General features: G+C 37.7%; 3 protein-coding genes across 3 annotated transcripts; 2 read left to right on the top strand and 1 right to left on the bottom strand.

Moving 5' to 3' along the window:
• The first annotated feature begins 5,431 nt into the window (after positions 1-5,431).
• LOC100889853 (BTB/POZ domain-containing protein KCTD6-like) lies at positions 5,432-5,992 on the top strand. The gene has a single exon (XM_003723252.1). The coding sequence runs from the start codon at positions 5,432-5,434 to the stop codon at positions 5,990-5,992; it is 561 nt and encodes a 186-aa protein (XP_003723300.1).
• Positions 5,993-13,827: 7,835 nt separating this feature from the next.
• LOC752351 lies at positions 13,828-33,319 on the top strand. The gene is made up of 5 exons (XM_030997275.1): positions 13,828-14,147; positions 14,334-15,092; positions 20,639-21,321; positions 24,944-25,079; positions 31,955-33,319. Exons 2-5 carry the CDS (start codon positions 14,397-14,399, stop codon positions 32,687-32,689), a joined length of 2,250 nt encoding a protein of 749 aa, XP_030853135.1. The 5' UTR covers positions 13,828-14,147; positions 14,334-14,396; the 3' UTR covers positions 32,690-33,319.
• Positions 33,320-38,819: 5,500 nt separating this feature from the next.
• On the bottom strand, positions 38,820-59,310 carry LOC592788 (cholesterol 7-desaturase). The gene is given in 8 exon segments (XM_011677246.2): positions 38,820-43,678; positions 44,177-44,350; positions 45,010-45,157; positions 45,971-46,065; positions 47,676-47,737; positions 47,740-47,859; positions 48,613-48,804; positions 58,280-59,310. Coding segments are annotated over 8 exon segments (1,410 nt in total). The 5' UTR covers positions 58,737-59,310; the 3' UTR covers positions 38,820-43,516.
• Positions 59,311-62,579: the final 3,269 nt, after the last annotated feature.

Genomic DNA, 62,579 nt, shown 5'->3' with positions numbered 1-62,579 from the left:
TTTTTAAATTATGAATTTACATATACATGTCCCTCTACAAACACGTAACGTTTGTAGCTTTAAGCACTCGTTAATTCAGCCACTTCATGTTTAATTTGAAAATTGTGTTATGGCATATGGCACTATTACATGAATATGTCTAGAATTTTGTTTTGAACTCGTATTTTAAAGTCTTCAAGTAGATCTAGTCGATACACTGTACCATTCATGTTACTAATTCACTTATGTATACACTGTATTTTGTCAATTTGTTTTGCCCGTGCGACGGACTGTTTTCATTTTTATTTAGAATCCCCCCACTCCTGTATTAACATTAAGCACTGTACATCATCCGTGTAAATAAATGTATGTACCCTAAACGAGGATCGAAGTCTAGAGTAATTTGATACCCTATATAGCCAAATTAATTATTGAGTCTTGTTTAACCAAAAATTTACACATCTTATCTCTGTTATTAAAAGGTAGAAACACAGGAAATCGTTTTCTTTTTATCACCCTTCTTTTGCCAGTACAAATTGATGTTTCTCTCGACCCCTCTTCATGATCATGCATTCACTATCTTTTTCTCCAAGTTGTTTGGTATAACGTTTGTATCATTTACTACCCCGTTGTTTAAGTGTAACGCTTATACGAGTTACTTCCCTATGTGTGGTATTGTATAACGTTTTAAGTTACTGTCCCGTTTGGTATAACGCTTATACCAGTGAATGCCCAGCTGTTTGATATAACGCTTATACCAGTGAGTGCTCAGTTAATAGATGTAGTATTTATCATATCTATCCCATCAATGTTGGTATAATAATAAGAGTCACGTACATGTCTTGTAATTTTCTTTTGTTGTTTGAATTTCTGAAATTATCATATCCTTTGTACTATGCATATTTTTCAATACTGAATGTTTTGCCTTACAAATAAAAAATAAAATAACAAACAAAATGGTTGAAGGCCTGTTTATTTATATGCGTGGCTTTTGTTATGCATAAACAATTCATGTGTAATTTATGAATAAATTATTTTGCTATTCATGTTAAGATTAGGCAGAACCATCACTAAAAGGGTAACGATAAACTTGTAATTCATGCTGGCTACTGGTATCTTTCACATAAGCCTTGAAGAAAAGTAAAAGAGAAACCCAGAACAATTTTAGTTTAAATCTGAATTTCTGCTCTTCAGATTGAAACGAAAAAATAAATATTTCTTCCTGATTATTATTTCAAATAATGCGCAATATGCAATTATAAATTAAAAAGATTTTCATGGGTTCTGTTATTTACCGCATGCTTTGTTTTTTAATTAAAGTCGTTGCTAAGATTGTTTTTAAGGTATGGATGTGTTGGCAACAAAAAATAATACTAAGCTGGAAGAATCGTTCAATAGACTTTAATTTTTAGCTAATGTTATTTTTCATTCAATCATTGAGTAATTAATGTAAATATGTATTGGAATTATGGAAATAAAATCCTCGCTTGAGGAAAAGAGAAAAACAACGTATAAAAAGTGCATAAGACATGGCGTACTGGGAGAAGGAAAAAAGGACACGAAGAGAAAGGAAAGATAGAGAGAGAGAGAGAGAAGTTTGAACACAATTAATGCCTGCGCTTGGAGAATAGAGTGTTTACTAATTAATTCAAGTATATGGATTTGTTTTCCCCCGAGAAATAAGCTATCCAACTGACCGAGTATTTCATAGCGAGTGTGTGGATTTTGGAATCCAAATTTGCTATGTCAGACAAATCTCGTGCGAGCAGGCTTTAGTGTGTTGTTAACCTGAGCAATTAAGCGGAGGGACAAAGTCAGAAAAGAGGGGTTTGCCTGCCATTATCTTACAATCTAAGCACAATTTGTTTATTCGAAAGATTTTATCATAATACACAATATTTTACTGAAAGGTGTTTTTTTTTTGGTAGCGAGCACCCCTATTTCGGAGCTGACTTCCAAAAAGCGGCTCTTTTGACTTTGTTAATAATATATAAACGAAATCTTTAAATATCATGATTTTGGTGTCATATCAAAGAAAATTTAATCATCTAGAATTTTAAACCAAATTTAACGGAATTGAAACATAGTTTTTGCGTTTTCTTTTTATCAAAAAATCTTATTTTCCATTATATCAATGTTGAAGTATTAATTCCTCAGAGGGTGTTTTACAATACGTCTTGAAAACAAAGTATACATAGATTATTTTTACATAGAAAATCAATAAATTAAAAATATGTAACAATAAAGTACCAACAAATCCTGCTTCTAATGTAGCTGGGACTATATATTACAGCCCACTAGACCAACAATGTAGGTCTCTTGAACCATCAGAAAAGTTGTCAGAATGCCCATACAACTGACATGCCGGTTTTGTGAATCCTCAAGTAATTTTTCCAGAAGACCATGCAGAATGTCGGAGCATTTATGCGGTGTAAATTCTCTTTTCAATACATGTGGATGTATCGAAACGTATGCACATGTAAGTATGTATTAATAATAAATAATAATAATAATACAGCTGTATCTGTTTCTGTCAGGTCAATTCTAATAAAATTATTTTTCCCATGGCCAATGGAAAGACTTTTCGTCCAGACCTGTCTATTTTTGGGCCATACATACAACCTTTGCCAAAATTTGTTTCAACTCACCCACTCTTATACTCGACAGAGTATTCATATTTATTTCACCCCTACCATACATGTTTCACGCTTGACTGAATTTACATTAATGGCAAATATTTGCGGCTATGTTCAAGAATCTGTCGACTTTGTGTAGAATCGCTTCACAATACGTTAAGGCATACAGAAGCGCTAACTGTAAGTAAAGCCGTGTATTGAACCCCAACATGTAATTGAATATTGAGTATTGGGCAAAAGCGTTAAAAGCAGCAATAATAGACGAGAAGAGAGTTATATATTTTGGGGGAACGGAAAGGTGATCATTTATCAGTGCATTGGGTAAGTACAACATCGTGCCAATATGTGTTGTGCACATGCACTTCTGATCCAAACACATACACGGATACGGTCTGATAGATACCGGCGTGATCCGAACAAGTGTCATAGGTCAATAGAAACTAGTAGATATTTATATCTATCATTTGACATCAAAACCATGGTGATTCGAGGTTTTAGCTCAAAGTTATCTATACAACTCGATTTAAGCACACCAAACATGTCCTTATACACTAATACACGTATATATGCATACAGTTTATACACATAGGCCTATGGGCAAAAATGTCGTTTGCTATGAATCAAATTTGGTTAACTACGACTTTCCATTTAAAAGAGACACAAGCCTTTCATTCGCACGAGGTATTATGCTTGCACATTGGCAAATTTTCGGAAAATTACGAGAAACAAACCGATTTTGATATAATGGACAAAATAACGTGTATTGATAAAATTCATTTTTTTGAATATAGGGGTGTTCGCTACAATAATTAAAAAAAAACACCTCTGAAATATTGTGTATTATGATAAAATCTTTCGAATAAACAAGGTATGCTTAGTTTGTGTGGTAGTGGTAGGCAAACCTCTCTTTTCTGACTTTGGCCCTCCGCTTTAGTATATTGATAAAGAAATGAGGATGATCGAGACAAGATCTGCTGTTAATGTTGTTAGCAATATTATTTAAATAAGGTGTATCCCTTTTGCAGCCAACATCAAATTCTGTAGAATTTTGCAGGAATTATGAATATGTCACGTATGTCCAACGGTGTCGATTTGTATCCTTGGTTGGGTGGGGGGATGATAGGTGCCAAATAATATTGTCGGCAATGGATCAAAGCAACCAAGAGGTAGAAGCGTGTGGCAGGTTGCACCCCCTCCCTTCCAAGTTATTAACTTTTTCGAGCCACCCTCAATAAAGATAACATTTCAGAGAATATGGGACCCATGTGGGTCCCATATGGGTTTGCCACCTGGGTTATAATCCTTTCAAGCGCGTAGCAAGGATTTTATTTGTAGGGGGCGGTAGTGAGCACGCTAAGCGTGCGAATCACTTACAGAGCAGAGGGATTTTTTTCCCCGTCCCGCGCGGAGCGCGGAAGCTTTGATGTTTCATTAAATTATTAGAGAAGGAAGACGATTCGTTGTACCATTCTCGAGTTTTAATCCTTGTCTAAATTCAGTTTCTTTTGACGTTTCATTAAATTATTAAAGAAAGAAGACGATTCGTTGTACCATTCTCGACTCTTAATCCTTTTTCTTCCTTCCTTTACATCCTCGTCCTTTCTTGTTTCTCTCTCTCTCTTTTTTTTGGGGGGGGGGGGGAGGGAGGGAGGCGACCGCCCCAACCGCCCTCCCTGGCTACGCGCCTGTATCCTCTCTGTCTCTCATTATCTCTGTCTCCCACTCTCTACTCCTTTTTTGCACTTTTGCGCTTCGCGCTTAACATTTAGCTCGTTGCTTTTTAACGCTGCGGGTTCGCATTTGGCGCACTGCATTTCCATGATGCTGTTGATTGAATAAATTGAATATATTCATCAATTCCTGATGAAGCCGTATGAGCGAGAATTCAATTTATTCTTGTCTCATATACGGTTGTCTCATTTACGTATGTATTATGAAAATCAGATAGCAAAATGTGTATATTGATGGTCATCTTGCGAGTAATAACCATTAACTACTCTCACCGGGCTCTCATCATTAAATTTTCTCTTCATTTTTTTTATGGTGAATTATTTGGGGGAATGATTGTACAGGCCACCCCCCCCTCCTGAAATATTGGGGGGGGGGGTATATCCCCCAACCCCCCCCCCCCCAACCCCGGATCGACACCCATGCGTATGTCATTTGTGAAATTTAAACGTCAGCAGTGTCCTATAGTAATTAAATTATGCAAGGAAACCCGTTTACTTTGTAGACTTCACCGTCAGACACTATTAAGTGACTGACCGACTTCTTTTTTTCTTTGGTAATAAAATACATAAAAATAATGAGCTGTAAAGGGTACGTGAGCATTTGTCTAAACAAAATCACCAATGACCAACTTCTTGTCATGCCAAAATTTAACTGATTGAATCTTTGCGCAGCACAAAAGGTACGACCATTCGGTACAATGGTTTGAACATCAGACTATTTAATTAAACGAGCGCGCTCGGTAAAGTCGTTATTTTTCCACAAAAAGACAATTTCAAGCCCTTTTGTTTTGAGGGAAGTTCTAAATTAGTATTATCTTTCAAACGCCGTTGAAATTTAACATTTTCATTTGTGTGGCCTGCAAATGGGACATATTACCATAAGTTTTTAGGTAGTATTGTCTCTTGTTAACCATAGGATTCACATAACTTTATATTTTCAGCTTGCAAAAGGGACAGACTACCTTTAAGGAACCATTGCAAAACAGACCATTGTGTTCAAGAAATATGACTGATGTTGTGAGCCTTAATGTCGGAGGTACGATATACACAACATCGCGAGCTACATTGACTCGTTTTCCCGATACAATGTTATGGTCAATGTTCAGTGATCGGCTCCCTTCCATCAAGGATGATAAGGGGAATTACCTCATTGACGGGGACGGCCCCTTATTTCGGTATGTTCTGAATTTCCTACGGAGGTCCATTCTCGTCTTACCCGAAGACTTCAAGGAGCTCGACATGCTTGCACAAGAAGCTGATTACTACCAGATCAAGGAATTAATTGATGCTGTGGCTCGAGCTAAATCGGCACACTTCAAGGAGCAAGAGGTTCTAGAGGTGGAGCGTCTCAATGGACATTACTGGTCAATACATAGCAGTTCTGAAATCCTTGAGAAAATCCCAATTGTTATGGAAGCATGGGACCGTAGGGGATATGTTAAGAGATCCTCGGTGGACCCCATTTTTGGTCCAGAAGAGGGAGGATTCAGTTTTGCAAGTGGGACCTCCTTGAGTCGTATTAAATTGTTCAGGCAAATTACTCAGTTAGGTTTCAAACTTATATCGGCATGTCCCGGGGATTCAGTAGATAGATGGGTCTTTACAAGAGGTGGTGGTACATGTACAACTCCAACAAAGGCAACATAACATAGCTTGGGCCATGGCACATGCTTCTGTAGGCAATTTTGCCACAACACAATATTGAGTGAAAACTATTTACACTTCTTTGAGGGTGAGGTACAATGTAAATGAGAGAGCAGGATTATAGAAGTAATCTCGGAGCGACGGGAGAGAGATATAATTCATTATTGTGAATTTTGCATTTCACAGAATCATGATTCCGCATTACATATTTTGTTACAAATACATGAATTGTGTACATGTAACTATCCTGCATGTATAAGCTATAAACACCCACTTCATTCGGTCTTTAGGCGGTGTGTATTCAACCGTAATCTTATTGTTTGATTTGAAACTTGAAAACTGCATTTTAGCATCTGTATGATTAATTTATATTCTTGTTGGCAAATCATTTATATACGATTGTACCTACTGGTCAATACTTTGGTTTAAATGGATGAAATTGGAGAAAGAAAAAAATTCAGGAGTGGTAAACAGTTAACATAGGTCTACACTGTATAATTATGTCAATTTATCTTGTCATTGAAACAAATTGTTTTCAATTTTATATCGAATTGATGTTGATTTTATGTTTTTTTGTTCGATATTTTTTTAATTGTGTATTCTATGCACATATCTTCGAGCATGTTAATGCACAGTATAAATGAGAAATGAGAATTGTTTAAAGGATGGGAGAGAGAATGGTTTTCTTTTTCTTAATTTGCATTCCACAGTTTTAATAAAGTTATGAATTCGCATACACATGTACCTCTACAAGCACATGACGTTTTTGTTGTAGCGTAAGCACTTAGTCTGTTCAGCCACTTCATGTTTTATTTAAAAATTATGTTATGGTATAATTTTCCTTTTGGGTTCTGTGCAATCTTTTACGTGAATGTGTCTAAAATTTAGTTTTGAACTCGTATTAGAAAGTCTTCGTGTAGATCTAAAGCTGATACACTGTACCATCCATGTTACTAATTCACTTATGTATAAACTGTATTTTGTCAATGTGTATTGTCAATGCAACAGACAATTTAATTTTCATTTAGAACATGCCCCCTCCCCCAGACATTGAGCACTGTACATCATCCGTCATGGTGTAAATTAATTTATGAAAAGCATCCTAAACGAGGATCGAAGTTTAGAGTAATTTGATACCCTAAACAAGTACAGGGAAATCCTGCATGGTATTTTTTGTGAACTGCCGTTTCACTTTGCTTAGAGTTCAATTGAAATATAAAAGATATGAATTTATTATGCTAAAACATAATTTGCTAGAATTTTATGTAGATCGTGTTTGTACTTGGTCAGAATTAAGATTCATTGATATTCTTAATTTGATTACAAATGGTATTTGGAATGATTCTACATTCATTAATAAAAATGTGAACGAACGTACGACAGCTCTTATTTGATTATATATATACAAAATTAAAGAATGCATTTCCACAGTACTTGTTAGGTAAATTAAGTGATGTTAATGAATTTGAAGATTAATGTGATATTTCGAATCTTACTGAAATAGAAACAGGGGATAAAGTAAATGTTCTAGTCAAGAAAGGGAGAGATTAGTATCGTTTGTTAATTCGGAAGAAGTCAATAAAACCAATTGTCATTTATGTTTGGAATTCTTTTCTAGATTTAGATAATGACTTTGTTCGGAAGGATGTATTTTGATTTAATTTAAGGCAAGTTCGTAGTAATAAAGTTAAACAATTTCATTTGAAGATGATTCACAGGTTTATTGCCTCAAAAGAAAATTTATATAAATGGCAAATTGTAAATAATAATTCAGGCAACACTTGTGGACAATTTGATTGAACGTTTCCCTTTTTATTAGATTACAAGGGTGTGCTTATGTTTTGGAAAATAATATGTAATTTAATATTTCACCTATTTCATGTAGACCTACAAATAAACCAAAATATTTAGGTAAGGACATAGGAAACAAGAAATATTTTTTCCTGATTATTATTTTAAATGATCCGCAATATGCAGTTATAAATTAAAATGATTGTAAAGGGTTCCGTTATTTACCGCATGCTTTTTTTGTTTGATTCAAGTCGTTTCTAAGATTGTTTTGTTGGCAAAAATAAATAATACTAAGCTGGAGGAATCGTTGAATAGACTTTAATTTTTTGCTAATGTTATTTTTCATTCAATCATTGAGTAATTAATGTAAATATGTATTGGAATTATGGAAATAAAAACCTCGCTTGAGGAAAAGAGAAAAACAATGCATAAAAAGTGCATAAGACATGACGTACTGAGAGAAGAAAAAAGGACACGAAGAGAGAGAGAGAGAGGGAGAGAGAGAGAAAGAGAAATAAAATATATACATGCATAAGTACAAGAGAGAAAGAAAGAAAGAAGAGAAGAGAGAGAAGAGAAAATAGAAGGAGCGAGAGATGGAGAGGAAAGAGGGGATTGATTGAGGTAGAGAGGCGGAAATAGAGAGAATTTTTCCCAAAAAAGAGAGAGAGAGAGAGAGGGGGCGCGCGAGAGAGGGGAGAGAGAGAGAGAGAGAGAAAGAGAGATGGAGAGGAGATGGAGAGGAAGAAGGGATATTGATCGAGGTAGGGGCGGTGGAGATAGGGAAAAGGAAAGATAGAGAGAGAGAGAGAGAGAGAGATAAGTTTGAACAAAATTAACGCCTGCGCTTGAAGAATAGAGTGTTTACTATGTAGTGTATAAAACATAAACTTTGAGCCGAAAAGGTGCATTTTTACCCCTAATTTTTGCTAGTATCTCGGTATATTAACTGGACGATATCTATCAATAATACGAGAGATCTAAACATGTCTTCAAATGAGCTATCCACTTTGGAAGATGGTAAGTCGGCAGTACCACGTGCAGACTTTGAGGAATTGTCTAACAAAATTCTTCAACGTTTAGATACATTGGGCTCTGATATGGCTACTATCAAAAAAGACGTTCAGGAATGCATGCTACGCTTGCAGATTTGCAAGTAGCAGCGGCTGAATCAGCCACCAGAATCAATGAGGTAGAAAATCAGGCACTGGCCCGAAATTGAGAAATGAGAGAAATCTTGAGAATCGGAAATAAGGGAGTCAATCTTAGCTTTAGATTTCTTTAACAAATTCTAGGCACTTGAGCTTGAATGTACAGAGAACAGAGCTAGAATGTCTAAAGTCTAGACCATGTTGCATGACAGGAAGCTGAAGCTCCTGCTGTATGGGGTAGAAAGAGAGAGAGAGAGAGAGAGAGGAATGAAAGTGTAAAGAAGGGATAATGAAAAGTTGCATCCAAAATATTGGCTTCACACAAGAGGAAACCCTCCATATGAGATTTGAGAACGCCCACAGGCTTCCACAAATCCAACTAAAATAAAAACCAGGAAGCTATGAGAAATGCTGGGTCCGCACGTGATGGGTCTACGCTTCTGATTTGTAACCGATCTACCATCACAATTAAAAAAGCGACGATTCGAGTTGGAAAACCACGCATACCAGTTGAGGAAAAGTGAAAGCGAATCAACGAAGATCTGAATGGAACCAAGCTCATCATACAGTGTAGATACAAATAATCTATTTACATCACCTTGGACAACGCTTGTAAATTGAAAAGAAACCAGTAGGTGAGAAATCTTACAAACTACGAATTGATTTCATACAAAATAGAAATTCTGTGAGTTTGTCATATTAATTTGAGAATTTGCATACAGACTAAAAGAGAAAGTAAAAGAGTAATTCTGATATGTAAAATGCTATTTTAGTTAGGGTTAGGGTGAGGGTAGTTGTCGGGGGGGGGTAGTTATCCCGGGGGTAGTCGTCCTAGAGGGTGGTTGCCCTAGGGGACAGTTGTCATAGGGGGTAGTTGACTGGTTGTGGTTATCCGGGGGTGGATGTCCAGGGGTAGGTGTCCTAAAACCAATTCCACATAGAGGCGATCAACAGTTTTCTTCTTTTAAGAGGAGTTTTTAGGTAGTATTATCTCTTGTTATATCATAGGATTCATATCATTTTACATTTTCAGCTTGCAAAAGGGACAGACTACCTTCGAGAAATATGACTGACTTTGTGAGCCTTAATGTCGGAGGTACGATATATACAACATCGCGAGCTACATTGACTCGTTTTCCGGATTCAAGGTTAGGGTTAATGTTCAGTGATCGGCTCCTTTCCACCAAGGATGATAAGGGGAATTACCTCATTGACGGGGATGGCTCCTTATTTCGGTATGTTCTGAATTTCCTACGGAGGTCCATTCTCGTCTTACCCGAAGACTTCAAAGAGCTCGACATGCTTGCACAGGAAGCTAATTACTACGAGATCAAGGAATTAAATTATGCTGTGACTCAGATAAAAAATAAAGTTACCGTCGATAGGGAGGAAGAAAAACGAGCTAAAGAACACGTAAAGAAGCAAGAATTCCTGGAGATGGAGTTTTCCATTGATGAACTTAATTGTTCAGCCTGGAAAATATTTTGCAGACCAGAAATCCTTCACAAAATCCCAGGATATGTGAACCACGGCAATCATAGTAGCGAAGAGGATGGATACTCATTACTCGCCTTGAATCGTGTTGATGTTTTCATGCACATTACTACGTTAGGTTTCAAACTTGTATCGGTATCATCAGTTAAAAGTGATCCTGGGAGGATAGATAGATGGGTCTTTACAAGAGATATAAAATAAGGTAGTGGTACATGTACAACTCCAACAAAGGCAAAATAATATAGCTTGAGCCATGGCACATGCTTCTGTCGGCAATTTTGCAACAACAAAAATATCCAGTGAAAACCATTCACATTTCTTTTAGGGTGCCAGGTACAATGTAAATAAGAAAGCAGGATTAATTATAGAAGGAATTCCGAAGCGACGGGAGAGGGATATAATTCGTTATTGTGATTTTTGCATTTCCATATTAAATACTTTTACAAATACATGAATTGAGTACATGTAACCATCCTGCGTGTTGCTTTAAACACCCACTTCATTCAGTCATTTTGGCGGTGTGTATTTAAGCGTAATCTCATTGTTTTATTTGAAACTTGAAAACTGCATTTTGATTGATTGATTGATTGGTTTTTATTTGCCAAGCTTCCAACATACAACAACATACAATTCCATACTTCTAGGTATATCATTGTATATAAATGTGCCTAGAGTACTTTGGTTTAAATGGAAGAAATTGGAGAAAAAGATATATAACAAATCAGTAGTGATATACTTTTAACATAAAATGTATTATTATGTTAATTTCCCTTGTCAGTGCAACAAATTGTTTTCAATTTATTTCGAATTGATGTTGAAATTATGTTTGTTTGTTCGATATTTTTAAAATTGTATTTTCTATGTACATATCTTTGAGCATGATGATGCACAGTATAATTGAGAAATTCGAATTATTCAAAGGGATGAAAAAGGGAATTTATTGTTATTTTGCATTCTACAGGTTTTTGTAAATTATGAATTTACATATACATGTCCCTTTTCAAACACGTAACGTTTGTAGGTAAGCACTTAGTTGATTCAGCCACTTCATGTTTTATTTGAAAATTGTGTTATGGCATACTTTTCTTTAGGTTCTGCGCAAACTATCACATGAATATGTCTAGAATTTTGTTTTGAACTCGTATTGGAAAGTCTTCATGTAGATCTATAGTTGATGCGCTGCAATATTCATGTTACTAATTCACATATGTATACACTGTATTTTGTCAATTTGTTTTGCCAGTGCAACGGACTGTTTTCATTTTCATTTAGAATTTGTCCCCCCGTTATATTGAGCACTATACATCATCCGTGTAAATACATTTCTGAAAAGCACCCTAAACAAGGATCGAAGTCTAGAGTAATTTGATACCCCATACAGATAAATTAATTATTGAGTCTTGTTTAACCAAAAAGTTACACATATCTCTGTTACTGATAGGTAGAAACACAGGGAATCGTTTCCTTTTTATCACCCTTCTTTTGCAAGAACAAAATTATATTTCTCTCGACCCCTCTTTCATAACCGTGCATTCACTATCTTTCTCTCCAAGTTGTTTGGTATAATGCTTATACGAGATACTGCCCCGTTGTTAACGCTTATACGAGTTACTGCCCTATGGGCGCGTTTATTGGGTCTTGCCACTAGATATGTACATATCGTACCCCACTATCATATCCCACTATCGAACCCCACTATACGAAAGTGATTTGCAGGATGTCGCGTTTATCGTCTCTTCACGATTCAAAATAAAGGCCTTGTGTCTGCGCAGCTGTTTTGACCCGGGAAGCAGACAGTTTCTCGGAGGTCAACTACACACACATGCTTGTACACAACACATGGCGCGCTAGCCTCCGAACCGGAAAGTAACCTGGGTGGTCAGATTTGTATGTGGGGTTCAAAACTGTATGTCACATTCAAAACACACCTTTTTGCGTCTTTAGATATGCCCATATCTAAAGACCTTTAAAAAAGGCTTTGCGTTTATCACCTTTTAAATTTGCCTGAAAGGCGTTTGAGAAACCTGATTCTAGCCAAAAATTTGGTCAATAAACGCAGCCTATGTGTGGTATTGTATAACGTTTTAAGTTACTGCCCCGTTTGGGATAACGCTTATACCAGTTAATGCCCAGTTGTTTGGTATAACGCTTATACCAGTGAATGCCCAGTTGTTTGGTATAACGCTTATACCAGTGAGTGTTCAGTTAATAGATGTAGCATTTACCATATCTATTCCATCAATGTTGGTATAATAATAAGAGCCACATGTCTTGTAATTTTCTTTTGTTGTTTGAATTTCTGAAATTATCATATGCTTTGTACTGTGCATATTTTTCAATACTGAATGTTTTGCCTTACAAATAAAAATAAAATTACAAACAAAATGGTTGAAGGCCTGTGTGGCTTTTGTAAAGCATAAACAATTTATGTGTAATTTATGAATAAATGATTTTGCAATTAATGTTATGATTAGGCAGAACCATCACTAAAAGGGTAACGATAAACTTGTAGTTCATGCTGGCTACTGCACGGTATCTTTCACATAAGCCTTGAAGAAAAGTAAAAGACAACCCAGAACAATTTTAGTTCAAACCTGGATTTCTGCTGTCCAGATTGAAATAATTTTCTGTTATACGTGTATTCGTGTATTAAGGACATGTTTGGCGTGTTTAAATCGAGTTGTATAGATCACTTTAAATTAGATCCTCCAATCACCATGGCCTGACTTGGTGTCAAATGATGGATAATTAAAATATCTTCAAGTTTATATCGATTTCTTTGAGTTATGTAGTGTATAAAATATAAACTTTGAGCCGAAAAGGTGCATTTTGTGGATATCTTTTACCCCTAATTTTTTCTAGAATCTCGGTATATTAACTGGACGATATCTATCAATAATACGAGAGCTCTAAACATGTCTTCAAATGAGCATTTCCACTTTAGAAGATGGTAAGTCGGCAGTACCACGTGCAGACTTTGAGGAATTGTCTAACAAAATTCTTCAACGTTTAGATTCATTGGGCTCTGATATGGCGCCTATCAAGAAAGACATTCAGGAATGCGTAGTACGCTTGCCGATTCGCAAGTAGCAGCGGCTGAATCAGCTACCAGAATCAATGATATAGAAAATCAGGCACTGGCCCGAAATTGAGAAATGAGAGAAATCTTGAGAATCGGAAATAAGGGAGTCAATCTTAGCTTTAGATTTCCTTAACAAAGTCTAGGCATATGAGCTTGAATGTACAGAGAACAGAGCTAGAATGTCTAAAGTCTAGACCATGTTGCATGACAGGAAGCTGAATCTCCTGCTGTATGGGGTAAAGAGAGAGAGAGAGAGAGAGAGAGAGAGAGGAATGAAAGTGTATAGAAGGGATAATGAAAAGTTGCATCCATAATATTGGCTTCACACAAGAGGAAACCCTCCATATGAGATTTGAGAACGCCCACAGGCTTCCACAAATCCAACTAAAATAAAAACCAGGAAGCTATGAGAAATGCTGGGTCCGCACGTGATGGGTCTACGCTTCCGATTTGTAACCGATCTACCATCACAATTAAAAAAGCGACGATTCGAGTTGGAAAACCACGCATACCAGTTGAGGAAAAGTGAAAGCGAATCAACGAGGATCTGAATGGAACCAAGCTCATCATACAGTGTAGATACAAATAATCTATTAACATCACATTGGACAACGCTTGTAAATTGAAAAGAAACCAGTAGGTGAGAAAGCTTTCAAACTACAAATTTATCACGTTTATTTTTTCAAATTTATATTTTTACAAAATTCTTAAAGGTCGATATAATTCCACATAGAGGCGATTATACCAGTTCTATTCTTTTGAGAGGAGTTTCAAGGTAGTATTATCTCTTGTTAACCATAGGATTCACAACATTTTATATTTTCAGCTTGCAAAAGGGACAGACTACCTTTAAGGAACCATTGCAGACGGAGCATTGTTTTCAAGAAATATGACTGACTTTGTGAGCCTTAATGTCGGAGGTACGATATACACAACATCTCGAGCTACATTGACTCGTTTTCCTGATTCAATGTTAGGGTCAATGTTCAGGGGTCGACTCCCTTCCACAAAGGATGATAAGGGGAATTACCTTATTGACGGGGATGGCTCCTTATTTCGGTATGTTCTGAATTTCCTACGGAGGTCCATTCTCGTCTTACCCGAAGACTTCAAAGAGCTCGACATGCTTGTACAGGAAGCTGATTTCTACCAGATCAAGGAATTAATTGATGCTGTGACTCAGATCAGAAATAGGGAGGAAGAAAAGCGAGCTAAATCGGAACACGTCAAGGAGCAAGAGCTTCTAGAGGTGGAGCATATCAATGGAAAATACTGGACAATATATGGCAGTTCTGAAATCCTTCAGAAAATCCCAGTAATTATGGAAGCATGGGACCGTATGGGATATGTTAGCAGACCCTCGGTGGACCCCATTTTTGGTCCCGAAGAAAAAGGTTTCAAATTTTCACCAAAGTCCCCCTTGAATCGTTTACAATTTTTCAGGCAAATTACTCAGTTAGGTTTCAAACTTGTATCGGTATCATCAAGGGGAGGTTCCGGGGACTCAGTGGATATGTGGAGCTTTACAAGAGATTTAAAATTCGGTGGTGGTATGCCTACGTGTACAACTCCAACAAAGGCAAAATAACATAGATTGGGCTATGGCACATGCTTCTGTAGGCAAATTTGCAACAACAAAAATATTCAGTGAAAACTATTCACACTTCTTTGACTCATGGTGAGGTACAATTTAAATGAGATGACAGGATTATAGAAGGAATCCCGAAACGACGGGAAAAAGATATAATTCATTATTGTGATTTTTGCGTCCCACAAAATTATGATTCCACATTAAATATTTTTTACAAATACATGAATTGTGTATATAATACCATCCTGCATGTAGCTATGAAAACCCACTTCATACGGTCATTTTTTGTTTTATTTGAAACTTGGAAACTGCATTTTAGCATCTGTATGATAATTTCCACACTTCTAGGCAAATCATTTATATACGATTGTACCTACTGGTCAATACTTTGGTTCGAATGGATGAAATTGGAGGAAAAAAAATTAGTAGTGGTAAACAGTTTACATACACTTTATTATTGTGTCAATTTACCTTGTCAGCGCAACAGGTTGTTTTCAATTTTATTTCCAATTGATGTTGATTTTATGTTTCTTAATTGTGTATTTTATGCACATACTTTGAGCATATTGCATGGTGCACAGTATAAATAAGAAATGAGAATCATTCAAAGGGATGGGAGAGAGAATGTTTTGTTGTTGTTGTTATTTTGCAATCATGTCTTTGGACTTTTAGTTAATTCAGCCAATTCATGTTTTATTTGAATAATTGTGTTATGGTATACTTTTCCTTAGTTCTTCGCATACTATAATCAAGGGAATGTGTCTAGAATTTTGTTTTGAACTGGTATTGGAAATTTTTCATGTAGATTAGTTGATACACTGTAATATTCATGTTACTAATTCACATACATGTATGTATACACTGTATTTTATCAATTTGTATTGTAAGTGCAAGAGACTGTTTTCATTTTCATTTAGAATATGCCCCCCCCCCCCTCCCACTAGACATTGAGCACTGCATGTACATCATCCGTCATGGTGTAAATTATTTTCTGAAAAGCACCCTAAACGAGGATCGAAGTCTAGAGTACTTGATACATTATACATGTACAGGGAAATCAGTCTAACATCTCAAATTGTTAGGCCTTTAAATCTGCCATAGTTTACAGGAGGGATTATACCGCCCTGCAAGGTCACTGGACAGGTGGTTATCTCATCAACTCAGCTCTCAGTTAACATAAGAAAAAGAGGATCATGGGGGACCAATGGTCACCGATTAGGTACTGTTTGTTATATAGAGGGCGCAATTAGCTACAAGTAGTGCAGTGGGCCTTTAGCATGGACTTTATATCTTGCATGGAATTTTTGTTGTGAGTTGACATTTGGTCTACAACCAATTCGTCTACTACCCAATTAGTCTATTCCCGTATGGTATACACCCAACACGTCTACTATCGACATGGTCTCATAATCATTTCGTCTACTTATCATAGTGGTGGCTACTAATAGTAATTTGGTCTAATTCTAAGTCTACTACTCATTTGGTCTATCAATCATTTAATCATAAATAATAATAATATTCAAATGATTATTAGAACTACCCCTCCGATTAAGGGGTGTTCGCTACAAATTATTAACAAAAACACCTCTGTGATAAAATCTTTCGAGCTAACATGGTATGTTTATATAACTAAGTTTGTGTGGAGTGACAGGCAACTCAAAAACTGAGCAAGATATTTGACTTTCAAGTTGGCCCTCCGATTACAAGTGAAGAATGCGCTGGCGTACTGATTGGGGGAGGCTTGGGGCAGCTGACCCCCCCCCCCCCGATAAATTCAAACGTGGTTTATTTCTAATTCGATACCAGTGATTTACAAAATGTTGCTGATATGGCATGATTTTTACCTGCGTGACCCCACCAAGGGCCCTAAGGCGGGCCCCTGAATGCTCATCTGACCGTAATTACATGCCTAAAACCCCTAAGCTTCCGGGGTCTAGCTCTGGACCCCACCAAGGCGGGCCCCTGGATGCTCATTCGATCGCAATTTGATGTCTACCACCCCTGAGCTACTGAGGGGCTCCGCTCCCTGGACCCCACTCCAATTATTAGTGACCTGCCAGTATCAAAATAAAGGTATCAAAATATGCTCATCTGAGTGATCTGAGCGTAAATAAATATGCCTACATGCCTTGAGCTTCCGAGGGCTCCGCCCTGGACCCTACTAGGGGCCCTTAGGTGGGCCCGGGATGATCAGCTGACTGTAATTAAATGCCCTAAACCCCTGAGGCTTACGGGGCTCTGCCCCTGGACCCCACGCGAATTTACGCTTCCTTTGCTTCGCTCTACCTGATCGTAAATACTTTAGCCCCCCCCCCCCACCCCACTTTGAAAAACGTTCCACGGGGCCTGCATGTAACATGTAAGAGTGGTGGTGATCCGGATTTTGTGTATCCCCCCCCCCCCACATTTTTGCTCATTACGCCACTGGAAGTATCCATAAAGAGTGAATGAGACATGACGTACTGTGAGAGGTGGGAGAAGAAAGACAGGACACGATGGGAGAGAGAGAGAGAGAGAGAGAGCACGAATGACTATTATATAAGTAGGCCTAAATATGAAATTTATGGGCAAACTGAGTCAGTAATGACTTTTCATACCTTGATACAGTTGATGTTTGCCTAAATACTGCCGATCTCCAGTCTCCACACCCATACTGGTGGATTAATAAGCCCACATAATAAATTATAGTAAATCATCAACATGACCTATGTTAAACTGCACAAATTGACATTGTAATGGATCATGAATAGTTTTTGTTTCGTCTTTGTCAATAGATTAACAGCATGTACGTCAAAATAATGCTCAACGAGATGGCATGCTACATCAACCCCTAATATAGAACATCATGTAATCAAGTATGATTGATCATTATTTTGATCGACCTATATGAAAATCGTGTTCACGTGTAAGTGTTTGGAACAGAAGTGTGCACAAATACTAGCACAATGTTGTACTTACCCAATTCACTGATAAATGATCACATTTCCCATCCAAAACGTACTACTCTCTTTTCGTCTATCATTGCTGCTTTTGCCCAATATTCAATCACATATTGGTGTACACGGCGTTATGAGAAATATTCGCTGCTTTGCTGTTGACTAATACAGTTAGCGCTTCTGTATGCCTAAACGAATCCAGGGCAAGTTTTTGTGAAACGATTCTACACATATTCGAAAGATTCTTGTACAATGCAATGATATATGTCATTTATATCAAATCAGTCAAGTGTGAAATTGTATTGTTAGGGTGAAAATAAATATGAATACTCTGTCGAGAACAAAAGCGGGTGAGTTGAACGTCTGGTTGAACTAAACATTGACAAGGGTTGTATATGGCCACCTAAAAAGTCTCTCTACTGGCCATGGGAATACATGTATAAAAATATTGTCCCGACAGAAACAGATACACCTGTATACAGAATATTAGATGAGTGGAATCTGATAAACTGGCAGAAAGAAATTATTCAAAAAAAGATCAGATAATGTCAACAGTGCTATAGGAAGAAAGGGAAGAAAGTGAATTGGTGGGGATATAAGTTTGGAGTGAGATAAAGTGACGGAGCTGCGAGAAGAAGAGGTAAAGAAAGAGAAGGAATAAGAGAGAGAGGATGAATAGAGAAAAGGAGAAGAGAGAATATAGCAGAGAAACGAGAGAATATGCATTCTTGCCTTCACGCTCTGTTTACCATTTCGCCTCAAACCCCGCTCATGTTCTCTCCTCATCTTCCCTTTCCCCTGTCTTTCTCGGCCTCTTACTTTCCCCTAAATGTTCTCCCCTTATGACTTTGTCCTCGCTCCACCCACCCCCCCCCCCTTCGCCAACCCATCACGCTCTCCAATTATTCATCCCACTCCTCTCATCCCTCTCTTCTTTTCCCCACCCATCTGTTCTTCTTTCTCCACACCCTATCTCACTTCTTCAATTCCACTTTATTTTTCTCTTCCTCTCACTGCCCCCGGCTCCCCACCCCAATCTCTATCGTTCTCTCCCTCTCCCTAATTCCCTCTTTTCATTTCACTAACGCCCTTTCGATTTCCACACAAAAAACTAGCAAAAAATAATACAAAGAAAAATAATTCTGATCATTACAAAACAAACATTTTAATCAAGTCTCACAAAGTAAACATTGGTCCCTCAAAATAATAAAAGTCATCTTCGTGTCAGAATGAGGCACAAAATAGTGGCAGACATGATAGACTTGCACATGGGGGAGGGGGGGGGGGGGGGTGGAGGGGGGATATGAAACCCTTCACATTGAACAAGGGTGAGACTTTACAAGACCAGTGTATATACATTACACGGAATAAATGTCCCTTCTTAATATGTCTTAAAGCCACCCACACCAGATGATCTGACAGACGTCCGATTTTGTAGGAATTTTGCAATCAGCATTGGACATGAACATCCAATACTAGAGGTTCTGAATAGTATCACGATCGCAACTACTTTCAAAATATCAACTTAAAGCCCCACTGCACTATTTATAGCTACTTGCGCCCTCTATAAAGCAAACAATGCCTAATCGGTGCCTGTTGGTTCCCCATGATCCCCTTTTACTTATGTTAATTGAGAGCTGATTTGCTGAGATAACCACCTGTCAGTGACCTTGCAGGGTGGTCTAATCCCCCTGGCGAGACTAGTACAGTACAGGCTTTCAGGCAATTTCCATAGCCTCTTCGATCACCTTTAAAAATGTGCTAACATTATGTAATTCGAACATGATTTCTAAAGGATATACAATAAGGTCATGAAATTGACCTTGATTTGATCTTTCAAAAGTAGTTGCGATTGTAGGCGCATTTATACTGTCAAATACTGTGTTTATGTATCATAAAATTGTAATTTTTAGGTAATGCGAGCCTCCTTGAACGAAGAAATGCCTAATGGGCTCCAAAGCACAGTGAATTTACTCAATTTAGGCTTGTTCTCTGATTGTCAGCAATCCGTAGCCGATTTGGACTTGACACTGGCTAGAAAGCTTACAATGCACGAAGATGTCAATTTATTGTATTTCTATTAATATTCAGAACAGGAAGTTCACAATTTAATACAATTGTGTGATTTCTTTGAAAATTCAATAACAGTGCGATCGTGTTGTGTGCAGTACAAGTTGCAATACATTGTTTAGTCTGTCTTTGATAAACAGAAACAAAAACAAAACCAAAGCAGAAGGGGGGACTCGAGAGCTGCGCTTGTATACGATCTTAAATTCCCAAAATATATGATTTTCAGAGAGCTCCTATATAATGGATAGTTCTTTTCACAGACTAGAAGCCACAACAAACTTTTTCGAACCATAATATCTTCGATCAATGCGTGTGATAGAAGAATAAAAAGACATGTGGCCTTGTTTAAGGCTACACACTATGGGGTTCAAGGGTCGGAAAATCAGACGACATTGTAGGTCTGTTTTTGCAACGCGTTTTGAAAATTCCTAACGGTCGATATAATTCCACATAGAGGCAATTAGCAGTTCTATTCTTTCAAGAGGAGTTTTTAGTTGGTATTATCTCTTGTGAACCATCGGAGTTACATAAATTTATATTTTCAGCTTGCAAAAGGGACAAACTATCTTTAAGGCACCATTGCAAAACGGAGCATTGTTTTCAAGAAATATGACTGATGTTGTGAGCCTTAATGTCGGAGGTACGATATACACAACATCGCGAGCTACATTGACTCGTTTTCCGGATTCAATGTTGGGGTCAATGTTCAGTGATCGGCTCCCTTCCATCAAGGATGATAAGGGGAATTACCTCATTGACGGGGATGGCTCCTTATTTCGGTATGTTCTGAATTTCCTACGGAGGAAAATTCTCGTCTTACCCGAAGACTTCAAAGAGTTCGACATGCTTGCACAGGAAGCTGATTACTACCAGATCAAGGAATTAATTGATGCTGTGGCTCGAGCTAAAGAACGCGTCAAGAAGCAAGAGTTTCTGGAGGTGGAGTGTTCCCATGATTCACGCTTTCCAACCTGGGAAATATTTTGCAGATCTGAAATCCTTCAGAAAATCCCAGTACTAGTTAAGATAGGATTTGTAAAGCGGCCCTGCATTACTGGTACCGAAGAGAATGGATTCTCAATACCAAGCAAGCCCCCCTTGAATCGTGTAAATTTGTTCATGCAAATTACTCAGTTAGGTTTCAAACTTGTATCGGTATCATCATCAGGTAAAGATGCTCAGGCGAGGGTAGATAGATGGGTCTTTACAAGAGATAGGTAGTGGTACATGTACAACTCCAACAAAGGCAAAATAATATAGCTTGGGCCATTGCAAATGCTTCTGTAGGCAATGTCGCAACAACAAAAATATTCAGCGAAAACTATTCACATTTATTTGAGGGTGAGGTACAATGTAAATGAGAAAGCAGGATTATAGAAGGAATTCCGAAGCGACGGGAGAGGGATATAATTCGTTATTGTGATTTTTGCATTTCCACATTAAATACTTTTACAAATACATGAATTGAGTACATGTAACCATCCTGCGTGTTGCTTTAAACACCCACTTCATTCAGTCATTTTGGCGGTGTGTATTTTAGCGTAATCTCATTGTTTTATTTGAAACTTGAAAACTGCATTTTAGCATCTGAATGATAAATGTCCTTACTTCCAGGCATATAATGATATGAATGTGCCTAGAATACTTTGGTTTGAATGGATGAATTTTGAGAACAAAATAAAAATCAGTAGTGATATACAGTTAACAGTTAATGTCAATTTACCTTGACAGTGCAACAAATTGTTTTCAATTTTATTTCGAATTGATGTTGATTTTATGTTTGTTTGTTTGATATTATTTAGAATTGTGTATTCTATTCACATATCTTTGAGCATGTTGATGCAAAGTATCAATGAGAAATTCGAATTATTCAAAGGGATGGAAAACAGAATTTAATTGTTATTTTGCATTCTACAGGGTTTTTTAATTATGAATTTACTACATGTCTCTCTAAAAACACGTAACGTTTGTAGCTTAAGCACTCAGTTAAATCAGCCACTTTATGTATATTTTAAAATTGTTTATGGCATATTTTTCCTAAGGTTCTGTGCAAACTATTACATGAATATGTCTAGAATTTTGTTTTGAACTCGTATTTGAAAGTCTTCATGTCGATTTTTGCACTCTCGCAAACAATGCCTCATTCATCCAAGCGTGAACACATACCACACAAAAATTATACCAAATGATTTGGGATAAAACACTCTTTCATAAGATGTATAATCATTTACTGTTCATAGATGATTTTTAAAATACTAAGCAACTTTCTAGGTGTAAACCTTTTTTTGACTCACACTGTATAGTTGATGCGCTGCAATATTCATGTTACTAATTCACATATATGTATACACTGTATTTTGTCAATTTGTTTTGCCAGTGCAACGGACTGTTTTCATTTTCATTTAGAATTTGTCCCCCCGTTATATTGAGCACTGTACATCATCCGTGTAAATACATTTCTGAAAAGCACCCTAAACGAGGATCGAAGTCTGGAGTAATTTGATACCCCATACAGATAAATTAATTAATGAGGCTTGTTTAACCAAAAAGTTACACATATCTCTGTTACTGATAGGTAGAAACACAGGGAATCATTTCCTTTTGATCACCCTTCTTTTGCAAAAACAAAATGATACTTCTCTCGACCCCTCTTTCGTGACCATGCATTCACTATCTTTCTCTCCAAGTTGTTTGGTATAACGTTTATATCAGTAACTACCCCGTTGTTTGGTATAATGCTTATACCAGTGAATGCCCAGTTGTTTGGTATAATGCTTATACCAGTGAATGCCCAGTTGTTTGGTATAACGCTTATACCAGTTAATGCCCAGTTGTTTGGTATAATGCTTATACCAGTGAATGCCCAGTTGTTTGGTATAACGCTTATACCAGTGAGTGCTCAGTTAATAGATGTAGCATTTATCATATCTATCCCATCAATGTTGGTATAATAATAAGAGTCACATGTCTTGTAATTTTATTTTGTTGTTTGAATTTCTGAAATTATCATATGCTTTGTACTGTGCATTTTTTGCAATACTGAATGTTTTGCCTTACAAATAAAAATAAAATTACAAACAAAATGGTTGAAGGCCTGTTTTGGCTTTTGTTATGCATAAACAATTCATGTGTAATTCATGAATTAATGATTTTGCAATTCATGAACTATGTTAAGATTAAGCAGAAAAATCACTAAAAGGGTAACGATAAATTTGCAATTAATGCTGGCAACTGGATTCTTTCACATACGCCTTGAAAAAAGTAAAAAAAGAAATCCAGAACAATTTTGGTTTTAATCTGGATTTCTGCTCTTCAGATTGAATTTTTCGGTTATACCTGTATTAGTCTATTAAGGACATGTTTGGCGTGCTTAAATCTAGTTTTATAGATCACTTTAAGGTAAAACCTCTAATCACCATGGGTTTGATGTCAAATGATGGATAATTAAAATATCTTCAAGTTTATATCAATTTCATTGAGTTATGTAGGGTATAAAACGTAAAATTTGAGCCGAAAATGTGCATTTTTGTGAATATCTTTTTACCCCTAATTTTTGCTAGTATCTCGGTTTATTAACTGGACGATATCTATCAATAATACGAGAGATCTAAACATGTCTTCAAATGAGCCTTCCTCTTTGGAAGCTGGTAAATCGGCAGTACCACGTGCAGACTTTGAGGAATTGTCTAACAAAATTCTACAACGTTTAGATACATTTGGCTCTGATATGGCGGCTATCAAGAAAGACATTCAGGAATGAATGCTACGCTTGCCGATTTGCAAGTAGCAGCGGCTGAATCAGCAACCAGAATCGATGAGATAAAAAATCAGGCACTGGCCCGAAATTGAGAAATGAGAGAAATCTTGAGAATCGGAAATAAGGGAGTCAATCTTAGCTTTAGATTTCTTTAACAAATTCTAGGCACTTGGGCTTGAATGTACAGAGAACAAAGCTAGAATGTCTAGACAATGTTGCATGACAGGAAGCTGAATCTCCTGCTGTATGGGGTAGACAGAGAGAGGAGTGAAAGTGTAGAAGGGATAGTGAAAAGTTGCGTCCAAAATATTGGCTTCACACAAGAGGAAACCCTCAATATGAGATTTGAGAACGCCCACAGGCTTCCACAAATCCAGCTAAAATAAAAAAAAAACAGGAAGCTAGGAGAAATGTTGGGTCCGCACGTGATGGGTCTACGCTTCCGATTTGTAACCGATCTGCCATCCCAATTGAAAAAGCGACGATTCGAGTTGGAAAACCATGCATACCAGTTGAGGAAAAGTGAAAGCGAATCAACGAGGATCTGAATGGAACCAAGCTCATCCTACAGTGTAGAGAAAAAGAATCTATTTACATCAGCTTGGACAACGCTTGTAAATTGAAAAGAAATAACCAGTAGGTGAGAAAGCTTACAAACTACAAATTTATCACGTTTATTTTTTCAAATTTATATTTTTACAAAATTCTTAACGGTCGATATAATTCCACATAGAGGCGATTATACCAGTTTTATTCTTTTGAGAGGAGTTTTTAGGTAGTATTATCTCTTGTTAACCGTAGGATTCACATAAATTTATATTTTCAGGTTGCAAAGGGACAGACTACCTTTAAGGAACCATTGCAGACGGAGCATTCTTTTCAAGAAATATGACTGATGTTGTAAGCCTTAATGTCGGAGGTACGATATACACAACATCGCGAGCTACATTGACTCGTTTTCCCGATTCAATGTTAGGGTCAATGTTCAGTGGTCGACTCCCTTCCATCAAGGATGATAAGGGGAATTACCTCATTGACGGGGATAGCTCCTTATTTCGGTATGTTCTGAATTTCCTACGCAGGTCCATTCTCGTCTTACCCGAAGACTTCAAAGAGCTCGACATGCTTGCACAAGAAGCTGATTACTACCAGATCAAGGAATTAATCGATGCTGTGGCTCGAGCTAAAGAGCACGCCAAGAAGCAAGAATTTCTGGAGGTGGAGTTTTCCCAACATTTAAACTTCGAAGCCTGGAAAATATTTTGCAGATCTGAAATCCTTCAGAAAATCCCAGTACTAGTTGAGGTAGGATTTGTGAACCAGCCCTGCATTGCTGGTACCGAAGAGAATGGATTCGAAATACCAAGCGAGCCCCCCTTGAATCGTGTAAATTTGTTCATGCAAATTACTCAGTTAGGTTTCAAACTTGTATCGGTATCATCAGGTAAAAAAGCTCAGGGGAGGATAGATAGATGGGTCTTTACAAGAGATATAAAATAAGGTAGTGGTACATGTACAACTCCAACAAAGGTAAAATAATATAGCTTGGGCCATGCTTCTGTAGGCAATTTTGCAACGACAAAAATATCCAGTGAAAACTATTCACATTTCTCTTAGGGTGTCAGGTACAATGTAAATTAGAAAGTAGGATTATAGGAGGAATCCCGAAGCGACGGGAGATGGATATAATTCGTTATTGTGATTTTTGCATTTCCACATTAAATACTTTTACAAATACATGCATTGAGTACATGTAACCATCCTGCGTGTAGCTTTAAACACCCACTTCATTCAGTCATTTTGGCGGTGTGTATTTAAGCGTAATCTCATTGTTTTATTTGAAACTTTAAAACAGCATTTTGATTGATTGATTGATTGGTTTTTATTTGCCAAGCTTCCAACATACAACAAGATACAATTCCATACTTCTAGGTATATCATTGTATATAAATGTGCCTAGAGTACTTTGGTTTGAATGGAAGTAATTGGAGAAAAAGATATATAACAAATCAGTAGTGATATACTTTTAACATAGAATGTATTATTATGTTAATTTACCTTAGTGCAACAAATTGTTTTCAATTTATTTCGAATTGATGTTGAAATTATGTTTGTTTGTTCGATATTTTTAAAATTCGAATTATTCAAAGGGATGGAAAAGAGGATTTTATGGTATTTTGCATTCTACAGGTTTTTGTAAATTATGAATTTACATATGCATGTCCCTTTTCAAACACGTAACGTTTGTAGCTAAGCAATAGTTGATTCAGCCACTTCATGTTTTATTTGAAAATTGTGTTATGGCATACTTTTCTTTAGGTTCTGCGCAAACTATTACATGAATATGTCTAGAATTTTGTTTTGAACTCGTATTGGAAAGTCTTCATGTAGATCTATAATTGATGCGCTGCAATATTCACGTTACTAATTCACATATGTATACACTGTATTTTGTCAATTTGTTTTGCCAGTGCAACGGACTGTTTTCATTTTCATGTAGAATTTGCCCCCCCCCCCGTAAAATTGAGCACTGTACATCAGCCGTGTAAATACATTTCTGAAAAGCACCCTAAACGAGGATCGAAGTCTAAAGTAATTTGATACCCTATACAGAGAAAATAATTATTGAGTCTTGTTTAAGCAAAAATCTGTTATTAATAGGTAGAAACACAGGGAATCGTTTCCTTTTTATCACCCTTCTTTTGCAAGAACCCCGTTGATTAAGTGCAACGCTTAAGCCCCAGTCCCATATAAAGCCGGACCAACACGGACGAGCACGGACCACTCCGGACCATCCCGAACCATGGTCTGGGGTGATCCGGGATGGTCCGGGATGTTTTGTTCAAAAAAATCGCAACCGCCGACCGTCTCCCCGGACCCAACACGGTACCACTACGGACCGCCCCGGACCGTCCGGGCATAGCCCCGGCAGCAGTACAGATCATTCCAGACCCAGCACGGAGCCGCCACGGACCGTCCCGGACCACCCCGGTGCCAACACGGTGCCAACACGGATGACACCGGACCATCCCGGTGCCAACACGGATCGTCCAGGGTGATCCGTGTCGCCCCCGTGCTGGGTCCGGGATCATCCGTAGGGGCGCCGGGGTGATCCGGGGTCAAAAACTCACTCCCGGACTGCCACGGATCAACACGGACCGCCCCGGCGCCACTACGGATGACCCCGGACCCAGCACGGTGGCTACACGGATCACCCCGGATCAAACTATTGTCCCGGACCGTCCCGGACCACCCCGGCAGTTTTTGACCGTCAAAAACATCCGGGGTCGACTCCCGGACCGCCCAGGACCATCCAGGACCATCCAGGACCATCCAGGACCATCCAGGACCACCCCGGTGCCAACACGGTGCCAACACGGACCAAATCCCGGATCACCCCGGATGGGGTCCGGGATGGTCCGGGACGGTCCGGGACGTATATGGGACTGTAGCTTTACACGAGTCATTGCCCTTTTGTTTGGTATAATGCTCTCTTGAGTTACTGCCCCTTTGTTTGGTGTAACGCTTATACGAGTTACTTCCCTATGTGTGGTATTGTATAACGTTTATACAAGTTACTGCCCCGTTTGGTTTAACGCTTATACCAGTTAATGCCCAGTTGTTTGGTATAACGCTTATACCAGTGAATGGCCAGTTGTTTGGTATAACGCTTATACCAGTGAATGCCCAGTTGTTTGGTATAACGCTTAAACCAGTGAATACCCAGTTATTTGGTAATAACGCTTATACCAGTTAATGCCCAGTTGTTTGGTATAACCAATTATACCAGTGAATGCCCAGTTGTTTGGTATGACGCTTATACCAGTGAAAGCCCAGTCGTTTGGTATAACGCTTATACCAGTGAATGCCCAGTTGTTTGGTATAACGCTTATACCAGTGAATGCCCAGTTGTTTGGTATAACGCTTATACCAGTGAGTACTCAGTTAATAGATGTAGCATTTATCATATCTATCCCATCAATGTTGGTATAATAATAAGAGTCACATGTCTTGTAATTTTCATTTGTTGTTTGAATTTCTGAAATTATCATATGCTTTGTACTGTGCATATTTTTCAATACTGAATGTTTTGCCTTACAAATAAAAATAAAATTACAAACAAAATGGTTGAAGGCCTGTTTATTTATACTACTAGGTCGAGCGTACTCGCACTGATATGACAAGCTTTTTCCATTCAGTTCTATTCTCCATGATCTTTGGGAGCTCCTGTCTTGGTAGACAGGTGTCTTTTTCTAACTAGTCAATGTAAGTCATTGCTGGGCGCCCTCTGGTGCGTTTGCCCCTTGAGGGCTCCCAGAAGAGCATTTGTGAAATGATTTCACTCTTGCTCCTCCAGCAGTGCCCACTGAAACGGAGGCGACGGTCTCTCAGTCTGGCTGAGATCGGTGTAATGTCCCTATACAGTTCAATATTGGTCATATTATGGTCACTTCAGTTGTCATTTAGTGCTGCTCTCAAGAGTTTTGTATAGCAACCATCCAGTTGTTTTGCCAGGCTACTCGTCAATGTCCAGGCTTCTGATCCATAGAGCAGTACAGTTTCCATTGAAGCCCTAAAGAAACGGACTTTCAGTTTTCTACCGAGGTTTGATTTCCAAATGGCTGTCAGCTTGTTCAAAGCCGTCCAGGCTTTCGCCTTTCGGATATTCAGGTCTTGTTTTGACTGATCAACCCACGAGCCAAGGTTCTGAAAGTCTTGGACCTGCTTCAGCTTTGTCCTGTCAGCAGTACAGATCTCGCCTTCACGAAGGTTGTACATCATGAATTCTGTCTTAGTACTGTTTATTTGTAGACCGACTTGGCTTGCTGCAGACTCTACTTGTTCTAGGAGCTTCTGTGCCTTTTCCAGATTGTCTGAGATTAGTGCAATATCATCAGCAAAGTCGGTATCTGTGATCATTTCAGCAGGATATCTGCTACTTTTCCTTTCCTGTAGGGTGAAGCCTAGATCCTCGAACCCTTCAGTAGCCATTCTTAGAGCATAATCCAATGCTATGATGAATAGGCATGGTGCTATTAAGTATCTCCTTGAAGCACTCCTGCTAAGATGGTAAACGAGTCAGTCTCTCCAGTCGGTGAACGTACTTGAGCTGTGGTATCTTTGTACATCACTCCTACTGCTGTATAACTGTTTATTTGTGTGGCTTTTGTTATGCATAAACAATTCATGTGTAATTTAAGAATTAATGATTTTGCAATTCATGAACTATGTTAAGATTAGGCAGAAACATCACTAAAAGGGTAACGATAAATTTGCAATTAATGCTGGCAACTGGTATCTTTCACATACGCCTTGAAGAAAAGTAAAAAAGAAACCCAGAACAATTTTGGTTTAAATCTGAATTTCTGATGTCCAGACTGAAATAATTTTCTGTTAATTATGTGTATTAGTGTATTAAGGACATGTTTGGCGTGCTTAAATCTAGTTTTATAGATCACTTTAAAGTAAAACCTCTAATCACCATGGGTTTGGTGTCAAGTGATGGATAATTAAAATATCTTCAAGTTTATATCAATTTCATTGAGTTATGTAGTGTATAAAACACATATTTTGAGCCGAAAAGGTGCATTTTTGTGGATATCTTTTTACCCCTAATTTTTGCTAGTATCTCGGTATATTAACTGGACGATATCTATCAATAATACGAGAGATCTAAACATGTCTTCAAATGAGCCTTTCCACTTTGGAAGATGGTAAATTGGCAGTACCACGTGCAGACTTTGAGAAATTGTCTAACAAAATTCTTCAACGTTTAGATACATTGGGCTCTGATATGGCGGCTATCAAGAAAGACATTCAGGAATGCGTGCTACGCTTGCCGATTAGCAAGTAGCAGCTGCTGAATCAGCCACCAGAATCAATGAAAATCAGGCACTGGCCCGAAATTGAGAAATGAGAGAAATCTTGAGAATCGGAAATAAGGGAGTCAATCTTAACTTTAGATTTCTTTAACAAATTATAGGGACTTGGGCTTGAATGTGGCAGAGAACAGAGCTAGAATGTCTAGACATTGTTGCATGACAGGAAGCTGAATCTCCTGCTGTATGGGGTAAAAAGAGAGAGACAGAGAGAGAGAGGAATGAAAGTATAGAAGGGATAATGAAAAAATATTGGCTTCACACAAGAGGAAACCCTCAATATGAGATTTGTGAACGCCCACAGGCATGGGTGTCGATCCCGGGGGGGGGGGGGGATGGGGGGATATATTCCCCCCCAATATTTCAGGTGGGGGGATGGCCTGTACAATCATCCCCCCCCCAATAATTCACCATAACAAAAATATTAAAACAATAATGATGATAGCCCGATGAGAGTAGTTAATGGCTATTACTCGCAAGATGACCATCAATATACACATTTTGCTACCTCATTTTCTTAATACATATTTATATAATTAGAAAAAAGGTAAAATTGAGACGACCATAATATATGAGATAAGAATAAGTTGAATTCTCGCTCATACGGCTTCATCATGAATTGATGAATTTATTCAATTCATTCAATCAACAGCATCATAGAAATGCAGTGCGCCAAATACAAAGCCGCAGCGTTAACAAGCAACGAGCTTAGTAAATGTTAGGCGCGAAGCGCAAAAGTACAAAAAAGAAGAAGAGAGTGGGAGAGAGAGATAATGAGAGATAGAGAGGATACAGGCGCGTAGCCAGGGGGTGGTGGGGGCGGTCGCCCCCGCCATCTCCCCCCCCCCCCCCCAAAAAAAAAAAAAAAAAAAAAAAGAGAGAGAAGAAGAAAGGAAGAGGACGTAGGAAGAAAAAGGATTAAGAGTCGAGAACGGTACAACGAATCGTCTTCTTTCTCTAATAATTTAATGAAACGTCAAAGCTTTCGCGCGAGAAGGGGGGGGGGGAGGAACTGAATTCAGACAAGGATTAACAGTCGAGAATGGGTCAACGAATCGTCTTTTTTCTAATAATTTAATGAAACGTCAAAGCTTCCGCGCTTTGCGCCGGAGGGGGGGGGGAACTGAATTCAGACAAGGATTAAGAGTCGAGAATGAAACGTCAAAGCTTCCGCGCTTCGCGCGGGAAGGGGGGTGGGGGGGGGCTGAATTTAGGAAGGATTAAGAGTCGAGAATGGGTCAAAGAATCGTCTTCTTTTCCTAATAATGAAACGTCAAAGCTTCCGAGAGGGGGGGGGGGGTGTTTACGAATTCAGACAAGGATTAAGAGTCGAGAATGGTACAATCAATCGTCTTCTTTCTGTAATAATTTAATGAAACGTCAGAGCTTCCGCGCTTCGCGCGAGAAGGGGGGAAACTCCCCCTCCCTGCACCCACCCCTAGGGGGTGCTCACTACCGCCCCCTAAATTAAAATCCTGCCTATATGCTTGAGAGGATAATAATCCAGGTAGCAAGCCCATGTGGGACCAACATGGGTCCCATATTCTCTAAAATGTTATCTTTATTGAGGGTGACTTGAAAAAGTTAATAACTTGGAAGGGAGGGGGAGCAACCTGCCACACGCTTCTACCTCTTGGTTGCTTTGATCCATTGCCGAAAATATTTTGGCACCTATCATCCCCCCCCCCAACCGCGGATACAAATCGACACCATTGCCCACAGGCTTCCACAAATCCAGCTAAAATGAAATAACAGGAAGCTAAGAGAAATGTTGGGTCCGCACGTGAGGGTCTACGCTTCCGATTTGTAACCGATCTGCCATCCCAATTGAAAACGCGACGATTCGAGTTGGAAAACCACGCACACCAGTTGAGGAAAAGTGAAAGCAAATCAAAGGGGATCTGAATCGAACCAAGGTACCAAGCTCATCCTACAGTGTAGAGAAAAAGAATCTATTTACATCACCTTGGACAACGCTTGTAAATTGAAAAGAAACCAGTAGGTGAGAAAGCTTTCAAATTACAAATTTATCCCGTTTATTTTTTCAAATTTATATTTTTACAAAATTCTTAACGGTCGATATAATTCCACATAGAGGCGATTATACCAGTTCTATTCTCTTGAGAGGAGTTTTTAGGTAGTATTATCTCTTGTTAACCGTAGGATTCACATAATTTTATATTTTCAGCTTGCAAAGGGACAGACTAACTTTAAGGAACCATTGCAGACGGAGCATTGTTTTCAAGAAATATGACTGACTTTGTGAGCCTTAATGTCGGAGGTACGATATACACAACATCGCGAGCTACATTGACTCGTTTTCCTGATTCAATGTTAGGGTCAATGTTCAGTGATCGGCTCCCTTCCATCAAGGATGATAAGGGGAATTACCTCATTGACGGGGATGGCTCCTTATTTCGGTATGTTCTGAATTTCTTACGGAGGTCCATTCTCGTCTTACCCGAAGAATTCAAAGAGCTTGACATGCTTGCACAGGAAGCTGATTACTACCAGATCAAGGAATTAATTGATGCTGTGACTCAGATCAGAAATAGGGAGGAAGAAAAGCGAGCTAAATCGGAACACGTCAAGGAGCAAGAGCTTCTAGAGGTGGAGCACATCGATAGAAAATACTGGAAAATATATGGCAGTTCTGAAATCCTTCAGAAAATCCCAGTAGTTATGGAAGCATGGGACCGTATGGGATATGTTAGCAGACCCTCGGTGGACCCCATTTTTGGTTCCGAAGAAAAAGGTTTCAAGTTTTCACCAAAGTCCCCCTTGAATCGTTTACAATTTTTTAGGCAAATTACTCAGTTAGGTTTCAACCTTGTTTCGGTATCATCAAGGGGAGGTCTTGCGGACTCAGTGGATATGTGGAGCTTTGCAAGAGATTTAAAATTCGTTGGTGGTAGGCCTACGTGTACAACTCCAACAAAGGCAAAATAACATAGCTTGGGTCATGGCACATGCTTCTGTAGGCAAATTTGCAACAACAAAAATATTCAGTGAAATCTATTCACACTTCTTTGACTCATGGTGAGGTACAATTTAAATGAGATGACAGGATTATAGAAGGAATCCCGAAGCGACGGGAGAGAGAAATAATTCATTATTGTGATTTTTGCGTCCCACAAAATTATGATTTCCGCATTAAATATTTTTTACAAATACATGAATTGTGTACATAATACTATCCTGCATGTAGCTATAAAAACCCACTTGATTCGGTCATTTTTTGTTTTATTTGAAACCTGGAAACTGCATTTTAGCATCTGTATGATTAATTTCCACACTTCTAGGCAAATCATTTATATACGATTGTACCTACTGGTCAATACTTTGGTTCGAATGGATGAAATTGGAGAAAAAAAATTAGTAGTGGTAAACAGTTTACATACACTATATTATTGTGTCAATTTACCTTGTCAGCGCAACAGGTTGTTTTCAATTTCATTTCCAATTGATGTTGATTTTATGTTTGTTTGTTTGATATGTTTCTTAATTGTGTATTTTATGCACATATCTTGAGCATATTGCATGGTGCACAGTATAAATAAGAAATGAGAATCATTCAAAGGGATGGGAGAGAGAATGTTTTGTTTTTGTTTTGTTATTTTGCAATCATGTCTTTGGACTTTTAGTTTATTTAGCCAATTCATGTTTTATTTGAATAATTGTGTTATGGTATACTTTTCCTTAGTTCTTTGCATACTATAATCAAAGGAATGTGTCTAGAGTTTTGTTTTGAACTGGTATTGGAAATTTTTCATGTACAGTAGATTAGTTGATACACTGTAATATTCTGTAATTCACATACATGTATGTATACACTGTATTTTATAAATTTGTATTGTAAGTGCAAGAGACTGTTTTCATTTTCATTTAGAATATGCCCCCCCCCTCCCCCTAGACATTGACCACTGCATGTACATCATCCGTCATGGTGTAAATTAATTTCTGAAAAGCACCCTAAACGAGGATCGAAGTCTAGAGTACTTTGATACACTATACATGTACAGGGAAATCTGTCTAATCTCTCCAATTGTTAGGCCCTTAACATGGACTTTATATCTTGCATGGAATTGTTTGTGAGTTGACGTTTGCTCTACAACCAGTTCGTCTACTACCCAATTAGTCTATTCCCGTATGGTCTACACCCAACACGTCTACTATCGACATGGTCTCATAATCAATTCGTCTACTTATCATTTGGTGGCTACTAATAGTAATTTGGTCTAATTCTAAGTCTACTACTCATTTGGTCTATCAGTCATTTAATCATAAATAATAATAATATTCAAATGATTATTAGAACTACCCCTCCGATTAAGGGGTGTTCGCTACAAATTATTAACAAAAACACCTCTGTGATAAAATCTTTCGAGTTAACATGGTATGTTTATATAACTAAGTTTGTGTGGAGTGACAGGCAACTCAAAAACTGAACAAGATATTTGACTTTCAAGTTGGCCCTCCGATTACAAGTGAAGAATGCGCTGACTTACTGATTGGGGGAGGCTTGGGGCAGCTGACCCCCCCCCCCGATAAATTCAAACGTGGTTTATTTCTAATTCGATACCAGTGATTTACAAATGTTGCTAAAATGGCATGATATTTACCTGCGTGACCCCACCAAGGGCCCTAAGGCGGGCCCCTGAATGCTCATCTGACCGTAATTACATGCCTACAACCCATAAGCTTCCGGGGTCTCTGGACCCCACCAAGGCGGGCGCCTGGATGCTAATTTGATCGCAATTTGATGTCTACCACCCCTGATCTAGTAGGGGTTCCGCCCCCTGGACCCCACTCCAATTATTAGTGACCTGCCAGTGAAACAATGATGGTATCAAAATATGCTCATCTGAGTGATCTGAGCGTAAATAAATATGCCTAAAAGCCTTGAGCTTGCGGGGGCTCCGCCCTGGACCCCACTAGGGGCCCCTTTGGCGGGCCCCTGGATGACCAGCTGACTGTAATAGTGCCCTAAACCCCTGAGGCTTCGCCCCTGGACCCCACGCGAATTTACGCTCCCTTTGCTTCGCTCTACCTGATCGTAAATACTTTAGCCCCCCCCCCCCACTTTGAAAAACGTTCCACGGGGCCTGCATGTATTGTAAGAGTGATGATGATCCGGATTTTGTGTATCCCCCCCCCCCCGAACATTTTTGCTCATTACGCCACTGGAAGTATGCATAAAGAGTGCATGAGACATGGCGTACTGTGAGAGGTGGGAGAAGAAAGACAGGACACGATGGGAGATCATCTTCCACATTACTGTTAACACCTGGACCCCGCACTAACACCCGGTATGGTGACCGCGCCTTTTCAGTTATTGCCCCCGCTCTCTGGAACAAACTGCCCGCCTTTATTCACTGCGCCCCCTCTGTATCTCAATTCAAATCTCTACTCAAAACCTATCTTTTCAAATTGTAAATTGCAGTTGTGCGTCGGTCAATGGAGGTGCGCACCATATTTGTCTTTATTTAGTTGATTGCCACTGTTTTTCTTACCTTATCTATGTTACTTTTGTATTTTTGCTTTTTCTTCTAATTTAATTCTACGGGTTATAGTCTTCTCTTAATCAGAACACTGTGCGCTTAGAAACATCAGTATTAAGCGCCTAATAAATGTTATGTATTATTATTATTATTAGAGAGAGAGAGAGAGAGTGTGCGCGAATGACTAAATATGAAATTTATGGGCAAACTGAGTCAGTAATGACTTTTTATACCTTGATACAGTTGATGTTTGCCTATAAATACTGCCGTTCTCCGGTCTCCACACATATACCGGTCAATTAATAAACCCCACATAAGAAATTACATTCAATCATCAATATGACCTATGATAAACTGCACAAATTGACATTTCAATGGATCATGAATAGTTTTTGTTTCATCTTTGTCAATAGATTAACAGCATGTACGTCAAATGGTCAAAAAGAGATCAAGGTATATACATCAACCCCCAAAATAGAACACCACGTAATCAAGTATATTTACCATTCTTTTGATCGACCTATATGAAACTAATTTTCTACACGTGTAGGTGTTTGAAACAAAAGTGTGCACAAAATAGCACGATGTTGTACTTACCCAATTCATTGATAAATGATCACATTTGCCATCCAAAACGTATAAATATAACTCTCTTTTCGTCTATCATTGCTGCTTTTGCCCAATATTCAATCACATATAGGTGTACACGGCGTTATGAGAAATATTCGCTGCTTTGCTGTTGACTCATACAGTACTGTTAGCGCTTCTGTATGCCTAAACGAATCCAGGGCCAGTTTTTTTGTGAAACGATTCTACACATATTCGAAAGATTCTTGTACAATGCAATAATATATGTCATCTATATCAAATCAGTCAAGTGTGATATTGTATTGTTAGGGTGAAAATAAATATGAATACTCTGTCGAGTACAAGAACGGGTGAGTTGAATCTCGGGTTGAACTAAACATTGACAAGGGTTGTATATGACCACCGTAAAAGTCTCTCCACTGGCCATGGGAATAAATGTATAATTGTTATTGTCCCGACAGAAACAGATATACCTGTATACAGAATATTCGATGAGTGGAATCGTATAAACTGGCAGAAAGGAATTATTTAAAAACAAAGTTAAGATAATGTCAGCAGTGCAATATAAAGAGAGGGAAGACAGTGGATGTGGTGAATATATAAATTTGGATTGAGATATCGTGACGGAGTTGCGAGAAGAAGAGGCAAAAAAGAGAAGGGAAAAGAGAGGATGAAGAGAGAAAGAAGAAAAGAGAAGAGATCAGAGAAACGAGAGAATATGCACTCTTGTCTTCACGCTCCGTTTACCATTTCACCTCCCGCTCGTATTCCCTCTTTCTCTCTCGCTCTCCTCATCTTCCCTATCCCCTATCTTTCTCAGCCTCTTATTCTCTCATTTCTCCTAAATTATCTCCCCGCTCGACTTTGTCCTCCCTCTACCCCCCCCCCCCCTCGTCAACCCATCGCGCTCTCTAATTCTTCACCCCCTCACCCTTTTCCACATCTTCCTCTACCCTCTCGATATCTCTCCCCATCTCCCATCCTTCCTCTCTCTCCTTTGCATAACCCCTCTGTTCTTCCCCAATTTCACTATGTTTTCCTCTTTACGTCTTAGCTCTCAGTGCCCCCACCCCTATCTCTCTCTTTCTCTCTCTCCCTGTCTTCATTTCACTTATGCCTATTCAATTTCCACACAAAAAACTAGCAAAAAATAAAACAAAGAAAAATAATTCTGATCATTATAAAACAAACATTTTAATTAAGTCTCACTATTAAAGTAAGCAATGGTCCCTCAAATAAAAGTCATCTTCGTGTCAGAATGAGGCACATAACAGTGGCAAACACGATAGACTTGCATATGGGGGGGGGGGGGGTATATATGAAACCCATCACATTGAACAAGGGTGAGACTCCACAAGACCAGTGTTTATATATTACATGGAATCCTTGTCCCTTCTTATGTCTTAAAGCCACTTCACACCAGAGGATCTGACAGCGGTCCGACTTTGTAATAATTTTGCAATTAGCATTGGAAATGAACATCCAATGATAGAGGTTCTGAATAGAGCACGATCGCAACTATACATTCAAAATGTCAACTTAAGGCAATTTCAATCACCATCACCTTCCATCACCTTTAGAAGTGTGCTAACATTCCAATGTAATTCGAACATGATTTCTAAAAGGATATACAATAAGGTCATGAAATTGACCTCGATTTGATCTTTCAAAAGTAGTTGCGATTGTGTTTATGAATCATACAATTTTTATTTTGAGGTAATGCAGCCTCCTTGAACAAGGAAATGCCAAATGGGCTCCAAAGCACAGTGAATTTACTCAATTTAGATATGTTCTCTGATTGTCTTCAATCCGTAGCCGGTTTGGACTTTACACTGGCTAGAAGGCTTACAATGCACAAAGATGTCACTTTATTGTATTTCTTTCAATATTCAGAACATGAAATTCACAATCTAATGTAATTGTGATTTCTGCAAAAAAAAATCAATAACAGTGTGATCGTGTGGTGTGCAGTCCAAGTTGTAATTCATTGTTTAGTCTGTCTTTGATTAAAAAAAAAAAAAAAAAAAAAAAAAAAAAAGCAGAAGGGGAGACTCAGAGCTGTGCTCGTAAAGATTGACATTAACTTGTATTTACCAGCATAATTATGATCTTAAATTCCCCAAATATACAACAATTTTCAAAGAGCCCTAAAATAATGGATAGTTCTTTTCACAGACCAGCAAAGAGAACCGTAATATCTTCTTTTCAGAAGCAGAAAGGCGTTAACTTTGTGTTAAGCAGATGAGTTGATGCCCTCCTTGTTCATACAGATGATATCATATGTATCTTCAAGCCCCACTGTACTACTTGTAGCTACTTGCTCCCTCTATATAGAAAACTTCCCCAATCGGTGCCTGTTGGTCCCCCATGATCCCCTTTTTCTTATGTTAATTGAGAGCTGAGTTGATGATAAAGCCACATGTCAGTGACCTCACTGGGTGGTCTAATCCCTTCTGGCCCAACTAGTGCAGACGGCCTTTATATGGAATGTACACAAATTAAGACCGCTCCCCCTTTCAAACAGAAATTACGAGTAAAAATTATGAAAGAACAATGATGAGGGGTGCATATCTCTATTCTTTTAATTCTCTCAAGCCTGATGAATTTTCAATAAATTAAACCATGTAAATCTACATAAAACACAACAAAATAGTAATTTGCTATTCCCGTTAAAAAGGATGATAATGACCTTGTATTGTCATCAACCCATTTTCTTAGAGGTGATAAATTATTTCAAATCCTTCAAATTATCTACTATGTCATTGACGATGTAAAAGTTTGTAATTCAAAGTTAGTATACAAAATATTCAACTGCAAACGATAGAGAAAAAATAGAAATATTGTCAAGCTGGAACATAGAACACGATCACACTTATAAAAAGTGACGTAACAATCAAATATTGTCTCTCACTCTACTACAAATTGAAAGTGTTTTCTAAGTGAAAAGCAGTTTGACCTTTTACAAGCTAAAAGTGCACTTAGGGTATGTATCTAAGACATGACCATAGCCATCGGTATACAGAGTTTGGCCATCCCAGTTTTAGTTGGTTACATAATGGCGATTACTGCTTTGTTGGGAAAGCACAAAACAAAAGAATATATGTCATGTTGTGACCAAATGAAACCAAGTTGGCTAAACTCTGCATATAGATGGCTCTTGGCATGATGATGTTTTCAATTGCAACCATTATCCTTTTCCTACAGTAGTATTATCAAAATCACCTACACTCACTCACAAAATTTCAAATATTATCTTTGAATTATCTTGAGACTTTGACAACATGTTTTAAAAATGATTTAATTATTTAAAAAAAAAACCATTCTGATTGTGGTACATGATTTATATAACATTGTTATATTGGAATTTAAGAATAAACACCAAGCCATCAATTTCATCGAACATTATCATTAGGAAAAATAAAAGATGAATTCTTTTCAATCATGATTGCACTACACATTATTGATTGGAACAGATTAAAAAATTGTCATATCTCAAGAATTGCCAGACATTTTCACATTTCATTTGAATCAACCTGTTAAGTTCTAAATTATCTACTTCCCATAGGCTTTATACAATGACCGTGCAGTTCCTGTAGGCTATGGGTTATAAATATCAAATTGCATCATATTTCATAGGTCTACAAATCAAAGATTGTCCAAATGAAAGCACTCTAAATCTACAAAATATTACAATATCTTTTTCATCTTAGCAAAGAAATTGGTTAAACAGAATGTTGCAAAAAAGGGTTTCACATATTTACAAATGAGAACACCAAATCAGTTTTCATTTTTTGTTTAAAAAAGGTAAAGTTTACGTTACTATCTTTTAAAACAATTGGGGGAGGGGGTGGGGGCAGGCCCGTACCCCCCCCCCCCTGTGGATCTGCGCCTGCCTGACATTGCACAATCTTACATTGCACACATATCGCTGATTTCATGAAATGATACCTAACTGAAATAGGTAAAGGGGGGGGGGGGTAGTCATTTCAGGGGCATTATGGAGGTAAAGAAATTCTTCTACAGACATAGAATTGAGATGAGCACAGGACAATCTAATCCATGAAGTAAATAGTCTGTAGATAGCTTATACAGGGCAGTTCATATGTTGTACAAATGCTTTATCGTTTTGATAAAGCACAAAACAAAAAAAGGAGTCCAAAGTATTATGGGCAGACCGATAGCTCACCAGACAAATGACAAAGTAAATAGTTATATCATGGAATAGCAGATAAATATAACTAGATTCATGCCTGAAGTTACCAAATGGATATAAGAATACAAGAGTGACAGAAACCACGGAAATGTTCCCAGATCGTTTTCAAACCTTGAAATAGATTTATGCACAATTGAATATGAACTGCACAAAGTTTTGTATACCGGTAAGATTCTAACTTTTGCCTTCGCCAAATAAATGATATAAAAGAATGACCCCAAAAACAAAAAACCTATTTGCTTGAAATTTCCAAGAATGTTGAAATAGATTTATGCACAATTAAACTGCCCTAAGACTTAAAATGTCAAATGTTACTGTTAAAATGATCATACTTAATGAGACAATGAGAAAAAGATGTGCTTCAAGCTAACAATAGACAAACATGAACATGCAATATTGAATGGAATGAAGTCAAGTTAGTTCTTAAAGCAGAAGATTGGGGATTTCTACATTTCATCAAAATACAATAATACAATCTCATGATTAATTATAAATAAAGTTAAATAAACATGCACATTGGAAGAAAAAAGGAAGTACAGAAGTTTTCCTTTGGAAGAGTTTCAATGTTTACTTTCAATTCAGGTGCATCAATTTGCAAGCGTGAACAGTTGCACGTAGTCAATAATTGTGTTTCCTTTCTTCAGGCTCTTTCTTTCTTTTTCTTTCAATTTTTCTACCACATGCCTGCCCCTTTTTTAATATTAGATGGATAAACAAATTCATTGAACCACTTGAAAGATAAGGTAGCCATTCACTGAACGTCATTACCAAATGACCCAGATATTAGGAGATGACCTTACTAGGTACTGCTGATACTCTGTGCGACACAGAATTATTGCTAAATTATGGGTCGTACCACGTCAGTCTAAATCTTGATTTTGATATTGCTACAATCAGTGGCGTAGGACAAGTCTCGCCATTGATAGGGGCACTGGCATTATGAAAAGGGGGGGGGGGGGCACAATCTTACACATTGACTGAAATGCAAAGTAGCAAGGTCGCTTGTTAGGAGGTCAATGAGGCAGAGAGTCTAATCATTTTCTTCTCTCTTCCCTTCCCCCTCTTTATTTTCCTTGCTTTTTCCTTTCTCTACATTTTGCCAGTCAATGGAATGGGAGGGGGGGGGGGGGGGGGGGGGTGGTACATGCCCCATTGCCCAGTGTCCCCTGTACCTGTAGCTACGCCACTGCCTACCTTTTATCTTTCTACCCCTTATCAGGAAACAGGTGTGGCATATTTGAAGCTTGATAACATCTTATATTCTAAACCAAGACATTTCATTTTGTAATAATGGACTTTCAGACACCACACCTATCATCGGCAAGTATCTTTTAATAAATAACCAGCCAGAAGAGCTTGGAGTCATTGATTTGTGGTAGTACCGTAACCTGAAGTACTCCATGATACCAATTTCTGTCTTTCATTGAAAAGAATTTCCCATTTATTACTCTAATGATATTAGAAATTGAAACAACCTTTCAGAAACTTTGCAAATCATTAATTAGACGGCAATTAAAGGATTACTGTACAGTATGCATATGACTGAAAGATGCATATGACTGAAAGATACATAATGTTTCCTATTTCTACTCTGGTTTCTGCACGTACATGATATTTGACCCAATTTTCAGGGAAGCTGAAAAAAAAATGGGATAGTCATCAAATATTAACCAAAAATCTAACACACCCAAAAATTTAAGTACATATAATGCTGAAGTTTCAACTTTTGCTAACGCTGCAAATATTTCAAAACGAACTTTGAACTATACTTGCTCTGTATAACAATACATTTACATAAGGATGTATTTAGCACTTACCGATTTCCATACCATTCTATTGAATACAATTTTGATCTCTTACTGTTTTGAATTACATATATTAAGATAAAATTATCTATTATATTTGTTGATAGTTGAAATAAATAATTTTTGTATAAACTGGCACTTTTTACTATAATTTCACATAATTCATTAACAGTACCGTACTACATGTACAACCACAAGTTCAAAATCTGAAAATCTTTGTTGGTAATTACTAATTAAATATATATAAATGTCAAATGTTGCACTGAACTGCCCTTCTCAAATATAAACTTTTGCAAAGCAATGAAAAATAGCATTGATCAGATACTGACATTTCTACGACTCTAAAAATGCTTTGGCTAAATCTGTACATTCTATCAAGTTCAAATGCGTCAATAGTGCTTTGCAAAATAGGATTTATGATTTTAATATCTACATGTCATAATGGTTATTGGTAATTACAGAAAATACAATTGATATGCAAATATATTGCGCTTGTCATTAGTTTGTACAAACATCCTTGTATAAACATCAAGGCCATCCAATATTACATAAATAAGCTCATCTATACCTACTGTTCTAAATAATAACACCACATTGGCCCTTGCTTACAAAATATTTCCATATTACGAATTTGGGAAAAGGTTTAGGGTAACCCTGACTTTAATACCAATCCCTCCCTAATGCTGAATAACGTCATCAGTGGTGGAGTCGTGACCAGCACTTCTGAGTAAGAAGGCCGCTGAAAAATATTACCTTCCATTGATCTTGTATATGGGACTCAACCAGAGACCAAGGCCACTCAAATGTGGCCTGAAGTGGGGCCAGTCACCACGAAATGAGTCCAGTGCTGCATTAGGCTCAATCGTAGTAAGAGCGATGTATAGTGTATATGTACTGAAAATTGACCCACCTACCACATTTAAGATTTTTCCAAAAATCGACTTATTAATGTCTTGTAGTTTATGTCCCCAGAGCTTAGGTCACGAAAATATCTCCTTCTAACATTTTTGGCAAATAATATAGGCTATGTTACACATCATTAACTTTACACCTAATTATCTCAAAACTGGGTAATCCCATTGTTTATAAAGTCCAATTAGGTTTTTGTTCATATTTCTGGATATAATTTATCAATTTTAATGTGTGACCCCTTAATTTAAAGCTTACTTAATGTAGATTCATATAATACTTAAAAACAGGAATAAAAATTTTGACCAACTGGACTCATTTCGTGGCCCCAAGTATAGACTCGACTACAGTACCGGTCATAACTGCCAACTGTCCATGGCATGGATTAGGTGTCCCTCAAGGCAGCATACTTGGTACCTTTTTACACATGTATTTCATAAAAGGGGGAAACTAGGGCACATTACATGGGTATGAAAGCCAAAAATAAGAATCATTTCTCCATAATACTATTAAAAGGATGCACTTTATTAGGATAGTGTAGGACCACTGAAGGAGGAAACTAGGGTACATTACATTGGTATGAAAGCCACAAATAGGAATCATTTCTCCATAATACTATTAAAAGGATGCACTATATTAGGATAGTGTAGGACCACTGAAGGCTCGTTCACACATAGCTCAGGAAACCGTTTACTGCAGCATATGTGAACGTGACTCAACGATGTCATCTTCTAATCCACTCAACTATTACAGGTTTAGATCACCAGTCCAGGGTCTTCTTCATATCTTCAAACTTGGGACTGTTTTCGGAGAAGAACTGCGAGTACCATCTTCGGTGTTTGGAGATGAGGCGGTCTTCAAAGACCAGGAGAGGTTTCCTCTGGTAGGTCTTGTAGTTCCACACCATGATGTCCCTCTCAAACTGCAAAATGGCAACAAAGAATCAAAAGAACAGGAATTAAAAAAAAATATTCAGGACACCTTGTTGTAGGGCTCAAGAGCCCTAAACCCAAGGCATGAGCAGAAAGAGTCAATATTTCGACACACACTGTCAATTCTAACCATGATACAGTCAAACCTGCTTTAGTGACCACCTGTCTACAAAGACCACCTGTCTATATAGACCACATTTTTTGTTTTCCCTTTAAAATGGTTTCTAATTGAAACATGTACTAAAGGAACCTGTCTACAAAGACCTCTTTTGGTGTTTCCTTTGGGTGGTCGCTATAGACAGGTTTGACTGTACATACTATGCATTTGTTACAGGAAATTTATTAAGGGAAAATAAGTATAGAAATTCTTGAAATGGCAACATTAACTAAAGATGGCTGTTTTTCCATATTTCTGATTATATTATATTGTAGTTTAAGTTTAATACATTATACTTTGACCGGTACTTTTCTCTTTTGGGGATACATACCTGGACATACTCGGCGTAGAGAAAACTCTTTGCCAACCAGCGGGGGAAAAACCTGGAGGCGTAAACATGCTGAGTTACGATTTGAGTAAGTGGCTCGATGGGTGTGACCCCGATTGCTATGGTGGCCTTGCCAAAGGGCAGAGAGAAGGAAAGAAGTACATGGGCTGGTCCATTCTGGAAGAAAGGAGGTTGGAAGAAAAGAAGTGTAAAAGGACAGATAAAACATTAGAAAATAACCTTGAAAGTCAATACAGATGCTATCAAAAGTGTTCTATGTATATCCATCAATTCTGCCAAAACCTTCGTCCATCTAAATCCACCATTAAAAAAAATCTTCATCCTTTCCTTCTATCTCACCCATCTAGTGGTACTCTCTGTTATCGTAACCCCTACATGTTCTAGCATGCTGCTCCAATATCCTACCACAAAGCTGAGCAGACTCTTCTGCCATACCCTCTTCTCCTTAAACCTTCCATCATCCATGTTTCCTCTATTACATTCCCCTTCCTCATTCTCCTATCCTTTCATCTTACACTCACTCAGAATTTTCAGGGGCTACTTTTCAAGCTTGCTTGCTTGAAAATAACACTTTTTAATTCGTTTTGCATTGAACTCTATGCAAATTTCTGGGGCTCTTTTATGACTCTCGGGGGCTCTTTTTGGCATTTCAGGGGCTAATTCGCCCTGAGCCCCCATGTATTTTTTTTCACACCCCTCCTTTCCCATTTCCGCTCAACCTTATCATAATTTTTTCTTCCACTCCATCAATCTTCTATCTTCAATCGTTCTCTCTACCACACCCTGTCTGCTATCCTTCTATTCCTCCAACTCACCTGTCTAGCAGTGCTCTCTGACCTCGTGACCTCTATTGGCATTCCAAACAAGCTGAAGGCATGGTAGACGGTCATCACACCGATGTGCTTGTGGTCCGGATCCTGCTCCCATTTGCCTCCCCAAGAGTGAGAAGCCCAGCTCCACAATCTACAAACAACAATACAAGCAGAGGTTATGGATGAAGTGGAGTTCCTGGTCATGCCGTCGGAATACAAAAGAAGCCGTCGGAATGCAAAACAAGCTGTCTGGAATCAAACTTGGAAAGAATTAGTTTTTGAATCATCAAATTGATACAGATTTGACTCAATTTCGATGAAAAGCAAATGCACTGCACACAGAAATGGATATATGGGACTACAATATAGCAAGAGAGTTTGGTCTTAACCCTTCAGCTGGTTCCTGTCATATTTTGAATATGAGAGCGACATACTGTACGTGACATACAGTATTCGTAATTCCTGCAAAGTTCTATAGAATTTGATGTTGGCTGCAAATGGGACATAGTACCTTTAATATAGTTACATATCCATTCACTTCCCATATAACCGCAATTGTTTCCAATGCAAATAAATTTCCTCATGATGAATAATGAGTATAGACATTTACCTGTAAAATCAATGGCGTATATTTATGAGGATGCTATCATAGTGAACAAAGGATTATAAAAATGATGGCTACCACTATATGAAGATTGATGGTTACAACAATAACAATGGTGCAACCGCAAGCCTACTGTATAACAATAATGTTCATACTATTCAATTTTCATTTCAATTCAATTCAATTTTGGATAATTAATATCAACACATACAATGTACAGTGCAGTAGTCCAGGGACCAATAATGCAATGTTTACATAAAATGTGCATAAAAACAGGAATGATCATATAAATGTACAATAAAAATGATTAAAAATGGATTTAAAAAAAATGTATAATGTATATGACAGTTTTATACTCACTTGCTTCCCATATATCTGAGATCATTCCCACTACCCATAAAAGCTCCATGAACAAAGGTCAAATGAGCACAGTCCGCGCCATTCTCCGATATTTCCTACAAAACAAATAAAATAATTAATAACACATCTACATGTATATCAATATCTATCGATCTAATGAGCAAATTCGAGTCTCATCGCATATTTTCACACATTTTATAACTCTCCCTAATTCTATCTCAATTCAAATATAATTAAAATATCAACACTGAAAATTTTCACAATGAGAATATTAGACAACTTAAAAATAATTTAGTTGGACATATATTCGGTGAATTAATTTCCATTTTCTCAAGTGGAAATATTAGTACCATATTCACTAACATCATAATAATGATATCATTGTATATTTTACATAATTCACATGGCATAATAAAGGACAGTTCAAAGTCACATAGCTACATGCTACAAGAGCAAATAATGAGGATATCCCATCAAATAAACCCGCTACCAGAGAAATCATATTTACATTTAAGGGCTTAAGGGTACTACAGTTTGGCATGATGTGCATTATTATTATTTCCTGTATCAACCATAACTATCTAAAACTGACAATTATTTAAATATGACATCAGTCTTAAATCACAGATATCCCCTTTAATAGGTGAGAGATATCAAAGGAATTCCATGCAGCTGTTAAAACTCTTATAATCTCGCTAATTCCTATCGACTGCAAAAATGCCTTTATTGAACATGTATATTTGCACCTTCAGAGGCATACATGTAAATGAGCAAAAATATTTACACAAACATTGCATTCCAAGGGTAGACAATTGACACTATGAAAAAGACAGGCACAATTTTGATGCAATGAGTTTGCAAATCCTATTCAAGCCGACATTATATAATTCATTTTGGGGGTATGAGTACTTTGGACTTCAGAATAAGCATACCTGGTTAAACATCTATCTATAGTATGGTAGCTTTAAAGGTAAAGTAGAGTTATGGGCCAGTATTCCATACAATAGTAATGCCAGAAATGTATTCTATTAAGTGCTGATGTACTAAAGAAACAAATAGTATTTTACTCAGTTTTTTTGCTCGGATAAAAACCGTTAGCCAACATCAGTATTCAGTTAAATCTTTTGGCAGAGTATTTTACGTTAAGTTTAATTCAAGACAGCTCCCTAGCACGCTTATAAAGTCAAGTATTTTGGAGGCCTTGATTATCGGCAGGTGTATCGTTTTGATACGCAGTCATCAAAAGCTTATATTAGTGTGCAGTTAATATGACAGGTGGTATCGGGGTAAGAGGTGAACAAGAAGCATGGCCCCTCATTTTCACCCACCATTATTTTATTGCACATACATGAAGTTACTTTTTTTATCATCTCACAAGTCATTCAGGTTATATTTCACATGTTTTTAAATGTTTTTTTTTTTTAGGTCAACAATTCTTGGTTTTGTCAGAAATAGACACTCTCAAATGTAATCAGCATTACTTTATACATCAGTTTACAGCATCGTATTTACAATGGGGCTGTAGGGAGAGTTCCTATACCACCCCCCACTTGAGGAAGAAAAAAAAGGGGGGGGGGGTCTGGAAAAATCTGGAAAAATCTGGAAAATAGCAGGAAAATCTGGAGAAAAAAAAATCAGGAAAAAATATTTGTTTAAACCGGGAAACTGATTTAAATCGGGTCATGATCAGGCTTGCTATACTCACTTCCACATGTGCGCATACTGTGTGCTTGGTGGTCCCGTGATAGTACATCTTGCCCCATTTTTTTCTTCAATGTTTTCTGGGAACCACGAGGGCTCCCTTCCCTCTACATCATGCCACACCAGGACGAAACCGTTCTGTTCAATCACGGGCCACGACTTCACCTTAGCTTGTGCAGGAACCGATTCTGTAAATAAATTTGGGGAAAGTAATGAGTTCAATGAATATCTGTAATCAGTCTTTAGACAAAAAATATATGATCACCAAGACTTTTACTTGAACACTTGCATAGGAATAGATTCTTGAAATAGAGTGTTCAGAAATAAATACTGATTCTCCAGCTGCCTTTTTCTCAATCGAACTTAAACCAGTGTCGTAGTTTTTGTCAGATTTTAGCAGCTCATGAAGCTTTCCAAGAGAATCAGAAGATTGTGTGCATTATTTCTGGCAAGAGATTTCAAAATATTCTGCTTATTCTCATGGGCCACTTATTCACAGTGAAGATGCAATATAAGCAGGTTTTATCACCAATATGCTTGGGAAATTATTGTAGCTCAGAGATCAAAAGGAGATCATATTGTTTGTTCAAAGCCAGAAGAGAGTTGCAGACAGTATTCATATTCTTCAAAATAAAACAAAATCTTCAATCAGTAGCCAGAAAGAATCTACCCTCCATATAATTTTTTTTGCAGAGTATCATAATTTTTTTTCTCTCTAAATATTTAAAGGTAATACAAAGTTATTGTAAATTTTGAAAATTTGCTGGATAGTGATTCATTACAATTTTGATATATTTAGATGCCCCTGTGAATGTATTATAAGCACTATGAAATATGCTTCCAATATGTTCATTTGAACCAAATTCATGACCCCATACCAAAACTTTACCTTTAAGCTTTCAAGATTAGAAGATGCAGACTTTAAAGATATGGTAACTTACTCCCTTTCTCCTGGTATGGAATGTCCACACATTTGCCCTCCTTGCCCTCGAAGGACCATCCATGAAAGGGGCAAGTCAGACAGTTGCCCTTCACCGTTCCTCCAATGGCCATGTTAGCCCCAAGATGGGGGCAATAGGCATCGACAGCGTACGCTTCACCATCCTGGCCTCGATAAACGGCAAATTCGTTCCCTGTAGGAAAAGATGAAAATGAAATTCATATCAAATTTTAAGTCGTATTCAAGAAAATCTATGATCCACAGGGCTTAAAGCCCATTTGTACAAGTGTACAGGAGGGATTAGACCACCCTGCAAGGTCACTGGACAGGTGGTAATCTCATCAAATCAGCTCCCAAGTAGCATAAGAAGAAGAGGATCATGGGGGACCAATGGTCACCGATTATGCATTGTTTGTTATATAGAGGGCGCAAGTAGCTATAAGTAGTGGAGTGGGCCTTTAACATAAACAAGTGCCTGGAACACTAAAGCCCCTACTTTGAACTCCAAAAATGTTAACATGTCAACAGTAGTGCAGTGGGCCATGTAATAGAGGTTACATGTTATACTTTCATTTCCTTGCTGCCACACTTAACTAATGAGTTGAATAAAATACTTCATTTCAGTTCAAGAATTGTCTGATATAAAAATTATGATTCCATAAAATAGCAGTTTGGCAATATTACTGGACTGTATTGACAAAGTTCTGCTTATTTAAAGGGCTTATTATTGATATCCAGTTTTTGAAATGGCTTTTGTCACTCTTTTCTCAATGGAAACCAGTTAAAATTCAATTTCTTTTATATCTTAATTCTTAAATCTGACAAATTTTAAAGCTACATTTTGATTCAAGATGAAATACAAAGACAAGATGAAATACAAAGACAATGTGATATCAAAGCATACATGTAAAAATGAAAAGTCGATGATGTCCTAAACAAATGTCCAGACAAATTTTTAAGCCCCACTTTTTATTCAAGATTAAATACAATGACAATGTAAAATATATACCGGTAATAGAAACATGTAAAGTGAACAGCAGATGTTGTTTCATTGCATGTACATGTACATTGTACCTTTTCTTACTTATAAAGCCTGCATCTTACTAAGTGGTCAATGTAGTACGTTAATTCTCTTTTCAAACTGGAAATTTAGTTTATGAATGAAACAATACATTTGTACCTTCTCTAACTTATTGCTTCTACATGTACACAGTCAATGCAGTACGTTAATTCTCTATTCAAACTGAAACTTTAGTTTATGAATGAAACAATTGTTTGTCCTCTGTTTAGTAAATTTACCTTCCTTGCGTAAGTATTCTGCAGTGTAATTGGCTCATTGTGCATCACAAACATGCACTGAAGCTGAAGCACTACACTAATTTACATGTATGCCTTTAGAAACAAGATTAAACAAATGCACAACTCTTATTGTACAGACAATAGATGTACATGTTCAGAGGGCAAGTCTTTGCTATAAAAGGTATGGACATCCCCCCCCCCCTCCCCCCCTCTCTCTCTCTCTCTCTTTCTCTCTCTCTCTCTCTCTCCCTCTCTCTCTCTCCCTTCTCTCCAGAGGCATCCTTCATTCATCTGTTTTTAAATGTATTTATTCATCTGTTTTTAGATGTATTAATTCATCTGTTTTTAAATGTATTTATTCATCTGTTTTTAAATGTATTTATTCATCTGTTTTTAAATGTATTTATTCATCTGTTTTTAAATGTATTTATTCATCTGTTTTTAAATGTATTTATTCATCTGTTTTTAAATGTATTTATTTATCTGTTTTTAAATGTATTTATTCATCTGTTTTTAAATGTATTTATTCATCTGTTTTTAAATGTATTTATTCATCTGTTTTCAACTTAGGATCTTTGTGAAACACCCCCAGGTTCCATAATTACCTCATTATTTTTGTAATGATTCTCTCAAGGCTGGCCAGATGACTATCATAATTAACAGATCTACACAGGTCTCTTCATCTTTACATAAAGCCATATCAAATTTACAGCAAATTGAATTACCCTAACATACCAAAGATGGGACATAAAGCACTTACTGGTTTAACAGCAAGGTCATTTCCACTGGCATTAATCAACTAATTAATAAGATGCATTAATCAATTAATTAATAAGATGCATCAATTCATCACTGGATTAATGCATTAATCAAGTCCTACATTGATTGATTGATTGATTAATAAAATAATCAACTAATGGTTATTATATTATTAAAGGGATAAAAACAACAAGTATTTAAAGTTATTAACCATAAGCTGGGGAATTTTTTTTTTCTGGTTGCATTTATCGACCAAATTTTTGGCTAGAATCAGGTTTCTCAAACGTCTTTCAGGCAAATTTAGAAGGTGATAAACGCAAAGGCTTTTTTTAAAGGGCTTTAGATATGGGCATATCTAAAGACGCAAAAAAGTGTGTTTTGAATGTGACATACAGCCAGAATCACGTTTCTGAGAGATTGATAAATGCAAAGCTGTTTTGAACCTCACATACAAATAGGAATTCCCAGGCTAGTTTCCGGTTCGGAGAAATAGCGCTAAGCAGGTGCGAAGAGACAAGGCCTTTATTGTGAATCGTGAAGAGTCGATAAATGCGATAACCCGCAAATCACGATCCTATAGTGGGGTATGATAGTGGGGTACGATAAACGCGCCCTTAGAATACATGCATGTAGATTCATGGTTGCTATAGAGACCAGGCAGATGTACAACACAATAATTATGCCAGAAGTGAGGGGGAAAAGTGGTTACACAACTTTCCAAACAAGATGAAAACCCTTCAGACAAAAAAATTGTAGGTGCTAGGTATAAATGTCACACAGACTCACTCTACTTCATTTTGGCATACCGGTACTACAAATAGAGGGCATTGTCATATTTTCCAGGGATGATCAAAACAATGCTGAAGTGACGAGTGCTCCAGAGTCTCCTACATGTACATGTAGTCAAAAGTTTATTTCATCAAAAGGTACAGCTATTACAGCAGGCCCTATACATGTAGGGTTAAAGGGTTGAATTGGGTTGCAGGTTAGGTCTACATGTAGGCTTAGGGGTACAACTGTAGGTTTAGGGTTAGAGTTAGGGTTAGGGTTGGGGTAAGGTATAGACTATCATGTTGGATCCAGGGTTGAAGTTTTGAATTTGATTATTATAGAGAAATTGTTGCAGGAGTATGTGTCTGACAACTGATAGATATATAATTAAACTCATTAAAAGGCTTCAATCCTCTTTTTATTTTCAAGAGAGGACAGAGTGACAATTTTAGGGACCCTCTGTAACATTTAGAAAAGGGAGACTTAAGGAGAAATTAAGAAATCAATCAGGACATGGCAAAAAGACAGTAAATATCAAAAATAAAAGAACAGAGACATAGTCATATACATAGGTTAACCCTTTTCACATGATGTTTTCTTATAACATGCATCTCTACCAGTCTTTGTTACATCACATAAATGTAATAACGGCAGCATCCAAAGGGTTAAAGGAAGAATATTACAGGCAATTAAGTAAGACAAACATGCAAAAGGAATAGGTCTGAAGACATAATTGACTGTCATCAATCATAAATGCCAGAGACACCAAGCAATTCTCGCAAGAGTCACTAGAGCTGGGTGAAAACCGAACCCACCCAGGATATTATCAATTCAAACGAAATAGCAAACATTGCAAGCAAATGGGTCATCAAGCATAAAGATGACAGGTTACACACAACTGTGGCTAACCATTAACTTATGCCTACGTGAGGTAGATAACCCGGTGACCACCGTGACCACGTAATAAACTCTCCTGCATTGCATCCTTCTTTAAAGAGATCGTTTAACAATGTTAAATGTGAGATGCACGGCCCTATGTGTGATATGGTGTTACAGTGTATATTGAAGCCCTAAAAAAATTGCGCTTCAAAATGATCAAGAAGTGCCTCAAAAAAGTAAAAACCTTTGAGTGACCGGTTTTACCATACTCGTTTTCCCCAATAGACTGTAGTGTTATGAAAACCATTTGGCAAACACAAAATTTGATTTTGATTTTCAATCATAAATATCTTGATAATCAGACAGGCGATCGGCTTCATAAGTCATGGGGTTCCTGGCTGACCTAAAGGTTTATAATTATCATTGCAGCATGAGCTACAGTAAATCCAGGATTTTGTTTCAGAATCTGAGATAAAGTTACCTGATCCCTTTAATTCAAATCAACCTTTCCTCTCGTCTGGTTAAACAGTAATCCGAATATTACCCAAACTTCCATAATAGGGGCATTCACACTGCAAGCAAAAACCGTCAGTTTTTCTCACATTCTGGGGGGTGTTTCACAAAACTTGTCATCAGTGACAAATGACAGATTTTGTTATAAGCTACTGAAATCCTCGCTTCTTATTGGTTATCAGCAGATATGTCACTGATTTTAGTCATTTGTCATTGAAAAAAGACTTTGTGAAACAGGTCCCAGGAGTTAAGTTGGAATTTGCTAGGCAACTACACATAAACATGACAAAGAACCTGAATCTAAAAACCCACCTTTCAGGTTCTGGAGTGCATTTTTTTTAAAATAATGCCGGCCGAAAACTCCACCAGTTTTGCAGTGCAAATGCTCACTCTCAATCTCATACATGTAACACCATTCAGAGCAGCAACAAGCAGAACATGGGCACAATTCACACAAACACCCAGAAAAACGAAAAACTTAAAAGAATTTATCAAACACTAATGGTAATGGCAGTTAAAAATAATGATGATTTTTCAAATTGGTTTATCTACTACCGGTATGTAAATAGGCCAGATATGAGTGCTAGCACATCTTAACTTTTGGGTGTGGTAATGACTGGGAGATAAAATTAAGGGACATAAAGGGAGAAGAAGAAAATAAAAGAGAGATAAAGATTCTTTATCTATTGAGAATAGATAAGGCCATGTGTAGATTCCTATGTCTGGGATTTGTGGACAAAGAGAAGGAGGGTGTTTCATGTTGGTTGATACACTGTAGTTATGGTTCTTACCACTCGTACAAATGCTATGGGTCAAATTTCCACACAAGATTTTGAAAATAAAATTTCATTAGTCTATTAAAAAGTCAATACTGTACATCTACATGTATGCTTAAAACAGGATGTTAATGATTTTGTTTCTAAATTGCATAGATTTCCTCAGATGCTTCTTCCTTTCATGTTCACCAACAATGTCAGAAAGAAAGAGAAAGACAGAGAAAACGAGAGAAGGGGGGGGGGGGGGGCAGAAACAGGAAAGCGTCAGGGGACACAAAACAACAAATTTATTTGGCTAAAAGAACGATTGGTAGATCATATGATGATAGAACCGGAAAATTCTTCTTAGAAAAGAGAAATGAAAGTAGAACATAGATCATGTAGTAGGACGCAGACCATGACTCAGCAAAGTAGCCAGTAATTTGTCTAAACCACATTCATGATATCACTGTGATGTACATGTAAATTACATTTTCTTTGAAATAAAATCTGGCACGGTCTCTCCTCTCACAAAGGGCATCAACCTCCCGTGCCTTTCACTTTGCATGTACCTAGCCAAGTCATCCCTATCTGTTTATCACATGAGAATGACAACCCCCCCCCCACCCCTCCCCCTCCCCCTCCCCCCCCCCCCCCCCCCCCCCCCTCCCATCATTTTCCAATGAATCTACACTGTATAGGATTTTATGTAAAACTTACTTCTTCTTCTTTTTTAGGTGGGTTGGTGCCTTTGTTTTTCCTGCTTTGTCAATTCATAAGCTATATGTTATATTAATTATTAGCTATATATATTTCTTCTCTTAATTCATCAAAAGTCTGTATAAAAATCAATATTTTGTTCACAGGTACTGTACAATCATTCCATTACATCTTCCACACAAGAGGCAAGTTATCCCGACCTTGCAACCAACCCCTAATGTCTTTCTGTGCCGGTCATTTTATGAAGAATTATCATACAAATGAACTTACAATGTACTGTATGTTCAAATAACCAAATTTAGGTTTTAATTCTTTTATGAACTAACCAACCCTTAATGTCTTTCTGTGCCGGTCATTTTATGAAGAATTATCATACAAATGAACTTACAATGTACTGTATGTTCAAATAACCAAATTTAGGTTTTAATTCTTTTACGAACTATTGTACACTTTGGCTCTTCATATCTTACACGCACTGTACATGTAAGCAACTAAGCAACCTAGAACACATGAATTTGTTTCTTTTTCAGAAAGAAACCACTTATGGTCAAAAGTTTATGTAAAACATTTTAATTATTGGACCTGAAACAAAACGTTTGCTCGACCCCTGAAAATACACCCTTTGAAGAAAAGGAAGAAACATAAGAAAGGCAAGGACTGTCTCTGTTTTATTGTTGAGGGGTGTAACGGGTGTTATTTTCTCAGCCGATTAGGCGCAGGACACGGAAAAAGACCAGGTAGTGGACTACCCAGACCATTGTCAAAAGAATAACTGACATCTATAGGCCAGCATTAACTCATGTACAGTGTAGGCATAAATTGTATTGTGCCTGGAAGGAAAGAACAGTTAAATGTGATAATGTATCATACTCGGTAGAGATATTTGCACTGCCACTGGACTATGTACAGTACAGATTCAATAATGTAATCTACAGTATGTTATCAGCCCTTAAAGGTAAAGACCAGTTATGGTCATGCGATTGCATTGTGAAAGAAACGTTGTGGAATCGATCAGAAAAGGTTGATCATCTAGCATCTAGCATCTGCAAGGTTCTGGAATCATCAAAATGATAAGAAATTTGGCCCATTCTTCGTAAAGTTACAAGCACTATACACAGAAAGATGTATATGGAACTACCCTATATCTCTCACAGACCATGAGAGAAACAAATTTACCAAATATATGAATTAGTAGGCGGTTTCCCGGCAATTTTTTTATCATCATGTATTAGTCAAAACATATTCTTTCACATGATTGGTAATGAGAGCTTCCATTTCATTTTTTGAAATTGGGGGCGTTTCCAATACTGGTCTTTACCTTTAATATCAACAGGGGGCTCTGGGAAAATTTTGGCCTCGAGAGGTAAGGGAAAATCAATTAACATTTGCAGCCTTTGTAGTCATCCTAGCCCTTGAAAAGAAAAAAAAAGTAATCAAAATTGGCAACCCTGGACAAACAGTATGTGTACATCAACTTACCAATTTATTTGATTGGAGATGTTCCATACGTGTAATAGGCAATTTTTGTAATGTAACTAAAATTAATGCAAGCATGATAACTCCAATTGTAGTGCCTCAATAGGCATTCATTATTCATTCACCTGTAACAAAAAAACTTGTATTTCAATAGTCAGAATGCAATTATGCAATTGCATACATTATTAATTTAAGATATTTTGTTAGGTTGGGGTCTGTTATAACTTATACATGTAAGTGTCAAGAAATGTTTTTTTTACATAGCGATAACTAATGTAAGCAATTTGGCTTTTGAAATACAATTATTTGTAACAGGTGAATGAAATAATTAGTATCAAGACACTTCGTGTTAAATTTGGTTACATTAAAGGGATAGTTAAGTTCTTGTTTAATATCGCTTAAAGAGAAGGTCGAGTTCTGGGAAGAGGTGAAATATAATTTGTGAGCGATATCATTCTTATTATGCAAGTGTGGAGAACATCAGATAAGACATGTTCCCTGAAAAGCATGGCTCTTCAAATGCCTTCATATTCTAAATACATGTATGTCATGTAACATTGTAAAACTCGGGGGTAGGATTTTTACGCCACGTGTTCGTGTAGTCCCAAATACATCTTTCTGTGTACAGTGTTTGTAACTTTACCAAGACTTGGCCAAATTTCTTATCATTTTGATAATTCCAGAACCTTGCAATACACACAAATTCTTATATGCTAGATGATCAACCTTTTCTGGTCGATTCCACACCGTTTCTTTCACAATGCAATCGCCTGACCAGAACTCAACTTCATCTTTAAATGCCTTCAAAGTGCATGGTTATTGCTCTTATTCTTATACTGACATTTCTAGTGCCCTTTTAGAAACCTAAAATTGCTATGAAAGTAAGTTTAGACCCCAAAATATATGAAATTAGATTGAATACTATCATACCAATTCAGCTCCACTTTTAAAACAATACGGTGACCGTATTGATTAATTATATAATCAATAAGAAACGTATACAGGCCGGCTGGTTGTGCATATATTATACAAATGATGCATGCGCATGAGTTCATTATACGATCTATCCGCACTCGAGTTGAGGCTGTGTGTATCTATCGCACGAAGCCCTTGGGCTGAGTGCGATAGATACACCCAGCATCAACGAGGGCGGATAGATCGTATAATGTACAAATGAAAACATGCATCATTTGTTTTACACAACAAAACTCCTAGACCCTTGTTTTTTATGTAAAAGAATTCATTCAAGATTGTTTTGTGACAGTTTATGGCTGACAAATAAATCTCAAGTTTAATAAGGCTCAATTTAGTGCGCACACATAGCCAAAGATACAACAAGCGCACTTATTACCTCTATACCCATTTACGCATAGTGCTGTGCAAGAATAGGCTCATGCTCAGTATTAAGCGCTCTAACCTCTACGCGCACTACTGCACTCTGAAAACGAGTTCAATAGTACTGGAAAATATTGCACTCCTTTTCATGAAAACGAGTGCAATAGGCTCAGTAAATGAATCACACGTGACAGCGCATGTCGCAAGACCTACATGTACATGTACATGTATCATTTGATTAGGATCTGGGAGTGAGTTGTATAATACAGTATAACCAACAGGAATAAAGCCAACAAAAAGCAGTATTGGCATTGGCTGGAATATAACGTATAAGGCGCCATATCCTTTTTTCAATGGCTGGTTCAAAATTACTGAATATTTGTGGGGCATCACAATGGTTATGGATATTTCAGCTCTCTCTGAACCGATTTTGATCAAACAAAGATGATTTTGTCATTTAAATTGTATATTCTTGGACGAGGACATTTCGGTATGTTCATACGTTATACAGTATATTCAGTTTTTCATTATCTCACAAAAAATTATTTTGTGTAGCACCCTCTGCAACAAAAATCAACTATCCCTTTAAATTATGACAAAAGGCCTACTGGCTGCATGTCTCTATTTCCATACCAACAAAGAATGTCAATACTGGTTACATCATACAGTCACAATAAAAGCAAACATTTGCAATTTAATGACCAGGTCATCTATTTATATTGACGTTAACAACCCTATACTATCAGGAGAAATCCTTTTTAGGGCTCTTGAAAAAACTTCCCATACTTAGTAGGCCAGCTAAAATGCTGAATTATTCTCTAGAGGGGGAGGGGGCACTGAGGGGGAGGGGGGCACTGAGGGGGAGGGGGGCACTGAGGGGGAGGGGAGCACTGAGGGGGAGGGGGGCACTGAGGGGGAGGGGGGCACTGATGCTAAAAAGAAATGCCGTAAATCTTCTTACCGGGAGGCAAGTGAATGCAAGAGCCCCACACTTCCCCCTCCAAATAATTCTAGAACTGTTCCTGCATCGGTTGCCATTCCTGGCTGGTGAAGAAATTGAGTTGTCAACAGAGAAAGAAAAGACAATGGAAGAAGCAAGAGGATGAAGAAGATAGGGGGTGGGGACAGAAAAAAAAGTGGAGGAGAAAGAAAAAAACTTACCAACTGCACTTATGTACTTGACGTCTCCTTTGACCAAATCCTGCGAAGCAACCAAAGGAATCCACCCATTGGGATAGATAGGAGGGAGATCGCCGGATTTCCTTCTCCTCCTGATGTCATTCACCACATCTCTCTTCTTCTTTCCGTCTAAAATATACCCCACATCTCCCAATGCCCTATCAAGGTTTAAAGGTTTTAGAAAGAGTTGGTAAAGATAACGAAGAACGAAGGCGGCGACGCCGAATATGGTTAGCGTTAGGAGCGTCTGAGATGCTACGAAATTGGTGAAATTGGTCGCGAGGATGTGAAGCCAGTCCCCGAGCGGCATGTTCATGACTTTCAGGTTATCCTTGAGTAGCGAGAGCGTTGGGGTGCTGCTGGCAAGGGCAACCGCTAGTCCAAGACCTAACATGAGCAGAAGGCCTGGCAAGAATTTCGAAGCACAAAATGAGGCCATCTGTTACCAAGATGAACTTGTAACTGTGACTTGTCAATGTTTGAGTGAGCTTGATAACTGATTCCTCTTTCGAGCTCGAGTCCACTTCAACTTCAACAACTTCAGCACGTTGTAGTTGTGTAGCGCAACCGTTTGCTAGTTACAGCTCAATGCACAGCTTCAATCATTCACCCAAGGAACATTACTTTAGCTCTATTTCTAATCACTTGAGTCAACAGTAACGCGTACCGGTATCTAAGCACTGTGCAAATCAATAACCGGGACTAGGCTAGCTAGCGCTGGTACTCTCAACCCTGCGAATGGGATGCATGTGCACACAGGAACTCGAGCTCATCTCACTCACTCACACACACGTGAGGCATCGAACACTCGATTATCAATGATATTAATATGGGCTTAACTGGTAGTGGTACCGGGCATTCAGCTCAGCTCGCAATCTCACTTGAATGTTATCAATGTGCATTCGTTTATCTGACAGTTCCTACAATCACTGGAAATCGATGGTGCTTTTGTGAGCTGGTCCTAGTAAGATGACGTCACTCCCAAATGTCAACATTATCGACTGCATGCTACGAGAGGCCATGACCCATGACCGTGTGGACCAGTGTCGTCTGCTAGAGTATAGAGGGGTCGAAGTGGGAGAGAGAACTAGAAGAAGGAGAGGGAGAAGGTAGAGAAACCGTAAAGAGAGAGGAAGAGACATTAAACATTTAGAGAGAGAGAGAGAGAGAGAGAGAGAGAGAGAGAGAGAGAGAAAAATAGTGAGAAGAGAGAAAGAGCGAAAGATGGAGAGGGGAGAAGGCCGATCGAGCGAGGGAGGGACAATTTTATTTTCAAATGGTTGCCTAGATCTACTATAAGTTTGAACAAAATCAAAAGAGGGGGCGTCCAGAAAGTGGCCCTATATAAATGAATTCTGGAAACATCATGATTTTGGTGTCATATGAAAAAAAAGTATCTACATTTTGAAACCTATTTTAATGGAATTCGGATTAGGTCTAATTGACATCGCTATTTTAAGTTTAGAACATCATTTTATGCGATTCCCCCCACCCCCCCCCCCCCCCCCCCCCCCCAAAAAAAAAATTATCTGAAAACGTTATTTACCATTATATAAAAATCGGAGAGGTGCTCTTTTCGTAAGTATCCATAATTTTGCTCATGCACTAGCATAATACCTTGTATAATGCATGCACTAGTTATCAGTTTATATCTTTGTTCATGTCCTTTAGAGTTAGAAATACCCTTATGTAGGGTTGGATCCAGAATTCTCAACGAAATAGAAAGGGGGCATTTAGTCCTGAAAATCCCCTTTAAAAAAAAACTAAGTAAATATTAAGACATTCGTCTAAACCATGGGTTTAAACTTCCTATGTGAATTCGGGCAAATGTGCATGATCGAATCTCTTTGCTCCTATAATTATAGAAACTACGCCATCTCATAAAAATAGGCCAAAGTATTATAGCGACAGGTGCGAAATACTATCAGCCAATCAGATTTGATAATTTACGTCTTGAGAGATATAACAGGAACATAGAGATATATACCTAACAGGAACAGTCTTTTATGACGTCACAATCTGAAAGAACCGACGTCAAGATCGATCTCTATGACCGAAACGACAATCTCCGACTGGGGCCTGTATAGACTACACCTGATGCTAGACTACGGTTACATCGTTGAGTAGTTATGTAGGTTTTCATTCAAATTGTGTAATTATGCCTACTCTCCGGCCCAAGAAGGCAGGAATCAATTTGATAATTATTGCGAACCTGTAATAATTAAGATAAGGCCTTCTCTACAAGTTAGGAATTGCAATGAAAACTCACCAGTAATTATATACCGGTGTATTTCAACAACTATCGAGAACACAGACACAACCAGGGCATGTGAGTTAAAGTCTCACCTCTCTGACACAACACATCTTATGTAAGAACACTGGGGTTTCTACCGTCTTCCTAATTCTCATTATACCTTGGTCCACATTTTCGCCCCACCCTAAAAAGGGGTATTGATCGAAGGGACCCATAATTATGTAGAGACACTTTCAAAACTATCCTTAGCATATGCTCTATAAAGTGAATTTATATCCCATTTATTATCACGACCAACATCTCCCTTTTTATATCCACTTCCACCTAATTGTGTTTGGAACCAGAAGGTCGTTAATATACCAGTCTTTGTTGAAGTATGTGAGTTGACGCCCTTCGAATATCTTGCTTCAAACAGACACAATCTCAAGTTTTTGTGAACATGAAACAAGACTTATCGATGGTCGCGCCCTTTTCAATTCAGGTTTACATCTTCAATGTTCATTAGCTAATAAATGACATGCATGGCAGTGGATACCAGTAGCGTAGCAACGAGGAAAAGTGGGAGGGGAGAGGCACGCCTGGCCAACCAATTGGCGGAAACAGAAATATGAGACAGGAGATAGAAAGAACGCTAGAGGTAAAAAGGAAGTTAATCGAGGACCAGGCTTTCGTGTATTCTGCACGCATGTTGGCGCTCTACTGATTAACCAATGCTGGACAGGTTGTCTCAATATTTGTAAACAACTTAATAACTAATACATAATATAACCTATAGGTTACTTTTGTGGGTGCAAAATTTGTTATAATTGGGTTCACCGCGGTATACATGACTTTGTGTTCGTATTAATGCTCTTGACCCGAGCGGTCCCGTGTTCGACAAAAGGGAAAATGTTTTAGGCCGATGTGTTTTTTGGTGTCAACATCTTGGTTGTTGTTTTGATCTTTCATTTTCTTTCACCCATTATTGACTACTTTAACTCAATTTGGGGGCATGTAATATACGGGCACATCTTTTTAACATGCCCTACTCTCCCCCACCCCCCTAAAAAAAAATCTTTAAAAAAAGAAAAATCGATTATCTTAAAGGTCATATCATGTGAATAATGTTCAATTACTACTGTCTTATTGAGACCCACGTAAAACATCATTGTTACCAGAAATGTATTTTGTTTTGTTCTTTATGTTACGTATGTTTGAAAATAGCGAAGAAATAAACTTGCCCTTGAACTTGATGATGGTGGTGAAAAACAGAAAGAAACTTAGGTGATTATCAAATTCAATACAGGGTGTATTTCCTTGCCATTAGAAAGGAACGTAAACTAAAAAACGTTGTCTGATGCCCCGTACACACCGGTGGAAATCAAGCCAGACCGTCAATAACCCGAACGACAAATTACATTATATCGAATGGCAACGGTTTTGACGGTTTGTGGTTATTCTCTTGGTATGACCGGGGTATTTATACGTTCATAGCTCACTGGGGGGCTTCTAGTTTCTATACACATACAAACAAAATAAATCATGTGAATAGAAGGGGGTGAATCCAAACTATTAATACGATGTACGTCATGGATGAATATAAATAAGGGGGCTAGTACGGGGGTAAATTCTGTGTTTGAACATTTACCTTTCAAGAAGGTGCCACCTTAAAATTCTTCCTCACCTTCCCACTTCTCTCCATTTCCTAAAATAAATGTATGATCTACTCATCAATAATTATGCAGCTGATGGTGAAATTATCACTCTATGAGTATATTGATTAGAAAAATTATTGAAACAAAGTTGGAAAAATTGAAGTCATGGCACGTGACGCAATTGTGACCAATCGAATCAATGTCAACCTTGTTAACATGGTTACATATGACGCTTTATATTTCACACCCGAGCAGCAATTTTGAGATAGCCTACTGATTAGAAGTTTGGGAAAATTAGGTGAGTTGTAGATTACGTTTGAGTTTAAAATATGTACAAACGATGTTAAAGACAATGTCAGTATATTCTAAACTCTGAGTGAGTAAAAAACAAAAA

Source organism: Strongylocentrotus purpuratus, unplaced genomic scaffold (assembly GCF_000002235.5).
Source record: "Strongylocentrotus purpuratus isolate Spur 01 unplaced genomic scaffold, Spur_5.0 spur5_scaffold_4, whole genome shotgun sequence".
Taxonomy (NCBI): Eukaryota; Metazoa; Echinodermata; class Echinoidea; order Camarodonta; family Strongylocentrotidae; genus Strongylocentrotus; species Strongylocentrotus purpuratus.
The sequence above is the reverse complement of the archived record's forward strand: the minus strand, read 5'-3'. Positions and strand labels throughout refer to the sequence as shown.

What these genes read in the sequence shown, in the direction of transcription:
- LOC100889853 (XM_003723252.1), top strand. Translation starts at nt 5,432, where the DNA reads ATGTTATGGTCAATGTTCAGTGATCGGCTCCCTTCCATCAAGGATGAT.
- LOC752351 (XM_030997275.1), top strand. Translation starts at nt 14,397, where the DNA reads ATGACTGACTTTGTGAGCCTTAATGTCGGAGGTACGATATACACAACA. An exon ending in CAACTCCAACAAAGGCAAAA is followed by an intron (nt 15,093 to 20,638) that starts TAACATAGATTG and finishes GTTACATAAATT; the next exon opens with TATATTTTCAGCTTGCAAAA. An exon ending in TGGGTCTTTACAAGAGATAG is followed by an intron (nt 21,322 to 24,943) that starts GTAGTGGTACAT and finishes TTTCCTACGCAG; the next exon opens with GTCCATTCTCGTCTTACCCG.